Source organism: Physella acuta, unplaced genomic scaffold (assembly GCF_028476545.2).
Source record: "Physella acuta isolate Inbredline_101_S28 unplaced genomic scaffold, ASM2847654v3 ptg000522l, whole genome shotgun sequence".
Classification (NCBI taxonomy): domain Eukaryota; kingdom Metazoa; phylum Mollusca; class Gastropoda; family Physidae; genus Physella; species Physella acuta.
The window spans coordinates 237,661-300,969 of NW_026732041.1; the positions used below are offsets into that span (position 1 = coordinate 237,661).

Genomic DNA, 63,309 nt, shown 5'->3' on the forward strand with positions numbered 1-63,309 from the left:
AGTACACTGGTTAGATCAGGTGATAACATTTTAATTTCTCCCCCCCATATCTCAACTCCTCCTTTCTGTTTAACATGACTTGTAGTCTGACATACAGGGGAAACAATTCATGTTTAATTAATGTTTTTTTGTTTTACTAATGGTAGGTAATTGAGAATATTTTTTAATTAATGTGTGAACCCCAACTATTGTTCATTTAGAATTTTTAAAATACAATTGGTTTAATAATCTCTTTCAATGGTAAAATAAAAGCAGACGTACCCAGACACAACGAGACACTCTGCCAACCAAATTCCCTGTTGGGGGAATCTGCTTGTAGTGCTTTCTTCCACAGACAAAAATCACTAGAATAAAATAAGAAAATCATTTTAAACTTTCTGTACTGTAGAAACAAAGAAAAGACAGAAATGATAAGAATTAACAATAAACGGGAGGCTCCAGTGACAATAAACGGAAGACAGGTAAATGATGTGCAAGAGTTTGTCTACCTTGGCAGCAAGATCAGCAAAACGGGAGGCACAGAGGAGGACATACGCGCTAGAGTTAATAGAGCCCGCTGCGCTTTCACAGTCCTGCGACCCATATGGAAAAGTTCGGCCATCTCCATTACCAAAAAAATTAGGATATTTAACTCTAATGTCAAGGCAGTTCTGCTGTATGGAGCAGAGACATGGAGAGTCTCCAAGGCAAGCACAGCAAAGATACAGACCTTCATGAATAGATGCCTTAGACAAATACTGAAACTGAGATGGCAGGACAAAGTGCCGAACTTGGAACTATGGAGGAAAGCTAGGCAGGAGCCTATGGGTGTGCAAATAAGAAGGAGGAAGTGGCACTGGGTGGGTCACACACTGCGAAAGGCTCACACAAATGTTACACGCCAAGTGCTTGAGTGGAACCCCCAGGGAAAGCGGAAGAGAGGGCGCCCAAGACAGACCTGGAGGCGGAGTCTTCTTGAAGAACTGAAGCCAACAGGGATGTCTTGGGAGATGTCAAAATTAAAAGCCGAGGATAGGAAGAAATGGACGGAAATGGTGGAGGCCCTATGCTCCATAAGGAGCAAAGAGGACTAAGTCAAGTAAGTCAAGTATTGTAGAAAACTCTCTTGATAGGGTTGTGTTCCATGTTTCTTACAAAAGGCTCATTATTATATTTCATTTAAACACTCTAATCAAACTACATTTTAAAACTAAATTATATCAACAATAATCTGAATTTATAACACTATTAAACCTAACTATCATTAGATTATTTTAAGCATTCAGTATTTTTATAATTAATTAATTCTATAAAAAAAACACAAATTTGTGTTTATAAATGTTTATATTCCAATGGTAACAAATATGGCTCTAGTACCTATGGCAATTGCTATATTTGGCCAAAGTCCTAAACATTAGAAACATTACCAATGGATAAGATCATCAAGATAGTTGGCACACCAAATGCCAGGGGGTAGCAAGCATTTCTGTAGCAATGAACATCAGCTGTTTGAGAAATAAACATAAAATAATGGTATTTTTTTGTGCAAACCCAAGATTATAAAATCACACTTAAAGAATAATATATTAAAGCATCAGTTAGATAATTAATTTTATTATTATAAAATACATAGATTTACAAATTCCTACCTCTTAATATAGGGGTAATAAATGTAGACAATGTACTCCCTAAATTTATCATAAAGTAAAATGTTGAGAAGAAAGACAGCCTTTCATTTTCCTGGAAAAGTATTATTTGAAAAGCAATTAGTAATACAAGATGTACAAAAGTTAACATATTAAACAACTTATCTTAAATATTTCTTTATAAAATTACTTTTTTATTTAATTTAAATATTTCATACTGCCTTGTCAGCTTTAGGTAACCGCAATCAAATAGGTGGTCTCCCTTTTGATTCCAGGCCAAATTAATTTTTTAAAATTGATATTTACCTGATGTGATGAGAACTGATCACCACCAAATGCTGAAACACATGGCTTAATGCCTCCAGTTCCAATGCTTATCAACAGGAGACCAATTACAGGGCCATAGCTGAACAAATAAACAATGTATTTATTACAAACATATAACATACAGCAATACATAAAATGACAGCAATTCATATGTCTAAAATAGTTAAAATAATCTTATTATGATGTGATCCATCTTGAAAATCCATGAAAGGAAACTTAAGAGTTTGTAACAAAATGTCAACTAAGTTTCATCAAATGACTGAAGTAAAACTGAATTAATGTTTAATATGTATAATTTCAACATCCGTCTAGTTAGTCACTTACATCTCTGGTGGTGGGAATGCTGTCAAGGAAAGAATCAGTGTTCCTATTGCATACAAGATTGAGATGTAAAAGATTGTTCTGTAGAGCAGAAACAAAATGCCTGTTCATAGGTTTAGACTTTTTATGTTTCCCTTAATTTACTTTACTGCTAACAATGTATAGACAATTATGCCCTATATTTTATATTTTATATATTTATCCAAATATAGAACTGCCTTAAATATATATTTTTAGAAAATAAGCAATTTATTTATTTAGACTATCCTTTTACATAAAACTGAATGTTTATCTAATGAATTACTTTTAACAACGTCACACCCATTTAAAATCCTTTTAAATGCTTTACTTTAATATAAATATTTTCTGAAGACGCACTTGTATCTCCCAAGGTAACCATCAGCTATTATTGCTCCCAAAATTGGTGAGAAATAGGCCAACATGCTAAAGAAATGATACACAGAAACACCTGTGTAGTATGGAAGCTCTAACCATTCTGTCAGGTAGATGACTAGAATTGCTAAAAAAGTAAAATAATATATGGGTTAAGATTGCTTTTGCAATAATCTGTAAATCTATAGAAATGTTAAGTTAGAACTAAGATAAAACATTAGTTTTATAGGCTAATTAATTTACATAAATTGTATTGGTTTATTTTAATTATTAAAATAAGCACATTTTTAATGGGTTTAATTAATTGATAAAAGTTTATAGGCTTATTTCAATCATTAAAATAAACTTCAGTTTCATGGGTTTATTTTATAGGATTAACATCCTTCATTACTTCTCATCCCATAGTAGTTAAACCTTTCACAAAACTCAGTCCACAAAATCAGGAACACTGTCTTTGGGTAGTCTGAGCTGTGTGTGAAGAAATTCTGTAAAAATTGTAAAAATGTTCTATAAACTTATACAGAAATAGAATAACAGTTGACTTATATGTTTGCTTTTTAATCCATACCCATATCTGTGAGTGCAGCAAGCATGAGAATGTATATAGATAGACTATTTTTTTAGATCAACTTTGACATTTTACTTTAAAAACATTGGCAATGAGTTGGCTACTATGTGTGATGCTTCAGTTTCAAAATGAATATTTTGATAACTAATTTTGTAAGTTAATGCTACAAAAATGATAAAAATACAAAAGTATTTTTTTTAAACATTAAAATGTATGCATATTTCTTGACTACCTAAGGAAAAAGAATTTAATAGTGTGCATTGTTCAGGGGTATATATAAATGCCCAAATTAAAAAATCAGGTTAGTCTTCTGCTCTTAGATTCACAGCAATACAAATCGTACAAAAGCTGCTGATTGTTGAAAAAACTGGCTTGATAGATTTGATATATATTATTATATTGGTTGTGTTCAAAATAATTTTTAAATAAAAGCTGCACTTATAGTTTAATTATGCATTTGTTCTACAAATAAATAATAACTCCTACATGAAATTCTAGCATAGTTGTGAAAAAAAATTATTTTTAAGTGATGTTTTTATTATTAAAATCATTGATCTTTGGTGTTTTAAAATAAAGATATTACTTGTATAAGAGTGAACATATATAGGTTTAATATGAATTTCGCTTGAAGGAAAACTGCTTAGCTGGTGGTTGTAGTGGAATATATAGACAATAAAAGAACATTAGGCAGCTAATTAATATAATTCTGGGAGGATAACAATGGTCAAAGCTATAAAATAAACGTCCTTTTGTTTTAAGTTTTACACAAATTTTGAACTTAATATTTAGGGCCGGGTTATGTCTTTTCTGCTAAACTTTACATGTGCATGTATATGTAAATGTTTTCCTTATACCAAAGCATTTCAGACCAGAAACTAAAGATAACCATATTTAATTGTTACTAAAATAATCAAACACATGTTGCCTGATGAATATGATGTAAGGGGGATTTTTATCTGATAGCATTGTAGAGAATAGCAATAACAAAGATGTATGCAGCTGTTACAGGGGGTGTATTCATTGTTTAGATAACATCCATGCATCAGTGTTAGGTGAATTGAAGATCATGGTTCATTCAATCAATAAAGTTTTCAAATTCTAGTTAATGTTTGAAACTTCGAACTTGCATTTCTAATATTCTTATTGCCTATCTAATTGCTTTAAATTTTTCCTTTTTTAGTAATATGAAAAAGTATTTGACTTAATTTAATAAGGTAAAATGCTGAATTGTAGGCCTATTATAACTAATGATAATTAAAAAGATTTATTCCTAATTTACAAATATTTTTATAGTTATCAAACAATTTGTTTCTTATTAATAGTTTTTCAGACAATTAACAAGCAATTCAATCCTAAATAATAATCTTTTTTAATAGCTTACAAGCAGTTGATTTCTAATTAATAGATATGTTAATAGTTTACAAGCGATTCATAAGTAATTAATATCTATTCAAATAGCTCACAGATGATTTATTTCTAGATCTACATATAGATTTTCCAAAAGATACATTCATAATAAGCAACAATTCAAACAGCGATTCACTTCTTGTAGTTCACAAAAAACTAAAAAATAAAACTACTCAATTTCAATAAACTTTCCAACCATTACAAAAAATCAATTGTGAAGGTTAAGCTCTGGTTCAATATGTTAATATATTCACAAATAAATTTTCTGTAAGTTACAGAAACAAATTGTAAATAAAGTTGAATCCATCTAGTTTTATGATTTAACAACCTGTTCAACTTAGGCTGCTGCAAGTAAATTTTAAAAAATTACCTTTACTTGTCCCCATGATGAAGTGCCCATATCTGCACTACCCCTGCCACCTGGTAGCAATGACTCTTCTGTAGATATGTTAAGTACATTTAGATAGGGATGATGCATTAAAATATATGAGTCGTAAAAAAGCATGCTGGTCATACAAGGAGTATATGATCTTGATCACACTGTTATATAATTAATAAAATAACAATTTATAATAATTACATTAATATATCATTTTATTTTTTATAATAAAGTAAAAGGAAACCTTTTAAAAATCTAATTTGTATTACATGTGGAACAGAACATGACAATACAACAAAATCCATTTTTTAAGGGCTAGTCCTAGATAAATGACAAAAAAAAAGCTAACTGTATTTGAACTAATTGGCTTGCAAAATAGATCACCTTCATTGGCTGCAGGTTTTTGTATTTGCTTGGAATAATGAACCTGGCGGTCATCATCAGACTCACTTGTCAACATCGTCATTGGTAACGAGTGTTAGTGTTAGAGTGTAGGTTAATAGTTTTAAGGACAAGCTATAAGAAAGATGTTAGTTTGTTAGTGTATTAATTCATAATAATGCTAGAATTAAAAATAAAGGTATTATCATTGGTGGATCTAGCCTATGAGGTTTTTGTTGCTTTCTTTCTATGGGAGGGGGGAGAAGGTTTAGATATACATAAATATAATGTGAGGAGGGGGTCAGACCTACAAGATTTCCTGAGATCACCCCATAACTATATACAGTTAAGAAATATTAAGAACAGAACAACTTCTAAAACATAAAAACAAATAAAGCATTTGTTAATCTGATAGGCATTTATTTATTTTTTTAAATAACAAATTTCATGGGTAGGCACGCCCTCATCCCCTCCCCTGATGCACCTACTATGTGTATGACTAATTAAGTTATATTGATAAGCATATCATTATTAAGTTAAACATTCTTGATTGTATCTATCATGGAAACCATGTTATTCCATATGCAGAGTTATTCCATATCCCAACAGTCACAATGATTTTTTAATCTTAACAATCTATCCTCATTTCAATGTTTAATTTTCAACATATTTGAGTGTGTAGAGGATATTTATAGGGGTGTCCATAAATGATGACACACTTGTAGGGGGAATGGTCCGTAATTATGTGATGAGGAGGAGGAGTGGAGGGGGAGTTCAGACAGTGTGACATCGAACTTGCATTTTTTTAAAAAGTAATGTTAGAAACTGAATTTTAGCTGTTATTTCACCTTTCAGAAAACTGCTTTAATAAATTGTAATAAAAATTTATCAAAGTTGAAATTATATATTAAATTAAAATTTGATGTTTAAAAAATGTAACTGCAATTTTAAAGGGGGTTGTAGGCTGAACTGTGACATCCTTTAAGGGGGTGTCTGGCTCTTAGTGACAATCTGTGATGTCATTAAAGGATGGCCCCATATTTCTTTTGTGTGTAAACTTACTATGAGAAAAGGATTTTTTAAACAGCTAAAAGGAGTAAATTTGAGGCATAATACAAAGTGCAAACTAAAAACTTAGTAAAACCAAATTAAATTATACCATACCTTTTGTGACAGATGGGTTTAGAGATATATCACAAAAATCACTGATTTCATGTTCACTGGAGGCCATTTTTCAACAGCATTCCTATAAAAAAAGAATTAAAGTTTACTTTAATATCATTTACTGCTTAGTAGTGTACCTACGTAATGTTATTAGTGTGCATCAATGTAATTATTCTTTACACTTTCAATGACGAAACGGGAAATGTGGTAATTGGTATATTTTATTTGACCCAAAACAACTTCAAGAGTACCAAGCATTAGCTATGTTTAAATAATACAAAAACCAGAGCAATAGTAGAGTCCTAGACAGAATTGTTTTTTTTGTTTCATGATTTCAAAAGTTTTTATTCCCAATCTGTACCTTAACCCTAGTTCCAGTCATAAATTTTTAAAAAGCAAAGAGTTTTTCAACATAGCATCAGAATAAAGTGGGTCAGCAAATCCAGTGTTAAAGAGATAAGGAGGATTGACCTAAAGGATATTGTTTGAGAAAAAAAGGACAAAAGAATGGCAAGGGCTTGCTCATGCCAAGTGTTACTCTAAGAAAAGGATTTGGAAACATAAAGAAAAGAGATAAAATAAGAGGCCAAAGAAAAAACGGGGCATGAACTCAAGTGGTATCCCAGCACTAGGGTGCATGAGAGTTATTGCTGCCTTATGTTCCACATGATGCAACATGGATAAGTAAATAACTTTTAGTGATAAATTAAGAGAAAATTGCTAGGTATGCTTTATGTAACATAATAAACTTCAGCCACTACTATCATTTTCCTACAATCTCATCCATAACCAAAAGGATTTTAAGTAGCATTATTTTTCATAAATCCTTACCAATGGAGCAAAGCGCAAAGACTACCTTTTTTAAACAAACTGGTTCTCAGGTAGGGCCTACATTCATTATCTAACACCTAACATTGTTATCATAATCATATAATCTTCTTCGACCCACATAGCTTTAATCCCACATTATATCATAAATGGTATTAGCTTTAATTTTTATTTTCAGGGTGAAAAAGAGTAAAATGAAACTAAATCTGCTAGAAGCAGTCATCAAATAAAACAGCATGAAGCAGATCCTTACTTGTGCAAAATTAGTCCAAAATTATATATTTCTAATAAATCTAATGAACCAAAATGTTAAAGAAACAAAAACAACATCCTTTGACATAAAAAGGCTTTAACTTTATTCACATATAAATTCTATTAATGTAATGGTAGAATGTCGGCTTGTTAACCTGAAAATCTCCAGCATGGAACATGGGCTAAGGACCGTAGATTGTGCACTGAATGAACTGCCCTTTCATATGCAAAACATATGGTTGCGATGCACTGGGGGAAGGAAGAAAAACCTTGGTGGACAGACATGTGTCTAGCAGTTGGCAATATGATGTTTGAGAGAAATGCTCAATCTGAAGCCTGTTCCAGTCAGCCTTGCTTATAAGCAAAAATTTGAGCTGGCAATGAAGGTATGGGAGAGAGAGAGAGCACTTGATTCCATATATATTTGGGATTACAACAAGTAGATCTAGATAGATCTAGATCAATTTTTTTTAGCTTTACAAATTTACTAAAAGAAATATTTAGAGTAGAGTTAGAGTTTTAAAATTAAAATTACTAATTAGTATTACATCAGTATTACTAATAAGTAATTAGTAACTATGGCTACAACAGGCGTACACAGGTTGCTAAATTAAAAGCCCTGAAAGAATATACTGAAACAAACAAAAGTGTCAACAAATGCATGAGGAAAGACAAACAAAGTTATTTAATTATTTAGATCTAGAGCTGCTGGCAAGTGAAGCAGAAGAAGCACTTTACCATGGGAATGTTCTGACTGGGATTCAAAGGGACGACTCAAAATATCATCCTAACAGGTTACTAACATTGGCAGAAGAAGCCCTATAGGTCGCCTATAAGAAGTGGATAGATTCTCCTACCTTGGAAGTATTGACTGTTGATAAGCAGGGCGGGACAGAAGCAGACATAAAAATAAGGACAGGCAAGGCAAGAGCAGACTTCAACCAACTACAAAATGTTTTGGGTTCTGGATCTGGATATTTAAGTTAGATCTACACTTGCCTTGGAATATCATCCCTAGAACTTTAGACTTTAAGTCAGTCTAAAGTTTAGACTGACTTAGAGTTTAGAACTTACTAGATTTCTAGATCTAGATCTAGTCTAGATAGATACTAAGATACTAGGTCTAGATTCTATCTCTACTCTAACTATTAAACAACTAACTAAACTAAAATTCATTATTGCACAGCAGGTTACAATTTGCAAACTTTTAGGTCTTTAAGAGTCTTAAACTTAAAGGTAGATCGTCTCCTGGCTGAGATGGCGGGATGACCTCTGACCCTGAAACGTCACTCGTCTTTTTTTTCGTTTTTTTCGTTTTTTTTAGGGGTCCGTTACACGACAAATGAAAAAACTGCTAATATCGCAAAATCTCATCATTATTTTAATGTGAGATGCTAACTAAATGGACGCCATGCCTTAAAATGTTCGAAATATTCACGAGATACGTGGTTTTAATTAATACACGCTATTTTTGTCGAGTACTCTTGGGAAAAACTGAACTGCCGCCTTAAACGGCCCAGTACATGGTCGAAACCCCCTGGTACAAATGCAGAAATATATAATTGAGATATTTATAATGATTCATTACAGATCTGTTGATACATTTTTTAAAAATCGAATATGAGGATGAGGTACCCATGCAGAAATTTCTGTCCGCTTTGTTTACTATCGTGACGTCATTGTTACGCTAGTTACCTCACAGAAACAACTAGTTTTTGTTTTTTGCGGAATGAACCTTTAAGTCTAGTATTTTAATTATAATTCAATTGTAGCGTGTGCAGAAAAAGTAAAATTATGGACATTATTATTGTATTAGTAATTTTATTAAAATATGGCCTATATTGATTTTTTTCTTCACTGTGGGCCGACAGTAGCTGCATTGAATTTAATTCGTGACCGGTGGTTAACCTCGCCAACGCTGCGTGGCCTATTCGTTTATATAATCAGTGATGCTCGTTCAGTGGCCTTTTTCAGAGCTAGGCCTAATTTCGGGCGATTTTTAGACTTATTTGATAGGCCGTTAGCCTTTTTCATTGCTGCGTATTTTAAACAATGCTTGTTCAGCGGCCTTTTTTTTTGGCGCTAAATAATCTGTTTACGGGCATTTTAAGCGTTTATGTGTTTATTATTTTTAAAGCTAGACGTAGATCTAGTTTTAAAAAATGTGCGCGAGCATCATTTTCGTCTGTTAAAATTACAATTGGTTTAAGTTCAGGATGGAGATCTTTTATCGTTTTTTTTTCTTGACAGATTTTATCAAGATAGATCGACTTCAAGTTGATATTGAATATTTAAATTACTTTACCTTACTACATTAAACTACATTTGCTTTATCTTTTAAGAGAGTAGACAAAAAAAATTAAGCTAAGTTTTAAAATTAGTCTTAGTTTTGTATCCATTCGGCTCTACTCTATTATAATTTGCTTGAAGAAGGGGGGGGGGGGAAGAGAGAGAGAGAAGTGAAGACACCGACGATCTCGTGTACGCGTGTTCATTCTATGACGTGTACTACAGGCCTGCTGACCGCACAGTGACCCCTCGACCGTGGTGGGATTTTTCACCGCGGGATAGTAAACATAAGCAAGCAATCACGCGAGTGACGATGTTTGGAGATTTTATTAAAAAAAAATTACACGTCACGTTTTCAATATGAAAAAAATGTAATGTAAAAAAAAAAGACACTAATACCGTGTATGAACTTCAGCTTCCACACTGTTGACTCAATATAATGTGAATTGAGTTAGGCCTATTTCTTGTATTTATAGACTACATAACAATCATATTATTTTAAGCATATTTAATAAAATTAGAATTTGAAATAAAAATATTTTTTATGGTAATTTGAGTTATGCAAGTGTTCATTATTTCATAAAAAATGGTATGAATAACATGTAGAGTAGAATTTGTAATGTACATTTTCCTTTACCAATTTAATAAATAACTATATCTAGTTTTATTATCAATCAGTTGGTTTTTTTTTTGTTATTTTCCGGTGAGTAAATAACCTAAGTTGACACACCCCTTAAAAAACTTGTGCACACCAGTTCACGACGTCATGCCATGCCGGCAGGGATCGAGAACGTGGGTTTTGTCATTCATTTTCCATTCTAGACAAATTTTAAAATTCTCTCTTTTCTCGTCAACTGAGTAAGCTAGATATTTAAATGTGGTGTCAAATGTTCTCTTAAGGGGTAAGGAACTTAATAGTGTATTTGAAATAACAGAATATTTTATTTTAAAAAATCCATAATTAAACCTATAATAAAGAGCATAACTATTATAAATATAACTAAACTAGATCTAGATCTAGATCTAGATGTATAAATCTAGTAAGATATTTAGATTGTAGAATCTAGAATCTATAGGCCTATGTAAATAAATACCCCTATATTTCTGTTATGGCTTTGATAAAAATGCACATAATATTTAATTGCGTACCATATGCCATAATGCACAAAATTATAATTTTGTTGTGACTCTAGCAGACGGATATTTCAGGACATCTTAATTACCGAGAATTCACCGCTTTTAACCTGTCGTTGACTATGAAATGAAAAACTATTTTGTAAAATATTTTCTAAATCTAGATCTAGATCTATAGACATATCAATAGAAACAATCTACCGTAAATTATTTTTTAAAAAATTAATATAAAATCAAAAGTCCCTCACATTATCTAGTAATGTTAGTATAGTTATTTGTTTATGTTTCTTTCTATGAAGATTTCATTGGTTTAAAATTTAATAACGATGTCAAATATCCCTTCCCGTAAATGTAAATGTCACAAATATATAGATCTAGGTAGTGCGGAGTCAAGAGGTCAGGTGTCGTACGGAGTGGTAACTCATAGACTCATTCCACCAGAGGCGTAGCGACCCTTCCCGGCGCCCGGGGACAAACTTTTCGATTTGCACACCCCCCCCCCCCCTCGAAATTTCCATTTGCACCCCCTCAAACTTTCGATTTGCACCCCCTCAACCTTTCTATTTATTTTTCCAACCCATTTTGGCGCCCCCTAAGGTACGTAATTCAAAAAGTATCATGTTTTTACTCTTTAAGTGCTACTGTAAATGGACTTTGCCTACCAAACGTAGTCTGTCATTATGTAAATCTGAAAATCCTAACAACATTTGATCGCTTAGCTCGTAAAAGTATTCTTCTTAAGGTAGATTTAATGCTGGACCAGTCTGCCTTGTTCATAAATAACCGAGCGAAAATATGTTCAGGATCTCTAGATTATAGTTGTGGTTAAAAAGTGTTGAAATTAAGTGCCATTGTGTATAGGCCTAAAAATTGTACTTTTTTAAAACAACTGGTAGTTCAGTGGTTTATATGCATTGTGTAGAACAAGAATATCACTACGATATTCAATAAATATGTTGTTTGTTTTGTTTGTTTTTGCCTTGAGTGTGAGATATTTAATCATAGTAAACAAAATCTAATATATAAAGCTCAATTCTGTAACGCATATGTTTGTTTGTCGCTGGTTATCAATGGATTTAAGTGTTAGAAAATTATCGTGCGCATTTGTCTAAATTTATGAGCTAAAAAATTACTATTAAAAGTGTTGGGAAATAATTTTCATTTTTCAAATTATAGTAATAATTGTCGGCATGTTCATTAAACACAAGTTTTAAAAAAATATCATCTTTTACAAAAATTCTAATTATGTCTTTATTTAGTCCTATAGCGTTTACTTCCCTTTGATAAATTAGGCAAAACACAATTACTTCCCTTTATAAAACCATTGCATTAGTTCAGGGGTCTCCAAACTTTTCAGTCCGAGGGCCGCATTAACTATCAAATTTCAATTCGGGGGCCAGTTTCTTCCAGGCATATCCTTGATTTTTCTGGGCAAAGTTCCTCAGCCATCACCAACAAACGTTTTTTCCTTGGACAAAGAGATCACCGCGGGCCGGATGAGGGGACATCGCGGGCCGCATCCGGCCCGCGGGCCGTAGTTTGGAGACCCCTGCATTAGTTGAAAAGTATTTACTTTTTAATTACTTTGTTTTGGTGTTGGGAAAAAAATAATTACATAATTAGCGGGGATTGATCAAGTGCAAATGTTGTAGGTATTTTACGGATAAGCTTGGAGTATTATAATTGTTCATTAAATTGAAACAGGCGCGTTCGTTTAAGTGAGTGCAAAAACTATGAATAAGTTGGGGTACTATAGTCGTTTATTAAGCTAAAACAGGCGATTCTGCCCCGGGCGTTTATGTTCGCGTTAGTGTTTTCTTTGTGTTTAGGTGGGTTTGCGTTAGTGGTTGCGTTTTGATTTGGTTCGTTTTTGTTCTTTCTTTTTTCGTTTTTGTTTGTGTTTTTTTTTGTTTGGGTTTGTATTTGTGTTTTTGGTTGGTTTTGCGTTTGGATTTGGTTTGTTTTCGTTTGCTTTTTCGTTTTTTTTTTTTGTATTGGTGTTTGTGGTTGGGTTTGTTGTTAGGTTTTTGTTTTCGTTTGCTTTTTTGTTTGTTTTTTCTTTGTGTTTGTATTGGTGTTTGTGGTTGTGGTTGGGTTTGTTGCTAGGTTTTTGTTTTCGTTTGTATTTGTAATTGTGTTAGCGTTATGTTTGCGTTTTGTTGTTTTGGTTTTGGTTGGTTGTGGTTTGGGCGAGCAATGCCGGGTTTATGATGATTACTAAACACACAGGTAATGGTCTTTAACAGAAAGGTTTTTCACAGAAGCCAGAGCAGGGCCTGGCCGGGACGGCTAGTCTATATATATATAATTCTCTTCATGGAGACCATAGAAAACACCAAGCTGTAAGCGCGCCTAGCAGCCCCCTTTCTTCCTCTCTAGGGATATCCCTACCACCCCCACGTCACATGGTCTGGTGAGCTGTGGTTCACGCTAAATGTTTACAATCGTAGAGTCGGGTTTAGTCAGGTTTATTGACGGCTATTAGGGGCAGAAAATTTAGTTTGAAACGATTTTAAACTTAGGAGAGGTAACTAAAAGGAGGCTGCTTTCACGGTGGGGGGACGGGGGGTAGGGGTTGGGGTTGGGGGAAAGGAAGGTGGGGGGGGGTATCGTCCTTAATGACTTACTGATAGTGTTTTAAAGCAAATATTTTCAGTGGCAGCATTGGTACTGTCGAATTCACAAATTATGAATTACTGAAAAGTAGAAAATAAAACAACTAAATAGCGGCATATGATACGCCGCGGGTCGGCTCGTATATATTAATTTACTTCATTAATTTGCGATTGTACAATTAAACGAAATAATGAAAGAAATTTGCAACAAATTCTTTAAAGAATAAAATGTAAAATGTGCATTGAATTTCATTTAGGACGCTAAAACTGCACGAAAAATACTTAAAATACACTTACAATTATTGCATACGTATTCGCAAAATGTATTGGTAGTTTTTGAGAATTAACTTTACCCTGTTACTACTACAAACAACATGGCTGACAGGAGAAAAGCATTGGGAATTGTTGCAGATGGCAATCAAGAAACTGACAGACAGTTCATGGGTTTGTTAGGAATTAGAAGATATTTATCTTTCATAATTGGTAGCTAGATTTTAGTAGTTAACACTTTACTACTAAGTCACTAGACTAGGCTTGACGAGAGTAAAACTACTACTACTACTACTACAAGTACTAGAAACTAGATTACACAGTTATAGTCTCTTCATTACTCTACACTCTGCAGCTCTTCTTCCTTCATGCTAGTCACCACACTCACCTTTTCAACAGTTCTGCTAAACATGAAATATACTTCTATCAAAATGTTTTTAGATAAAAATAATGTCAATGGAATGTTGAAGGATGTTTTAACTAAGCTTATAGCTAATCGTCCAGATGACCCTATCAGATTTATCGCTAATTAGTAAGTAGCCTATAGTTTATTCTCCATTTATTTTTTATATAACCTTAAAAGATCTAATATTGGATCAACTTTATATTTTTTACTTGAATTAGATAATGACTCAGCTATTCAGATCTTTACGATGCAGACCTATAACTTTAAAGTTAAAAGTAAAGTAAATAAAATTTCCCCTTCAGAATTAATGATCCATAGGGCAAATAAATATTCCTCTTTAGAACTAATGATCCTTTGGGAAGATGAAGTAGAGTTCATATATATCTTGATCTCAGCATATCAAGAGATAGTGTGGTCAGCACTATGTCCAGCCACGTTTACTTTTCCTTATTTGAGTCAGGTAGCTAGACTGAGATCCAAACTTGAGACTTTTGGGTCGTTGTTTCCGCACTCTACTCCCGACTACATCTTCCCATAAAGTAAAAGGTCATATGTTTATTTATTAAATATTATTGTGTGCTTTCAAAAATTTCATTATTTTTAATCTTATAGTTTTGAGACAATCAATTTAGAAGATCAATCGAATGACCTTATTGCGAGAGTTGTGCAAATCATTAACCTCACACATCACAGTCGACCAGTTTTTGAAACCAACATCATGGCAGCATATGACTTACTAAATAACCACAAAAGTAAGTTCTTAAATTGATCTATTTTTTGTGTGGTCATCATTAAATTGTGTCTATTGCTAATATTGTCTTTTACTTCAATTGCACATATTAATGATATTGCTAGGAAGAGTCATGTATGGCTTTTAAATCAATAGATGCACTTCTTTCATTTGGTATTAGAACTTTCCTAACAAAAGGGTTTATTACTTTTGAAATGTTACACATAAATAATTAACTGAAATGGATATGTTCATGAATCAGCACTTTTAAGATCATTTAAAGTTTATATTGTTGGGTTTTAGTTAGCAAGAAAATTCATGGTGTCAATGGCACAGTACACAGCCAACTACTGCAGTCTCTATGCACGTAAGTTTCAGTGATTCATAATCTGTAGGATAACCTAATTTGCAAACATTGCTAGATTGGGCCAAAATAAAGTTGAACTAATAGATAAAGTATGAGATAAACTCTGCTTTACCTACCCTTAGAGGGGAAATTTACTACATTTTACTTGCATTTGCAAACAAATTAAAGTTTCTTTTTTTTTTTAAATTTGGAAAAATCAAAGCTAGAAAAGAAATTGAAAAATAGAATTACAAAAATTTGGAACATGTGAACTGCCAAACTCATTTAAATAAAGTAGGCCTAAAATTAATTTATAATTAACCTGGATTAAGTTTTTCTTATTATTTCTTGTAACATGAATTATTTATAGAACTAACCATGTCCAATGTTTTTATCCTTAGAGAGATTCCATTACCTGTCACTGTGAAGTTGTTTAAGAAAATTGGTTGTGCTGAGCACGAGGCAGTGCCTTATGATGTGTTTAGGTCAACTGTCTTTACCTGTTGTGTTCTTAAAGGTGAGTTTTGTTATTTTCTTTTAGCTGGTATGCAAAGAGGTTTGTAAAAAATACTTTCAACCTTTAATCACCCTTCTAAGTAGCATTCTATGAGTGCATTTTTTCTTCCTAATCCTCACAGTTGTTGTGTTGGTTTTTTTTTCTTTAATCATCATCACCATCATCCCTTAACCCTTATCATGGTCATTAGGGCACCACAGTTGATCTTAACAATACTCCACCATCCATCTCAGTCCTGTGACGCTCTTATTAGTTCTGAGATGTTCAATGTTGTCTTTGCCTTCCCCTTCTTCTCCCTTCTTGCACAGTGCCTTTCAATATTGTTTTTGATTGTATTAGGTTGTTTGATCTTATGACATGCACATACCAACTCAATTTTCTAGTTTAGACTATGCTCAGTAGACTCTCAAAGGGACCAATCACATTAGTGATTCTTTTTCGGACTTCTTCATTAATAGTAAAATTGAAATTACCTTTTCAACACATTTCAGCTCATCTGTCTTTCTGGCTTCTGCTCTTAAAGGATTTTTTTGGGCCATTATAATGTCTAGCCACCCTTAGTCTCTTCAGCATTAGCAAACTTCTTACAAATTTGGCCACTCTACCATTAAACATTAAAATGTTATTTGAAATTTTTTGGTCCAGGTTAAGCTTCAATTTTGGCCATTGAGAAATCTGTTGCATTTAGTATATAAGTGACTGTGTTTCTGTTTTCATTCTTATATGCAGATTATGTTGGCATGACTGGAAACCTTTTCAACATTCTGGATGTCAGGAAGACTGGTAAAGTTGATAAAGTTTTATGTGAGTCAACCCTGGAGCAACTCAACACAGCATTAGCTAGCTCTCAGAAGGATGTCAAAAGGTAGTTAAAGTTGAATTTTTTTCTATTTTTAAAGACATACCAAAAAATGTATACAGATAAACTAAATCTCTTCTAGCAATCAAGCGAAGAACATATTTTAAATGTGTTAATTTATTTAAAATCTTTTTTTTTTAATTCTTACACTATTTACCATATGGGATGTAGTGTTCTTATGGTAAAGTGTTTGAATTCTAGCCCGAAGGTCTTGAGTTCGGATCTTAGTTTGGACTTGTAACTGTAGGATATCCCTGAGTCCACCCAGCTCTGATGGGTACCTGATTTATGTTGGGGAAAGTTACGGCAGCTAGCCATAGTGCTTAGCACCTTAACCCTTAATATTTCAAGGTGAAGAAACATATGAACTCTACTTCACCTGCCCAATGGATTGCTAGGCTTAAAGAGGAATCTTTACTTTTACTTTATCATTAAGTTACACTTTCAGACTTATGGTCCATTGGGAACATGAAGTAGAATTACTTCATATTTCTTTTGTATTTTTAAGATTCTATTATTTACATTACTTGTTTATTAGTATAAAAGGTAAAATGTACACAGGTCTTCTAACTTATCAAGCACTCTTGAAGTTTTTTTAATGCCAAAGTAAAAAATTGTCATGTTAAAATAATAGGATCATGGAGTCCAGCTATCACTTAGGACCTGAGAGTCTCTTTAAAGCACTTGATAAGGTAAAATAATAACACATTCCAAAGACATCTACAGTTATAAAAATTTTAACTTTTGTTTTAAATTTTTAAACTTTATTCAGGATGTGTGGACATATTTTAGTTAGCTTTTCTTTCAATACAACTTCTTCTTTCATATTTATCCAAAGATTTATTATCCAAAAATACTACACTTCAAAGTCAACAACAGTTATACAAATTTAAATTTAATTTTAAACTTTATTCAGGATGTGTGGACATATTTTAGTTAGTTGTCTACTAAATATCTCTATCATCTGCTATCATATTTATCCAAAGATATCTTATCCAAAAATCCCACACTTCGAAATCAATAAAGTTATAAACAACAAAATTTATATTTTTAAATATTATACAGAATGTGTAGACATATTTTAGTTAGGTTTTTTCTACTAAATATCTCTATCATCTGCTGTCATATTTGTCCAAATATTTATTATCCAAACAATTTGTCCTCAGGCCTTGTCTAAAAGTCACACCAAGCTTTCAGGTGTGTTCACACGTGATCAGTTTGTGATAGAAGCTTGTGAATGTTTCCTCGCAAAGGTTAGTTCTTTCAAACCTCGCTATCTTTTTAAAGGTTTTTGAAAAAAATGAAAATAATATTATTGTTATGATATAATTGGCTTAATATTGTTGTAAAAAAAAACAGATTTTTACAAGGAATTATTCCAAACTTTAAATCTTATTTCATGTTTTTGAAAGTGAGTCTTTTCTTGTGTTTATTTTATGTTTTTTTTTTGTTCACTTTCAAATGCAAATCATTATTTATTAGGATTAAGGGCCTATTAAAGTAAATATTTCTTTGGAATTTAATCAACTTCTTTTTTATGTCATTAATCATAATTAATGTTGTTCATTTACTTCAGGTGAAAAAGTTGAAGTGAAGATTTCACAGCTAGCTGATGACAAAAAGTGTATTGTTTCTTTTCACAAGTCACAGGAATATTGAATAAATCAAAGTTTGCATTTCTCACACATTCCATTTAACTGCATTCTACTGTGTGGTAGTTATTTATTGTTGAAGAGAGATAACTGAGTATTTTAAATATATGACTGAGTTATCTCCATTTTTTTTTAAATAAATAAACTTTGTTATGGTTACAAAAGTTATAGTAGGCATCTGTTAATTATTAGTCCCCCTACCCCCGCCTCAATTAAGCACTAATAATTATAAAACAGTTTTCACATTATTTAGTGACACTAATTAGCACTTAAACTTGTTGATGTTATCATTTGTACAGTGGTTTGTTGTTGGTTGTTTGATTTTTTAAATAAAGGTAAACATTTTCAACATATGTGTTGGTACATTTATTCCACATGTTATTGTTGTTTTTTTTTGTGTATTTTTTCATTTCTGTAATAGCTATAATATGGTGTTTGGAGCAGTATTAATTACTTTTATTTTGTAAAATCTAGTCTTAAAGAGAGTGTGGTTTGACTGCAGGAAAAAGGTGTGAATAACTCCAGTTGATATACATATTTAGCCGGAATAAAATGTAAACACGCTGCAGATCCAATGATTTATAATGCCGATTAAGTAAACTTCTTCATCTGTCTAAGTATACCTAGGTGCCGTTAAAGTGTCCTTACCTAGGTGCAGCTAATTTGTCTAAGTATACACAGGTGCAGCTAATGTGTCTAAGCTTACACAGGTGCAGCGAATGTGTCTATACCTAGGTGCAGCTAATTTGTCTAAGTATACCCAGGTGCAGCTAATTTGTCTAAGTATACCTAGGTGCAGCTAATTTGTCTATACCTAGTTGCAGCTAATTTGTCTAAGTATACCCAGGTGCAGCTAATGTGTCTATACCTAGGTGCAGCTAATTTGTCTAAATATACCTAGGTGCAGCTAATTTGTCTATACCTAGGTGCAGTTAATTTGAGTTCCAATTGTGCCTAATGAAAAAGAAACTAGTACCCTTATCTGGCTGTGTCCAAGAGGCCTAGGAATTTTTTAAGCATGAGATGCCATTTGCTTGTTTCTCTTAATAGTGGAGGGGAAGGAATCTACTCGCTTCAGAAAGTGTAGTGTGTAGACTAGCTTCACATAGGGGATTGGGGGGAGGTGGGATTATAATATTAGCCTATTTCTACCTTATCACCCCACTACTCAAATTGTTGTTACAAAAAACTGCAAGGATAGCTCACACCCCTTTTTTTCTTTACAGGCACACCCACTTAAAATGACCTCAGGGTTATCATTTGAATAAATACTTATAATTGCATGGTCCTTAAAAATCATCTCTAGAGTTTCTTCCAGGCATCTCTTCGGAGGGGGGGGAGGAAAGCAGCCGCCAACCCCCCACCCCGAAAAAGTCTACCGCCCCCCCCCCCCCGAACGAAAGGGAATGTATATAGAAAATATATACTTTTGACAGTGTCCCCCCCCCCCCTCCCCCCCCCCCCCCCCCCCCGCCCCCCGAAAATTTCAAATGCACCCCCGGAGAAAAAAGTCTGGAAGAAACACTGATCATCTCTAGTTTTAAGAAATACAAAATATATGCTACCTAACAGTATTGAAGCCCATCCCCCCTAGGTCACTAAAGTCAGACATCCCGATATCTTCACCACCCCCCCCCCCCCTCTTCCCCCACGACATTATAAAGTAATATCAGACAAGACAAGCCCGAGGTGCTATTGACCAGGGTATCTTTTTTTTTTACCCAACACCGCACGCAGTTTATACACTTGCACCCAATGTGGTTAGTCATTCAAAAACCTTTTAACACCGGACCCCTATCCTCAACATCTGGTGATTGAATTAATGCCCCCTTTTTTATGTGTGCACGTAGAATAGTAAATCGCATCATTCGTTCAATGGGAACAAAGGGTCGCTCTATAGCTTGGCCATAATGAACACGGCCCTCTGTTGCTGTATTGTCTTCAGTCTTATCAAGCGCGCCTAGACAAGGTGCTACATAATTATTTTTACTTTGATCACTTGCCGTGACAAAACAGTGTCGATTTTTTATAATGCGGGTGTTGCTGGTATAGAGATATATTTAGAGTATCGATAGCAGCAAATGAGACATTACAGTTTACATAAGCACTGACAATGCTTCAAAGTGATAACAATACAATGGCTTAATACTTCTTCCACTCTCGCCCTAAAGAGAGTCCATTAACTCTTTAACGGAAAGGCCGTTATAGAAACATTGCATTCATTTTGGTCTTGAAACTATGAAAACGCACCTGATCGAGGGAGCTGCATTGAGCTCTATTGGGGCCCCTGCATGATAACGTTTCGAGGTCCGTCAAATCATTAAATCGCTAGGCTGTTTGCATTTTTTTTTCAAATTGAGATTAAAAGTACCCATTGAAATATGACTCCCGATAAAAGGCTCCCCATCTTCCAGCATCTGAAGACCGCGGTTCCCAAAAACTACACTACGAACACCCCCCCCCCCCCCCCGCGCCTCCCATTACATTCCTCGACATTCGTGTAGGTATCTATCTTGTTTACTTGGAATACATCTCAAGATCAACTGTTTAGTTTTTCTACCACGTTTGACGTGCGAGTCAGTGGCGTAGCTACCGTAAAGATAGCGTAAGCATGGCATAGGGGCCCAAGGCAAATCGGGGTCCTTTTTCGAAAGTTTGAGGGGGGGGTGCAAATCGAAAGTCTGAGGGGGGGGGGTGCAAATCGAAAGTTTGAGGGGGTGAGGGGGTGTGCAAATCGAAAGTCTGAGGGGGGGGGGGGGGCGCAAATCGAAAGTTTGTCCCCGGTCGCCGGGAAGGGGTCGCTACGCCACTGGTGCGAGTTTGATACATTCTGGCCATTACTTCATGTCATAAATGCTGCAGTCAGAGTTATCCACGTATGAACTCCCTCTGTAAAGTGTCAAGGTCTTGAATAAATAAAAAATAAAAAATTTAAAGTTTCCTTTCGAACCTAACGGTCTATGGGCAAGGGAAGTAGAGTTTAACTGTTTCTATTACCTCGGCAAATGAAAAGATAGTATGGTCGACACTATGCCAGCCGCCTTTTCTTTACCCTAACCCTAGAATACATACTCACATACTCGTAAGAAACCCAAGCTATAGGTTTTTTGTTTTTTTTTTAAATTTGGAGCATTGCTTAAAGCTGGATGGTATAAGTAGGACTACATTAAGGTGGCATCCTTCATGTATTTGCTCTATGGTCCGTTTTTCTGAAATAAAACAAAAAAGTATTTTAAAAAATAGAGATTGCAGTTAAAAAAAAATTAAACATTGATATTTTTCTAAAATCTTGTCTAAACCACGGGTCGGCAACCTGCGGCTCGCGAACCGCATGCGTCTCTTTTGGTGTCAAGATGCGGCTCTTCAGCTCCATGCACAAATACTAATAATTATTTTATTTTATTTTTAAAACCAATAAAAGTATTAGTCTGCAACACTCAGTAATGAACGATATAATTATAAATATAAACAATAAACACTCGCTATTCTATTAGAATGTTACTCCCTATTTCAATGTACTTCCTTGTTTTCTAAAGCTGAGTTATTTCCATGTAAATAATGCCTGTTCTTGGATCATATTTATCGGGCACGGGTTTACCTATACTACCGCCCAGCCAGTGGCGGAACTAGAAAAAAAGGGCCACCCCGCAAAAAAATGTCTACCCACCCCTATATGTGTATATATATATATATATATATATATATATATATATATATATATATATATATATATATATATATATATATATATATATATATGTATATGATATATGATATAAACACTGGATAGTCATTTCTGGCCTGATCGGGTTTTGAAAAAAAAAATTCAATTTAAACAAATTACAACATGTCATGTGTGTGAGCACTTTAATCTGTTTTGAATTATTTTTTTTTTTAGATTTAGAACTAGTTTATTCAATATGTTTGCTGTAATACTGCTTACCCTCTAGTATTTAGCCGGTTAAAAGAATATAAAGCGTAAAAGCTTTGTATGTGTAATGGTTTCACGTGTTATGTTTATTTTATGTTTTTTTTTTTATTTGTATTATTTGTTTTAAATATATTTCCTTTTATTCTACGCCAATCTTTAGTATGTATTTTTTTTAAATAATTAAGAGGAGTAATTGCTTTTTAATTTGTTTAGTTCAAATACACTAAAAGAAGCTTATAAGCACCCCTATTTAACCATTTAAAAAGGGAAATATGTCATGGAAGTGTTTTGAACGTTTGCCTATCTTTCACACTACAGCTCAGGCATTTTTATTTTATTCCGCAACAGCTACTGTATAACATCACTCATGTAGTAGATCTGTTTGTTATTTACAAAAGATTTTACCGTCAAGTCAAAAATGCAAGAATATTATTTTTTTTTAACTATAAAAAATTTATTATGGTCGGCTATGGGCCCCTAAATGACGCCCCCCCCCCCGCATTGCGGGGTCTGGCGGCACTGTAGTTCCGCCCCTGCACCCAGCACGCCTTGAGTGTAAGTTAATCACTGACCATAATATCATGGTTAATCACTCACCGCCTAAGTGTCAGGGACGGAAAGTGGCGCTCTTGTGAACCTGATTACAGTACTGCAGGGGCACCGCGTACGGCCCTTAGCTCGGTTTAATCATCGAATGTCGTGTGCCGCATTATCAATATTGTAAGGTGCTCCTTAAAACTAACGTAGGTGCGTAGTGCTCGTGGGATAGCCCAGGGCGCCAAATCGCACCCGACAGAGACGCCAGAGGACGCGCCCGATTCGATTTAATAAGCGACTGTATTGCATCCATAGTCTGTCGCGCTGTTAAAAATGAACGATGGCGTCAATCGTCTCGTTAGTGTATAGCCTTTTTTTTTAAACGAACGTAGGCGCCATAGTGCTCGCTGGTGAGCCCGTGGCGCTTCGGGTCGCGAAATTGCCAAGTGGCCGGCGTTTGCGCCTGTTCCAGTTTTGACGCTTAATAAAGTAATACCCCTATCCCACTATGCAGGACGTCCGATTAAAGGATGCCAAGTGTCAAACGGTGTCAATCCGCAATCGACTTTAATTTTTATATACCTTATATAGGAAGAATCGAATAAAGCCACCCCTGCGAATTTGACATTTTTTTCCGCTGGTACCTCCCCAGGAGTATTTTCAACAACTTTCTAAACTTTCATGGCGAACTTTCAGTTAGCATTACCTTTGTACCATCTTATCTCCGTTCTTTTCAACTGAGTTGGAAGACACATTATTTTTCATTCTTTCGAACATGTGGCATTTTAAAAGGTAATAATTTTTTTAGCCAAAAGTCCGAGGCAGATACTCAACATTTTTCAACCTGAATAATTTGCTTGTCTCTGAAAGCAACATTAAATAAGCACGCAATATTCGTTTTCTAAATGTATCAATAGCATTAATAAAACATTCAAGAACATCTTTCCTTGCTTAAGCATTTAATAATAATTTATATTTGCTTTAATAGATCTTAAATAATATGTGAGCATATTTTTCTTGTTTTTCTTCTTTTTTTAAATTTGGATTTATTTAGTTAGGAATCGGTTTTGTATCCGTGAGTTGTTTCCCACTAATACAGTAGAAAATAAATGGGAAGTAATTGTGATATGCTTGTTTAAAATGCCAATTCAAATTAATATTCATTGACTTAATTTAAGATCACCCAATCTTATAATAACTGTGCATTTCCACTAATAAATAGACCATGGGCTGATTATTTTAAGAGTTTCAAATACAGTTTTGTAACTGAATTCAAGGTAATGTGAGGGTGGAGTAGAAGAATGTTTGATTCTATATATAAATACAATGTTGCGTAATGAATACACGGTGTATATATATATATATATATATATATATATATATATATATATATATATATATATATATATATATATATACACAGGGGCGTAGCGAGGGGGGGGGGCGGGGGTGCGGACAGCACCGGGTGACACCATTTAGGGGGGTGACACCAAGGCAAAAAATAGCAAAATATATAGAGAAAAACTTGAGGGGGGGTGCAAATCGAAAGTTTGATGGGGGGGGGTGCAAATCGAAAACTTGAAAGTTTGTCCCCGGGAAGGGTCGCAACGCCTCTGGGGGGGGGGGGGGGTGACACCATTAAGTGCCGCACCGGGTGACACCCGACCTCGCTACGCCACTGCTTTAGGCTCTTCTGTCTGAAAAGGTTGCCGACCCCTGGTCTTAACTATTACAATTTATTAAAACAGTTATCTAAAACGCGAAATAACGTCTAAAATTCGTTTTCTAACATTGCTTTTTATAATGCAAAAGTGTGACGTCGCAACATCTGAACCCCCCCCCCCTCCCCCTCATCACACATTGTCACAAAATTACGGACCCTCTCCCCCCCCCCCCCTATGAGTGTGACGTCATTTATGGATGACCCCTTAGGGTGCAAAAAATAGCAAAATATATAAAGAAAAATTTGAGGGGAGGGGGGTGCAAATCAAAAGTTTGAGGGGGGGGGGGTGCAAATAGAAAATTTGAAAGTTTGTCCCTGTGAAGTGTCGCTACGACCTCGCTACGCCACTGGGGGGGGGGGGGGGGGGGAAGAGAATAGACTTAGGAAAAACACATTTTGCTATATAGGGTGCCCCACCCTACCTCCTTTCCAGTGGCATCATTTATAGTTGACCTCTATAAATATAAACTTTTTTTTTCTGAATGTTTTAGATCTAAATATTCTGACTGCATTGCTCTTTTACTTAGCGTCAATCCAATTCATCAATTAACACGGACACGGCGAATACCACTTATATTCACTAGTAGGCCAACACGATCGAACACCGAGCGATATGCCGAGGGTGGGAAAAAATCCGGTAATGATTTTAAAGCACGACCAAACCAGTGAAAGAAATTTTTTTTTTTAGAAAAAATCGACCGCGAGAATGCTGTAGACGAGTGCTTAGAACTCACGCTCTCGCGCATGCGCGATGGTTTATTTTAAGCACGGAAGCTGAGTGTGCGACGATAAAACAAACCTTTACTGTCACTCTTACATTTTTGCGTTTTGCGTGTATCATTGCTGTCAGTTTGTGTTATTTTACAGAGTAAGTTCTGCCATATGCTGTGTTTTTCGTGAATTTAAATTGGAAGACAAAGAATTTAGCACGAGTAAATATTAGGTTGCGGGCGACTTAATTCTAAAATTGTTCCTTGTTGGAGGTCGAATGCGTTTGCTCCCAAGGTGGATATTTTTTTCGCTTTATTTAAAAAAAAAATCAGTAAGTTTTGGCTGTCCGTTAGTCCTAGATCGGCTTTTTTTTTTATTTCGTGTGCTTGTTCGCGATTTTTTCCTCTCTCTCTCTCTCTCTCTTTTATATATTTAATCCATGAAACCTTCTATTAACGTAATTCAATTTGAAGGCCCATTCTAGATCTTTTCAAATTTTAGATGTCTAAAATTCAAATGTAAAAGAAAATTTTGTAATTGGTTATAAAAATAGTCTAGACTAGGCTATTTGTCTAAAGAAGAAATTTTATTTCGTTCTGTTTGATTGGTTAATGATCTTACACATGATCTAATATCGTCTGCTTCACCACAACCAAGCTGAAAAAAAAAGATCCAACTTGTATGTCGTCTAGTATTAGTAGTAATAGTAGACTAAATGATCAATAAATTAATCTAAGTCTTTACTCTTTGTAAAAGTTATGTATGAGAGCTTATGTGAATGCTTCCTAGAAAATAATGAAATTATATAAATGAAGACTAATCTCAAAATCTATGAATGTATGTTGTGGTTGTATTTGTAAGTTGTAATTGTAGGCCAAATGTAGAATCTAGATCTAGTGATGGTGAGAGCAAACATAAAATGAATAAATTTCTTTCAATAATTAAAGATAACACTCTAGCACACTCTTGGCTCTAGTAAATATCACATTGATAGTCACAATGTGACAATAGTCTATCCTTAGTAGACTTATCGATCACATAGATTTTACTTACAGTAGATAAATTGTATTTATTAATTCATAATTTATTTTGAATCATAAATCTATCATACATGTATCATAAAATTATGTAATAATTATAATTTAAAAAGTTCAAATTCTAAAATGAGTTAATCACTCATATTTTTAAAAGGGTAAACCATTACACTAGTTCAGTAATCTTTTAAAAAGAACTTTAATTATAATTAGTATTAAGCCTAAATGTTTTTATTTTGTTTTTTATATTTTATTTAAATGTAACAATTATCAATAATTATATGTTATATCTAAATGTTTTTCAGCACTTTTACAAGTTATCCCCCTTTCTAAAATTAAAATAATACTTATATTAATAAATGCTCATTAAGCATTATAATGTATTCAAAGTGGAGTTAGCACCCAGGTGGATGCTGACAACTGGAATTTATTTTTATCTCTTGGGGTTTTGAATTTTATGACCCTGGGTTAAATAAAAGTCATTAGATTTACAAATTCATTATACAATAAATGAACTTTATATATATATATATATATATATATATATATATATATATATATATATATATATATATATATATATATATATATATATATATATATATATATATATATTGCATGATTACATGTACATAGTAAATAGTGTAAATGAATTAATTATATAGTTTTAAAAAATATTAGCCATGCACTTTTTTTAGTTTATCAGCACTGAAACAATACAACTGTTGTGTCTGTAATAATTTTCAACACTTAACAAAAGTGGTTTTTGTAAGTAGGCAACTGTAGCCAGATAATTAAATAGGCGGTTTCCTTGAAACAACAATAAGTAGAGACTATATCTTTATTTTTAGAAGACATCTATTTTGCAAACATTGATGCAAATGTCAAATTACATTGCTAATATCAATACCTGAAATGAGTGGTGTTACTAGGTGAGGTGTCACCGGATGAGATAACTGAGGGTGTCACAGGCGCTGCCCCCCCCCCCCCCCCCCCCCCCCCCTAAGAATTTAACATTTTTGGTTGGTTGTCATTTCTCCACTACTTTATTTTAACTAGAAAGAACATTGTTTTGACAATAAATTTTTAAAATATTTATGAATTGGTATCACTCCCTAAATGGTGTCACTCCCTAAATGGTGTCACTCCCTAAATGGTGTGACTCTGTTCAGACCACCCCTCATCCCTCCTGCCCTGTGTGTGATGCTATGCCCATAATCATAATAAATCATATGCCAATGAAGAAATTCAACCAAACCCAGGATCAACAGAAAGATTAATATGAGTTGTTCAGTGGTTCAAATATGAACTCTCTATTCATCCAATATTAATAATTATCTAATAATTAATATAAACCCAGATCAATAAAAAAATTGCATTGAAAAAAATAAATGTATTTATTTTCATTTTCTTAAATTTAATCAAGCTGGAATCCTTACTTAATTAGTTTTTCACTCATTAATGACAGCATGATGTAATTATTCCAGTACACTGATAAATGTAAATTTTGTATCTTAGCTAATTAATTTTAAAATCCATATTGCTTGTTATAGGTTGCTAAGCAACAAGTGACATTCAAGCCAGGAGTATAAAAGGGCTCTTCAAGGATTGCTGTGTGAGCTAAATTCGTTTTGGCTTCTTTTCAAATATTTTTTTTAAGCTTGGAGTTTATTTTATTTATCAATGTGTAAGTACTTTTTTTAAATTTTTAATTTAAATTAATTAATATATTTAAAAAATATTTTATTTAAAAAAATGAAATAAAAAACGAATTGGAAACCACCTCACATTAAAATGTAGGCAGGTTAATGTTATTTGAAATACATTTAAAAGTATTGGTATGAAATATTACACCAGGCTTTGTAAAAGGTAATATTTGATTAGTGTCTCATTACGTTTTGGAACTCAAGACCAGAATATGTACTTAAGTTGAGGTCGGGTGTCACCCAGTGTCTTAACTGAGGGTGCCACCCAATCCCCCTCCAACAATTATTCATTTTTTGCTTCGGTGTCATCCCCTTCGCTCTACTGTTTTATTATTTTCACTGGATAAAATGCTATTTTTTTTAATCAGTAAATTTCATGATTTTTCTAATTTTTGCTGCCTGGTGCAGATTGCATTCACCTTATGTAGCTTTAATGTGTACCTGGCTCTTGTTAGCATATAACTGCTATGACACTACTGCCTTGAGTCCATGTAGCTTTCATGGGTACCTGTTAGAATAGAGCAGGGGTCTCCAAACTTTTCAGTCCGAGGGCCGCATTACTTATCAATTTTCAGTTCGAGGGCCAGTTTCTTCCAGGCATGTCTTTGAATTTTCTGGGCAAAGTTCCCCAGCTATCACCAACAAACGATTTTTCCTTGGACAAAATGATCTCCACAGGCCGGATGAGAGAACTTCTCTGGCCACATCCGGCCCGCTGGCCGTAGTTTGGAGACCCCTGGTATAGAGCTACACTATCCCACTATAAACTGAGGTCACAATACGACTACCTATATGCCAAGGTCACAAAAACAGGTGTAAATTACTTCATCTTTTCTATTGATCATCTATTTTATAAAGGAAACCTTATCTTTATTTATAGGCCTACACCATGTATTTATTTGAATCATCTAGTTATATATTTTTTTAGAAAGACTAGCAGTCTAAGTTGAAAACAGAAATATAACTTTTGGCTAAAGCCCATGATTAAAATTAGACCTGGGGCACTGTGCTATCATTTTTCTAATCCTTCCTAATTTTTATTGTTGGTGTTATTTTTTGTACAATAATTAAATTTAAAATAAAATAAATTTGGTATTCTCTTAATAGCCAATCCCAATTTTTAGATGTTTATGTTAACATTAAAGTTTATTGCACCAGAGGATGCTTTTTATGTAATTGCACCCAAACTCAAAGACCACAAATCGAATTTAAAATATCTCATATTATCCACCACTATATAAAACAATAAGAAAAGGGATGTAATCAGAATATGTTAGAGAGTAATGCAACTTTTATGTGCAGATAACTGTCCCATCAAGTTAGAAGGTAGATGTCACAACATTGCAATGTCTAATCTAATTATTGTCAGGATATTTTCATTATTTATAAATCATGTCAATTGAAGCAGAAGTGACTTCATTCTCTTAGCCTGTCTAAATTTAAACACAGAGTCATTATTCTGGAAAACAAATTAATTAAGTTTAGAAAAATGTTTCAATACAAGCACTGTAACTAATTAAGGGACGGAGTGGTCTAGCGGTAGAGAGCTGGACTGCTAACCCGTAAGTCTCGAGTTTGAATCCGGGTTCAAGTCAGTAGACCGTCCCTGAGTCCACCCAACTCTGATGGGTACCTAACTCACGTTAGGGAAAGTAAAGGCGGCTGGGCATAGTGCTGACCACACTATCTCTTCATATGCCGAGGTCACAGAAACAAATGAACTCTACTTCACTTGCCCCATAGACCGTCAGGTTTGAAAGGGAAACTTTACTTTACTTACTGTAGCTAATTAATCAACAAAATAGTTTATTTTTCACCACATTACTTTTCTTCTCTTATAAGCTTGTAATTTTCCGATTCCCTAATGGGTTATGCATGAGTTCTTAATTCATTTCAACATTAAAATGTAACATAATTAGAATGCAGTCTGATTAATGGACCCTTAATGTTCTTTAATTCATTACTCATTTTATTATTTGTATTTTCATTTTATAGCTAGATAGTTAGATGGAAGATATTTTGGATTGTATGAGGTTGCAACTGATCCTCTTTTTAAAAACCACTACTTAATTAATAAATGTTGGCTTAATCATATAGCCTACAAATTATATTAGGATTAGGCTTACGAATGGTTATGATAATTATGGTGTAATGGATGTGATTGCCATGAAAATGGCTGCTAAGCCAACATTATCCTGAATTAAAAGTGGGCACAAAAAAATTCACTTGTATGAGCATTCAGCTTTATCCTCTTTTAAACTAATATCACTATAAAACATGTAAGTAATACTTAAACAGGCCAATAGGCTAACATATATGGCTTAAACTGAACAAGAAAATATAATATGGCATTTAAACTTACCAATAGAATTTTTTTTTCAAAAGGATGGTTAAAGTGACCTGTAAGACAATTAACTAATACAACTGAATAAAATTTGACATTTAAACTGACCAAAAAAGTATGATGATTGAGCTGACCAATAGCAAAGGATAAAAAAATCTATCACATTGTGAATGACAAATTGACAATTACACAGTTAGTTAAAATAAACAAAAGACAATCAATTTAAAAAAAAAAATGCAATTGTTATTTTATTTAAAAAAATAATCTAATTAGGAAACACAAGTTCCTAAAAAAATGAACTGACAGAAATGACTAATCAAACATTCCTGCCTTGTTTTTACCATGTTTATGAAACAACATTTATAAGACTTCATTACTCACTGTCTTTTAAACACCTATCAAATCTTCAGGAATTAGACATATACAGCCACATATAAATAGACAAAGCTTAGATCAACACACCTAAAAACTACTGTTATAGAAAGCCTTCAAAAGTAAACATATCATATGCACAGCATGAAAAATGGAATAATGGAAATATGTTTAAAATATTGTGTCACTGACTCTATATTTATAAAAAAAAATGCTTCAATTATTAGAAGAAAAAAAACTATTGATTTTCCCCAAAACAAAAGGTTACAATTTTAGAAAACCATTAAAAGTGTCTATTATAATAAACAAAATTTTTAATGATACAGTTATTGATAGTTATGAAAAGTATCCTCAATAGAAAAACAAAATAATGTTACAGCGACAAAATGCTATGTAAAGTAGGCTATCCTAATAACAAATACAAAATGCTACAATTTGGCCTATAGAAAGTCATTAAAATCATAATTAAGGCAAAAACAAAATTTAATAATTATAGAAAGCTTTAAAAGCATCCTTTTGTCAAAAACAAAACAATTAAAGAAAGCCATTAAAAATATCCTCATTTCAAAAACAAAATACCACAATTAGAGTAATTAAAAGCATCCTTATGGTAAAAACAAAATACCACAATTATAAAAAGTCATTAAAAGAATCCTCTTGTAAAAACAAAATGCCACCATTATAGAAAGCCATTAAAAAGCATCCTCTTGTAAAAACAAAATACCACAATTATAGAAAGCCATTAAAAGCATCCTCTTGTAAAAACAAAATACCACCATTATAGAAAGCCATTAAAAGCATCCTCTTGTAAAAACAAAATACTACCATTATAGAAAGCCATTAAAAGCATCCTCTTGTAAAAACAAAATACCACCATTATAGAAAGCCATTAAAAGTCTCCTCTGCCCTTTTGATACCACCAGCAGTTTCTAAATTATTCACCGAATCGTGTACTTCGCGGAGAAAGGTTGCGATGACGCCAAGAGCCGATTCGGAAATTTCCGATTGAGCACGGTCGGTTAACTTACGAACTCATTCTAATATCTAATTTTAGAACGTTCGGCTTTCTTTTTACTCCTTTTTTTTCCCGTGCCTTGTGTAGTTTTTAATCTGTAACATTCGGAATAAACATTTTGCAGGCTTGTACTTCTTTGTGAATCAAAATAAACTGCATTGAGTAGCCATCGATTAACAATAAATGCGTAGGCTAGTATCTTTGATACTTTATCCCAAAACCCAAGCCCAGCTGGGATATCGAAATTTGATATTATCAATCTTTGAGAATTCGGTAACGCTATTGTGATAACATGGTGATCGATAAAGGACCGATTTACAAAACTGGGATGTCGACCGTCGCTGATTACTTTAATTTTAAAGTCAAAGGTCGCTGACCTTTACTGAAATAGCAGCAACCAGTAATGTATGTGGGAGTTGGCGGAAATCGATGCGCATTACCGGCAAAATGGCTGCCAGGACCGTGTTGTTAAATGAAAGTTCAGGATTTATTATTTTTTTTTTATATATTTTAGCTTGGTTACAAACTGGCAAGTAGTCGTCCGTAAACGGCGTCACTCATCTTTTTTTTTAACTAAAGGAGGGGGGGGGGAGTTCGGAATTTTGAGACGATGTATGATAAGGGGGAAATGTGTGGGGGGGGGGGGGGGTAAATAGAAAATTTGCGTTTTTTGTGGGTTCTTGTTTTATTTACTATGATTTATTACAAGAGACGATATACGGATTTAAAAAACTGAAACCCCCCTCCCCCCACCCCGACACCTCCGAACGAAATAAAAATATACATATACTTTTACCAGTGACAGTCCCCCACCCCGATAATTTTAGTCCCCCCCCCCCCCCCCCCCCCCGAAGAAAAAAGTCTGGAATAAACACTGCTTCACTACCCGGAAACATTCCCAGGAAAAATGTTATAGTCAGAATACATGTTAACCCCAGGCTTAACATAATATAAGGGTGAGTCTAACTTTACTTGGCTGTTTCTGTGGTTTAGTTAACTGTCAAAATCTCATGTGTGGGTTGCGCAATACAGCACTCGTTTATATTTTTAGCACGCGCTCGGATTTCAATAACAAAAATATAACATTTTATAAAGTCTCGGTTTACCAAATCTCGTAGCTGTTGAGTTATTTCGAGTGGTGAAATCTCCAAGAGACGCGGCCATTGAACTTTAGAAGCAGGCTTTACTTTACTGTGTTAGCTTAATACCTCCTGTATGTAAAACCCTTCAAAAACAACTTGATTAAAACGTTTATTTTCGGAAGGTATTGTGTACAACGCCGAGGTATGAACCTACTCGTGTGTATTTAAAGCCCTCGGTTATAATAACATGGATAACGTAGCATTTCAAAAGACGTCATAGACGTAGCCTCTCAAAGACGTCATACCGCCTCGTGGATCAATACGCGGGGAGACGGAGATTATCAATCTAATTTTGGTGACCAGACACCGATCGAACGGAGAGCGAGGGTTGAAATTTAAGTGAGGGTGTTTTGTTGATGTGATGCCACGTGGGAGAACGGATCGTGTGTTTTATTATTTTGCAGCATTCAACCCACGTGGCAGCTTGCCTTACCGTAAACGACATAAACTGACGATTTATGTGTGTTTCGACATGCGCTAAAGCCAGTGGCCATTAATGTAGACGTTTTTGTTTGGCGGTCGGCGCGTGTCTGTTTTTGTTGTATGTTTTAACGATATGTGCATAGATACGGAGTCTAGGCTACCATGAATTGTGTCGCAGTATAGGTAAACTTTAAACAAATACTTCCTGATTATAGGCCTACATTTTAGTTTAAATCATAAGCTCACTACTGGGTTGCTTCATTGCTTGTCTCTCTCTCTCTCTCTCTGAATACAATAGAAGCCCAAGAGATGTACAGCTTCTAAAAATATATTTCTTTTTCTACCACAGTATTTGGGGTCCTTTATCTGTAGTATTCCCAGTATCTCAGCCCATACCCTAGCATTCTATGCCAATCCAAATATCGGGGTCCCTATCAATATTTTGCATCAAAGTATTTGGGCCCCATGTCTAAGTCCGTAGCATTCCTAGCAGTGTCTGTTGGTGCCCCCTCCCCCGAAGCTCGTCTACCGCCCCCTCCCCCCGAATAAAATAAAGATGGGGTAGGGGCGGTAGACATGCTTCTGGGAGTGCTCCACACTCCCACGAAGAGATACTTGAAAGAAACACACATCGCCAATAAAAAAAACATACTGGTGATCCCTCATCTCCCCTACTACATTTGGCCTTCGTTATTATATGTTAAAACTATTCCTTTTATATACACCCCCACCCCCACCCACCCCATCCACACACTCTTTATATATCTACTCTTTAACACCTCGTCAACGTCGCTTATTGGCCTCTATTATTCTACCAATCAATACTTGCATTTCCCAATCGATCACCGCCTGTGGATCATCATACCCCACGTGACCAAATCAATGTATTGATGAGGTTAAGTGCGTGTAAATAGAGGCTAATCAACCTCCGCATCGGCCATGTTGTAATTTATTTGAACCGTCTAGGTTACGCGCTCATTTTAGTATTCGCGAGATAGCGAAAATTTGCCCTTTGTGGAGTCTCAAAGGAAACAATTGAGGACAGGATGTGACGTAATGAGTAGCGAAGCACAACACGTTTTGTGGTTTAAAAATAGATTGAGCCCATGATAGCGGGTATGGCTGGTGTGATGGATTGGCTGGGAGAGTATGTTTAATTAACCTGCTAATTGATAATAAAAACCGGGTTATGATGCCCTACTTTTCGGATAGGCGCAGAGTACATTGTGATCTAGTGACATTGTGGATTGGGTTTAAGAATTTGTTCATGGTTAATGGTATTTAAAAAAACAATTGTTGTTCTGTAATTTCGGGCTAAGTTTTAGTGTTGGGCTTAGGGCAGTTTTTTTTTTTTTTTTTTTTTTTTTTTTTTTTTTTTTTTTTTTTTTTTTTTTTGGAAGTACCGAACCCCAGCAGTTTTATATGCGCATACACAAAACCCTTCTCAACCGTTCCATCGTTCACACCGACGAAATCCGATCGTGAATCATACGAGTCAGGTGTGTGTCTTGATCTCCGCCGAACCACTGAAACCGACTCACTCACTGCACCCGATGGGGTTCGATTGAACACAGGTTAAGAACCACTGGCTTAGGGTTAGGAATAGCTTCTAATTTGAGGATTACGAATGTGGATTATTTTCAGATTTTGTATTTTAGTCTAGGTTAGAAATGGAAACAAATTGGGTGCATAGGCAGTGGTTTAAAGTTACACTTGGCTAGTTTGTACTAACGAAAATCAAGCTATATCAGAGATTTTAATTATTTAAAAAAATATTCTAAGCGGTTGTGGGCCTAGGGTACCACATGACCTAGGCAAAAGTTAAGCTCTGGCTTTAAGATAGGCTTTAGGCAGTCAAGTACACAGAGAATAAAACCACTGCTTTGTCTACCTGCAATCGTTCTCATAACATCATATTCCGTCTACACAACATTATTTTTTTTATCTTTGCGTGTATCTTGTTTCTTTTACCTGAAGAAATCAAACACTAATTATTGGCACTAATCGATGGTTTCCAGATAGAACAGTCTCTAGCGCACGTGCTGGATTTTGATCTTGACGTCTGCATCTCCACCCCCTCCCCCTCCTCCTCACCACATCACTACCATCGAGCAGAAACAAATAACACACTAAATATAAATATAAAGTTTACCGTCATAAACCTATTGCCTGTTCGGTTGATTTAACACCTGATTTCGTCTGATTCCTCTCAACCCGCTATTACAAGGTTGACTTTATTTGCTTGTATTTATCTGTTGTTCTTACTTACTTAATCATCGTCAATCCCTGTGGAGTATACGACAACAACAAATCTCCGCCATTCCACTGTCTTGGGCGAGCCATTTCAATTCATACCAGGTCTTGCAAGTAGCCTGCACTTCTTCTTTCTTCTGTTGTTCACCTAAGTAAAAATGTATATCGGTTAAATACAAGAAAATACATTTATAAAGAACTAGAGAATAAACCTGATGTAGGAGTAGAACGAGTATTAATGATATATCCGAATTCGCATACCAGTCCGGACGTCGTTGACTTCGTCCATCTGTGGGCCTGTCTGGGAGAGTTAAGACAGCTGGACATGTGCCGGCACATTGTTCCACATGTCACAAAAACAGACTAACTCTACTTCATCTATACCTTGGGGGTCGTCAGGACTAATAATTCGACAACAGTCTCTGCATAAGATGCCTAAATTGCATATGCTTTGGTAGTTTAACAAATTGTGAACATTCAGACCACACGATATCCGCAAATTGGTACTATCAAACTAAAATAACCGATGGTAGAAAAAAACTGCTCGCGAGTGCCGTGTGTTCCAACTTGTTTAACGTTTACCCACCAATACGTTCGATTTGTTTCTCTCGAGTTTCCTTGTTTAAATGTTTCTCGAGAACGAATCGGGCGATAGTACTTAACTCTAGACTGCTAATCACTCGAAACTCATTGTTAGCTCTCGTGTACCATCTTCAAAGAAACCCTCCGAACCACCATTTATTTAAGTAAACCGGACGAGGGTGAAAATGTGATCAAAATTACAAGTAGTTTGTAAAGCCGTGTTTAACTCATCTGTGATTGATTCGTAGGCTTGTACACAAGGTTAAATGTTAGCACGAGGCTACCTTTTGACACACTACTAGCACAGTGCTTTACAACAATGTTTTTAATGCTTAAAATGTGTAAACCTAAGATAACAGTTTACGTTGCGTCATTGATTTACACAGGGCTGGGTGGAGAGTAGCCTTGCAGTGTAGGATACCTGCACAATTCTAACTGCTGCTCATACTAAAATAAAATTTACAGCTTCGTTTAATATGTCGATAGCCCCGAACTTAAACTCTACATATCACTAATCCTTGACCTAAACATAATCCCGAATTTAATCTCTACATACCACTAATCCTTGACTTAAACATAACCCCGAACTTAAGCTCTACATATCACTAATCCTTGACCTAAACATAACCCCGAACTTAATCTCTACATATCACTAAATCTAATAGGTAACCTACTAACCCTGACCCTAACAACATTACCAACACACACACACACACACGCACGCACACGCACACACACACACACACACACACACACAAAACAACACTTGAGATGTAGCTGTTGCAATATGCGAGCTTTTTTAAAGCCTATTTTTAACACGTTTTTCTTCGTGTTTGTTTGTTGTTAAAATTGACATCGAAAATTAGCCCACTTCTGATTGCTCTAGAGATCTGAAATTTGGCATGCAGGCTACTTTCGCCTAACAATTTCAGATGCAATCATAAAAACTAGCAATTAGAGACCGTAATTAGCTTAATTTAATTACGCCCCAAGGACCATAAAATTGAGGACATGATTTCTAAAGATACCGACAAGACTGGAGGCCTATTGACACAGTTACTTCGGCCCCAATCGATATGGCCGCGACAACCCAGGTTCGAATCCTGGTCGCTCAAGATTTTTAGTCCGTGTATTTATAAACACTTAGTCAAGTCATACTTAATCAAGTCATTAGATAAAGTAGAAAATAAACTATATAAAAAACTTTTTTAAAAACCACGTTTTTCATGTGTAGCAACGGACTAAAAAGGAGAAAATAAAATACTTAAAAAAAACTTTTTAAAAAACCAAGTTTTTCTTGTGGACTAAAAAGTAGAAAATAAATTTTCATACATTTGATGACAAAAAACGTGGGTACGTTCACCATGAAATTTCCCGACCCATCTGCCCGATCCACGTTTTTTGTCATCAAATGTATGAAAATTTATTTTCTACTTTTTAGTCCACAAGAAAAACGTGGTTTTTTTTAAAGTTTTTTTAAAGTATTTTATTTAAACCAATAAAACACTTAGAAAATGTATTTCAATTACGTCTACTTGTCTGAATGTAGATGTACGAGTTTGGCCGTGAACCACTCTGGGGCCTCAGCACAGTTTTCTCTACACTTTTATTTTCCATATCCACTGCAGAAAAATCATTGTCCGTTTTTTTATAGGTTGTCGACACTAAAACAGCAATTTCCGGTCGAATTATCTTTCTTATCTGGGTTTTTTTTTAATAGCAGTATATCTCTTCTAGGGTTTAATGATATTTTTTTTATAGTCGCATTGCTTTCAAATGAAACAGTTATTGTGTTGATGGTTCTCTTTGTTTATTGTGATCGAACATGGGTAAGGCGGGGGGGGGGGGGCTTCAAAGAAATGACACACCCGAAGTAAAATTCATCACGTAAATATATAATTTTGGTGTATTTTAAAGATACTCTTTAGTACGAACATGTTTTAATCTATTATCACCAGGAGGGGGGGGGGGGGTATGGGGGGGTTATAACCCCTCAAATGTACCCATATATATATATATATATATATATATATATATATATATATATATATATATATATATATATATATATATATGCCTATATATAGGATTGTATAAATATGGAAAAATGTTTGAACCCCTCCCATGACCAATTCCTGGCTACGCCACTGGATATAAACTATTATTTTTAAAAAAAAACCTTTACTTCATTTTTACAAGCTTTTATTTAACTCACTTCCTCTGTCGACAGTCTGTCTGTCTAGACGGAAACGCAGGAGTGAAAATTCGGAAACTTCTACTTGACCGATACGATTCACATTTGGCACGTGGGTCAAGACATGAAGACAATGCAATCTGAAACTAAATTTGACTTAATTGGATGCCTAATTGATTTTTAATGAATTAATTAAAATTTGGACCGAATTAGTAGGCATATCTAGCCAACCACACCACACGCGTCATCACCTTCAATAGCTGCGCCATCACGTAATGGCTGCGTTCAAAAACCATTGCGCGCCTACTGAACATGATGTTCAGTAGGCGCGCAATGGTTTTTAGTCATGTAACTCTATTGTAAATAAAACATGTAAAGTACTGAAAAAAAAATTCATAAAAAACGTTTTAATAACAAGCTTTTATGTAACAATGCACTAAAAAGTAGAAAATAAATTATAGACTACTATTTAAATAACTATAAAGAAAAGCGTGGGTGTCTTCCTTATCATTAGTAAAGGTATCCAATAGATACTAAAGTGACCCACGCTTTTCTTTATAGTTATTTAAATAGTAGTCTATAATTTATTTTCTACTTTTTAGTGCATTGTTACATAAAAGCTTGTTATTAAAACGTTTTTTATGAATTTTTTTTTTGCGAATAGATTTTAAAAAATATATTTTAATTTTTGTCGGAATGAGAACTTAGGAAGACAATATTTTACGTGCTGGGATTTTTCTTTTTTATAGTTCTGCCTATACACATAATACAATTAAAAAATACAATTTTTTTTTTAGATTTTTGAATTACCAATGTCCGAAAATTGACTCTAACAAAAATAGTTGTATTACGACGTTGTTGTTAGTAATGTTTGTAGTAAGATCGGTTTTAGTTTATGGTTAGATATAAGGATTATGGCTATGGTAGACCTTGTGTTGGGGTTAGGGCTAGGGATATAGTTAGCTTTCACATTAGCATGACGTGTATTTAGTTAACTACCAGTAACCTGATACCCCTTTTTCTAAGAAGATTCTATTTTTATGACATTGTTGAACACTGGTTTAAACACATAACCCCCCTTTTTTTTTTTTTACTAAAGCCTTGAGAAAACTGGTAAAAGAGTTTTTACACGGAAGTTTAAAAATTTCTTTTAAATCAAGCGCAGAACTTGTTCTCAGATAGCTTAGTTCGTGTAGCGATTTGATTGGTCAACCTAACAGCCACTTCAAGCAAAGTCTCGAGGACGATGTTGTTTTTTCTCTCTCTCTCTCTCTCCACTTGAGGCTATTTTCGGTCACGTGTCCGGCAACTGGGTGGGGGGGGGGGGAGGAGTTCATTCATCAGCTGTGGGCGTCAGCTTTGTAATTATTTGCGTCAGCTATATTTAGCTGACCTTTGTTAGCTGACCGTCGCGAGGTTTGTCTGGTGAGCTTCTGTTTTAATTAATTAACGAGAGAAGATGTATAAAACGAACGATTGGATATGAAAACCTCCTACTCGTATTAAATATTGCTTAGTGTTTTATTAATGAAATTCTTAAAAGAGTATTTGTATCCTGTAATGCCCGGCAATATTCTTCTGAAAATATGTGTTATAGGTTGTTGTTATTATTTTAATAACAGGTCCTGTGTTATGGACAGAAATAAAGGTTTTGGTAGAACTTTGGTTAGGGTTTGGGTTAGGAATATGTTTAGTCGATATGTGTTTAATATTAGTAGTATAAGTTATATTAGTATTAAGTTTACAACCATTTAAATTTAAAGAAGAATTTAAATTTTAGAAGACACGAGTGGTATAACATACCCCACATGCACTGTGTGACTTCTCAGCAACACATTCAGTGAAGAGGTTAACATTGAAGCACACTGTGTTGTGAGAATATGATGTCAAAAGTCAAAGTGCAACCTCAAAGTCAGCGTTGTTTGTATTCTACTGTTTAGACTAAAGAAGGTTCATACTAAACTTCCACAAGCATCACAACTTAAATCACCGTTACACGAGAATTTTCAAACCTCTCCAGTATTTTTTATATCCTTGCTTCAAATATATATATATATATATATATATATATATATATATATATATATATATATATATATATATATATATATATATATATATATATATATATATATATATATATTCCAAGCTCAAATAGTTGTGTACAAACTAAAACGCAATTCAGTGCCCTTCAATTTGACCGTTATTTTCCCTGTCCAATTACTGTGTCAGTGTAATGTAAAAAAAAACTGCCGACATTTAACCGTTTTCATTTCACGTCTGGTGTCTGGACATGTCGAGCATCTCACAAAACGTTTGAGCCCTCGTCTTTGTTTATCCTCCTTTGTGTGTTTACCCTCGTCTGGCTCTCTCGTTCCAATACCGAGGGTCTATTTGATTTTCCGAGCGCCCCCTGACGTCAGCCGAGGCCATTTTGGAAAAAAATAATTCTTTTTAACAGAAATCATTTTGTCAGATTTAATCTATAACCCGACCCATCTCGTCATTGTTATTAAAGGGACCATAAACATTTGTTAAGATTAAACTTGGTGCTGGTAGGGTATGCGATATTAAAGTTTATAAAGAATTGATATAAATGAGAAAGCAGCGATGAAAATGTTTTTTTTTTAATAATGCTTGTATTATGGGTAACCCTTGGAATAAATAAGGGATCAATTGTAGAGCGTTCTTCAGCTAACCCGAAAATCTCGAGTTCGGGTCCCTGGCTAGAAAACATCGCGTCGCTGAGTCTACCCAACTCTGATGTGTACCTGACTTAACGGTAGGGAAATTAAAGGCGACTTGGCATAGTGCTGACCACACTATTCCTACGTGTGTCGAGGTGAACTCTGCTTCACCTGTCTCGTGGACCGTCAAGCCCGAATGTTGAACTTTACTTCAAATAAATGTTGGATTTTATTTTTAGTTTAATTAAGAAAATTATGTCAGGAATAGTTAATGAACTACTTTACACTGCATAGCATAGCACGACTTACACATTAAAAATAAAAGCCCTGTTTATACTAGTGCGTTAGGTGGACCACCGTTTGATGACCTTAGACCTGGCTCGTTGACTTGGATGATGATAGCCTTAAGACTCTGTGGCTGAGCTTTTGGTGACTTTGGAGCCCAGTGGTTATGAGTTTTAGCACGATGACCTTATGATGACCTTCGATCAGAATAGCTTATGAAACTCAGTAGTTAGGCTTTAACGGATATCAACAACTAATATATATATATATATATATATATATATATATATATATATATATATATATATATATATATATATATATATATATATTCCAAGCTCAAATAGTTGTGTACAAACTAAAACGCAATTCAGTGCCCTTCAATTTGACCGTTATTTTCCCTGTCCAATTACTGTGTCAGTGTAATGTAAAAAAAAACTGCCGACATTTAACCGTTTTCATTTCACGTCTGGTGTCTGGACATGTCGAGCATCTCACAAAACGTTTGAGCCCTCGTCTTTGTTTATCCTCCTTTGTGTGTTTACCCTCGTCTGGCTCTCTCGTTCCAATACCGAGGGTCTATTTGATTTTCCGAGCGCCCCCTGACGTCAGCCGAGGCCATTTTGGAAAAAAATAATTCTTTTTAACAGAAATCATTTTGTCAGATTTAATCTATAACCCGACCCATCTCGTCATTGTTATTAAAGGGACCATAAACATTTGTTAAGATTAAACTTGGTGCTGGTAGGGTATGCGATATTAAAGTTTATAAAGAATTGATATAAATGAGAAAGCAGCGATGAAAATGTTTTTTTTTTAATAATGCTTGTATTATGGGTAACCCTTGGAATAAATAAGGGATCAATTGTAGAGCGTTCTTCAGCTAACCCGAAAATCTCGAGTTCGGGTCCCTGGCTAGAAAACATCGCGTCGCTGAGTCTACCCAACTCTGATGTGTACCTGACTTAACGGTAGGGAAATTAAAGGCGACTTGGCATAGTGCTGACCACACTATTCCTACGTGTGTCGAGGTGAACTCTGCTTCACCTGTCTCGTGGACCGTCAAGCCCGAATGTTGAACTTTACTTCAAATAAATGTTGGATTTTATTTTTAGTTTAATTAAGAAAATTATGTCAGGAATAGTTAATGAACTACTTTACACTGCATAGCATAGCACGACTTACACATTAAAAATAAAAGCCCTGTTTATACTAGTGCGTTAGGTGGACCACCGTTTGATGACCTTAGACCTGGCTCGTTGACTTGGATGATGATAGCCTTAAGACTCTGTGGCTGAGCTTTTGGTGACTTTGGAGCCCAGTGGTTATGAGTTTTAGCACGATGACCTTATGATGACCTTCGATCAGAATAGCTTATGAAACTCAGTAGTTAGGCTTTAACGGATATCAACATAGGGACTCAACGCTTAGCCTTTAAAACAGAGTAGCTTAAGTTAATTATCACTTTCCAGTGTATTCCTTTTTCTCATTCAATCACTGATAAAACACGCTTTATTAAAGCTATGCTTTTACTTTCCACTTTGTCTTTCTTTCTATTCCTAGTTTTTTTTTTTCGTAGTTGTTACAATTCAGTCTTTCTATTTCTGTCGTATTTACAAACAGCGTAGTACACCTCCCCCGCAAAAAGGCCCTGGAGTAAAACAACGGCTGCTCCAAAATGTCAGCGTGACCCCGTAACATTTGCGCTTGATTAATATTAGATCAAACGCGGTTGTCGGCTCGACTTGGCTGTCTTTGAACAGCGCATCCGTCTCCTAACGGTTTTCTGGCTCGTCTTAACGTCTGGATCTTTTTACCTCATCCTTTTGTCTTTAATTCATTTTTTTTTATAAACAGCTGATGCGTCATGGGGTGACTCGGATTCTCGTGAAAAGACTCGCTTGTACCTCGTTCAATGGCTGTTGTGATTTACGGTCTTTTACTGTCGTTTGTTAGCTAGGTAACTTAAAAACAGTATTAAACAGTTTACTGCCGATTACATGACATCCGGTCTTGTAATATTTTCTTGACTATACATCATAACTGGTTTGCACATGAACTGTCTTCTATGTTCTATATATGCATATTAAATTTTATTTTAAAAAAATTAGTAGTATATTCGGGATTTGATACTATGATTCTTTAGAGAAACACAGCTTATGGAAAAATATATTTTACCTTGGACTTTGATTATATTCTGAGCTTGTAGCCACTAGATGGCATTATTCGTCCACTGGTCAGTCGAGTAACTCATCTATATCAAAGTAGTCTGTAGAGGACTGGGGTGGGGAGGGGTTCCGAGCTCCACCGTTCCATGTGTCCGACTTGAATTAAGTGGGGAATCAATTAAATGTGTGGGAGGCAATATTAAGAGTCCTCCCCGGGGCGCCGTTATATGTACATACGCCATTCCCCCGTGTCCTCATATCCTGGCTCATATATTTTGTTAAACTCACCCAATGGCCTCTCAGAAGTTCTCACTAAACTACATATCGGTACAGTAGAACAGGTACAGAATATTAATGCATTAAAATCCGTATTCGTCATAAAATGCATGTAAAAGGAAGGTTATGCTTAGATTAGAACTATCATTATTGGTGATACTATGATTATGCATGTATAGATAATCAACAAGAACCATGCCTTATGGTTCTTAGTACCCGTTTTAGGTCACAGTTTTTCAACTTTATCTAAGACGAGGAAGAAAATCCTCGGCGTAAAACATTTTTTTCCACATTGTCATCATATTACTCAGAGATACTCTCTGTATTGTTTTGATGAAATTGCTGTTTTATTTCCTGGATAGTTGATTTTTCCCTTTTTTTTTCTTAATTCCCAATCCATGTGACTGCCAGGCCTACTGTTTTCCTTTAGCATAGTGCTTTTTAAAAAATCATTCGATAAGAACATTCGGTAGATTTTTATATTTGAATATTTTTTAACTAAATATATTGTTTAAATCCTCTCAATTAAATCCTTAAAATAAGCATCAAATGATTTCCTTTAAATTCATAAACATGTAACAGCAGGTAGTTTATCAAATTAAAGGATTAATATGTGTATGCAATAGATTTAATAAAATACTTTCACGAATACCTCAAAAAAAGTTTAATGTAAGGTTAACACAACAACACAAGTTTTTATTGCTTTAAAATTCAGCATCTCGTGTGGTGTAAGATATCTTTTATACTTAGATTAAAAAATATGTAACGTTACCTAACCTTCCGTTTTGGTGCCAGTGGAAAAAAAATCGAGAAGCCGCCAGTAAAGCAATTCATTTAAAGTACACCGCATCTCACACCTTAAATTTGTTTTTAAAAATTCGCTGTCCTAAAGAGAAGCCAAAAGTACATCTTTCCTTCTTTTTCTCCTGCTAAGTTGTGTTGATTCTCTTGATTACTCGTCTAGAGAAATTCTATTTTTACACGTCTGATATTGGGGAAACCCGCCCTCGCCCAGTCATTCGGTCATTGATTTTTAGCTACACGTATACACACGCTCTGTTTTATCACCTAGCCTGAACGACGATACATTATCTTTTAATTATACGGACGAGAAGGGTCGATGGGATTAAATTGCGTAGATAGACGTGGTCACCCTGTGACGTCTTTGTGTGTCAGCTGATCGACCTATTGACGCGGTGACGTATGCAGCAGCTGTCGGTGTATGTTAATAGTAGTCTTCTGTCTTCACTGCTTTACGTGTAAACAACTCGTGACTGGAGCCTGGGTTGTTTGTCGTCAAATATCGAAGCTGGTCAAGTGCTGAAATGTCTATTTCCGCACTTGTGCTGGTTGGGTGTTAAATATGGAAGTAATTACTTCTGTTTAGCCACTGAAAACAACTGTTATATTGCAATAATCTATCCATATATATATATATATATATATATATATATATATATATATATATATATATATATATATATATAATGGATTTCCCATAAAACGCCGCACGCTGAATAAAACATATAGTTATACTTTTTTCAGGTTATCGATAATATTTATTTTCTCAATGGGCAATGTGAACTAGAATAGTGTTTGATTCCCCTCCCCTTACGTCAGTATGGTCTCATGACAAACCATTGTAATATTTCTTGTGCCATTTGTCCACTTCATTTTGGACACCGGTCAAACCAAGCTACCTAGACCTAGTGTTGTAACTTACCACATCCGCCGATCCAATACACCTACTACATTGACCATGCCATTTAGTCTACCGTACTTTCAGCAATGGTTAAACCATTGACCCCGGTCTCCTGAATAACGTATCTCATTCATCCGCCTTCCGCCATCATAAATCTTTTCCCACACCCACGCCCTGTATTGATTATAAATCCCCCACAATCCCTCACCGTTGGGCGCCAAACACACCTACACGTTCGGGAGTTGTCACACACAACACACTAAAGCTTTCAGCGGTGTCTTTTCATACAGGCGTACGAGCGAGCCCCATACACTATCCATACCACACACGCAATGTCTTTCACGTCCATATAAATTACTACAGATTTAATAACTGTTGTCAGGCTAGCTGGCTTCAATAGACTATGGCCGCCTTTGTTCGGGATTTCCCGTGAGAATGGATGGGAATATTTCCTTACACTAAATAATATTATTATCTAGTATTTTTTTGAGTCATTATGGGCGCACCGTGAGCGATTGGTGCTATAAAGTGCAGGCTGTTCAAAATTCTATAAATAGCTCTCTTTGTTGTGAAAGATTACTAAAGAACATCTCCAAGTGGATTGAATTAGAATGCTGTGCAAACTACATGCAAAATTTATTATATTTTAACCCACTGCTAATATTTGTAGCATAGCATTCCAGTCTTTGTAAAAAATATGCGGAACATAATTTTAAATGTATAGTATATTGTTACGTTATGTCGTGTTTACCGTGTAGCAGATGTGTACCTGTTACGCAGTTAACTACGGATAGAACCAGAGACAAGACTATGGTCTAAAGTCTAAGCTGTCTAAAATAATAAAGTACCAATTATTTTAAATAAAAATTAGCAATCGAAATAGGAATAGACCCCAATAGTTGTAACTTAGTCCATCTTATTTTTTTACTCGATGTTTATCTCCCTTTCCATTCCCAATCCCCCTTTCTCTCTTTCTCATCCTTTCTCCCTCCCTAGGATGCATACTCCACAATTAAATCGGAAATACCGCCCGTCGATTCCATTCCGTGGAGGAAATCTGTTTAACGATGTAGCAATAAAACTGGACTCTGCAGGGGGGCCTGGGGATGCTGCACGTCGCCATCTGCGGTCACTAAGCTGATGCGTGTTTTAAACGGTCACTAATGCCACTGGTCACTTGTGGGTGTCCTGATTCTGTGGCTAGAGTTGACAGACCTCTTCGGTCACGAAGCTGATGCGTGTTTTAAACGGTCACTAACAGTGAATCTTTCACTTTTTTTCTCTGGGGGAGGGGGGCCCTTGAAACTTTCGGTGTGGATGGGCTAAATTTGTTCTGGGGGTCCCGGATACTGGTAAACAAACATATTTGCTATATTCGAAAAATAAAGCCTGGTAACGTACAACGGAATAGTACCAGCATCGCTTAGTTAAACCTTTAAGCACGTTATAAATTAATTAACGTTAATAATAACTTTAAAAACGAGTGGATGTAAAAAAAATCTCTCCGGCTTATTGACAACCGAATATGAATTTTAATGTTCCAATCTTTTCTGCGTCTAAAGTATAGGCATATACCCTATTATACACAAAACCTATAGGGCACCTAACGCATTATACATCAAACTGATGGTGCGACTAAAGCATAGTGCACTTAACTATATGTGCCCCTAGCGCCATCTACTTAGTGCACATAAACTATAATACAGCTAATGTATATTGCACGTAACATTGTGTGCCCTTAACGTACGCCTTGTGCGAACTGCACCTACTCTTTTGAAGATTGTTCCACTTAATAATTTTTATAAAGTAAAAAACCATTTGTGTGTTTAAATGTTAGCTTACCTGCAGCTATGATCTAAATGTGTTAATCTCAATTAACCGAGTTTATTCTTAATTTGCCAACATATTTAGTTTTCTTTTTTCTTTCTTTCGTTCTTTTGAATCGTTTTTCTATAAAGTAATGTAAACTGAATGTCTAAAAATGAAACAGACACAAACTCATACAAAAGCAGAGATAGAGAGAGAGTGTGGGGAGAGAGAGAGAGAGAGAGTGGGGAGAGAGAGATAAATGTTTTAAAGAAGAGATTCTTGTTGTTTGAATATTTTGGTTCGGTCTTTTATGGGCCAACAACAGTACGAAATCAATCGTAATTCGTAAATCGTCTCAAAATTATATAGAAAGCCGAAACGGTGGAATAGGCAAATTGTCGATAGCTTTTTCCCTTCGGGGATGGGGGCGGACTAAATTTTCGTGAGTAGGATGGGGGGGGGGGGGGGGGGGAGGGAAAGACACTGATAAAAGTATATCTTTTCTATATTATTTCTATTGCGTGGGGGGGGGGGGGGGGCACTGCCTCCTCCGAAGAGATGCCTGAGAGAATCACGGACAATGCTATGTCAACACTCCACAACTAGACCAGAGATACAGCAAATATAGAGTGCCGCGAAGTTCATTGTTAAAACGCGTTTGTTAACAAAAAATTCAAGGAAAACCAAAGTGAAAAAGTTAAATTGATTGAAGTGCACAAGCAGATATTTCAGTCGTACCCTAACTTTAGGCAGTGTTTCTTTCGGGCATCTCTTCGGGAGAAAGCACATATACCCCCCCCCCCCCCCCCCAATGAAATAGAACTTATATAGAAAAAATATACTTTTACCAATGTCGTCGCCCCCTCCCCCGGTTTCAAGTGCCACCCTCACTCCTTCCGGGAGAAAATCTCCTAAAGAAACCCTAACCTTAAGCCTAACTATATCCCATTAGTTGTATCTTCGTTGAGTTTACCACATTTTGTTATTATAGCTCTCAACAATATCGACATTTAAAATTCACCTGCATGTGTTTGAAATCTTCTAGAATGCCTAGACAAAGTATTTAGCAAAAATATTAGTTCAAATATTTATTATTTTGCCTGAAAACACCAAGCATTCTGTCTGCATTTCATACTTAGCCGGTGACATATACAACAGAGCTGACACCATTGAGAATACTCCACGGGATCTGAAGTATGTAACTTCGCAGAAAATCGATATCATACATTTTTCTACACAACTGTTCTTTAAAATGTTTTTTTTTTGTTCTTGGTGAATATATTATCATGTTGAAATTCATTCATTCGCGCACAGCCTTTCTGAGAGAGTATAATGTATTAGCACGGATAGGTCGTAGACTACATTGTTAAATATTTCTGCCGAGTCTAGGCGACACGCAGGCTTTCTATTTATAAACATACCCCGCCATGATAATGTGGCTAAAAATAGTTCATTGGCCTACAAATAGCGCTGTTCTAAATGATCCATTCACTAGACAAGCTTTACGCGAATGACGGTGAAATACTTTTTTTTCTAAAATGCGAAAGAAACAAAATATAATCGTACGTAGTTGAATTATCATGTAGTCGAGTGATGATCTCGGAGAAGGTAGTCACCGTTAGATTCCTCTTCTTCCCCCTCCCCCCCCCCCCTCCGAAGAAAAGTAATAATTAATTATTAATAGGCTTAAAAAAAAGATTCCTCAGGATCTAGTGATCAGCTGAGCGGATGAAGTAGAGTTCATGTGCTCAACTACTGACTTCCTGTTAAATAATATTAAATCGGAAGTTGTAAAACTCAGCCGTAAAAACAAAAAGTGTTTCCTTCTTCTATTTGTATGGCCAAGAAGAAAAAAATGTAGCCTATACCTATACACACCATTATGAAATGCTCTAAACATCACGAAAAAAAATGATCTACATTGGCACAGTATTCCATTTTTATAAAGAAGTGCACAATTTATTTATATATATATATATATATTTATTATTATTATTTATGATCAACGGCTCATATTAAGGTGTTCAATATAAATCAGATTATTTGTCTTTACATGTAGGAATTTCAAAATAAATTATTTTGCTCGATAATTCCTCGATGGGTATAAGTATCATCAGTGTAATGACACGGTCATACACACGAGTGGCGTATGCGTGTGTAGCAGCGACCGAGCGGAGATGAGAGTGTAGAAATGGTGAAGCGTCACTGGTGATGGCACGCATGCTGCGGGCGACAATCAGCTGATATTTTTTTTAACCAGCTGTTTAGACGGTACCGCTAACCAGGGCGCCATTTTTACTAGAGTACATATAAACTAGTGTCCACTATAGTGACCCCGGTGATATAAAGATACAAGACGTGAAGGAACTTTTCCTAGCGCCCTCACGCCACGGCTTAGTCTAGAGATAAGGTTAGGTTTATGGCTAGGGGGCTAAAGCTGGAGGTAAGGTCAGGCTCGCACCATAGTAGCTTGCCCAGACTCGTAGCATAGGGTTAGGTTTATGGCTAGGGCTAAAGCTGGAGGTAAGGTTAGGTTAATGGCTAGGGCTAAAGCTGGAGGTAAGGTTAGGTTTATGGCTAGGGCTAGGGCTAAAGCTGAAGGTAAGATTAGGCTCATACCATAGTAACTCACTCAGATTCGTACAACAGGGTTAGGTTTATGGCAAGGGCTATCCTCAGTGATAAGAGATACTGCTAACGTGAAGCGTTTTAATGTACGTGGATCATTAGTCTGGCACGGGGCAGGACAAACACGCCACAGTCAGGCTAATGGGAAAAGTACCGGCTCATCTGTAGTCGTTAGCCTCCACATTGTTTAACGTTGTCAGCTGGTGCGTTGATGGCCTCCAGAGGCGTAGCTACACTCGTCGGCGCCCGTTAGCAATTTACATGTGTGTAAAGCTATGTTATAGAGTCTGTAAGAGTCAAATTATTATTTACGTTTTTTTATACCTTTACTTATTGAATTCCCGGATCGACTTTCATCTTCCCCCCCCCCCCCATTTAGGCCTAGGTTTACATTTAAAGAACTTGCAGGAAAAAAAATCATTCTAGCCCTCCCCCCCCCCTTCCTCTCCCAGCAATACCACTGTATCAGTGTATTAACTACCTTAAAGCTTTTTAACTTTACTTTAAAAACCGCGCTTGTTTGTTTTGGCTGAAGAATTAAACCATTATTCAGTTTCTGTTACCCCTTCAGTCTCTCTGAACCCCGCAACGGAGACACAAATTAAATACTCTCGCCATTCGCATTATTCTACAGTTAACCCTCGCCAAAGTCCACCTGCCGGTGGTTTTGCCCTCGCTTGACTTCCTCGTCGTATCGATTTCCTTCCTAACACGACTCGTGGAAACCCACCGCCGCTGGTGTACAGTTGTTCCCCCATACGCTACGCGCTCAACACGTGGTAGATTAAATCACAGTCAACAGCGGGACTGTATGTGTTTTCTGATATTCGCATGGACATACAAACGTACACTAAACCACCGGCTAATTCAGGTATGGTGTTAATTTTTATTTTACTCTACCTCACACTTTACTGTATCGCCATTACTCGTACCATTGTATCATGGCCTAAAGTGCTACTTATTTAATTAGGCTAGTTAGAGATTGAAATAGATCTAATATTGATTCACAATGGCGGCTAATACTGCGTGGGAGGAGAGCCGTATCTAGTCCGTTTATTTTTTTTTCCGTTTTTTTTCCTATTGTTTTCATGTTTCATTGAAGATTGAGGTTCTTTGTTGTTATCCTGTCTTTGTTCGCTGATCAGGCGGTAGCTTAGCTAGTCCTTGTGTATGTGCATGCGCGCGTGTGTGTGAGAGAGTTTTGTTCCAGGCATCTCTTCGGGGGGCGGGTAATTCCCCCCCCCCCCCACTCCGAACGAAATGGAATTTTTATAGAAAAGATATACTTTTAATAGTGTGTCCTCCCGCCCCCGGAGAAAAAAGTCTGGAAGAAACACTAGTGTGTGTATGTATGTGTCTCTCTACTCGACTACTCTCTCTCTCTCTACAATGGCGGGAGATTTGTTTACATAACTCCACCCCCAGCCCTCCCTTACTATCGGTAGGTCACAGTTCGGCTTTAATCAATACAGTGTAGGTTATAGTAGCAGTGTAAGTATTAGGCCTGTATGGTCCAATAGGCCTTGACTTAAAGACACCTAGTTATAGAACACTCAGATCAAGTAATAATCATAGGCTTATAGGGGAAATATATACATAGACTTAGACTATCCATCCATCCATCCATCCATCCATCCATCCATCCATCCATCCATCCATCCATCCATCCATCCATCTATCTATCTATCTATCTATCTATCTATCCATCTACCTATATATATATATATATATATATATATATATATATATATATATATATATATATATATATATATATAATTACAGCTAATTATGCATTTATTTCTTTATGTATATAAAATACCCTGGGTACAGCCCTCACAGACCCCCCTTCCCCCCCCCCCCCACACACACACACCCTCCCTCCGAATCCCATCACTGATTGGGCCAGCATTAAATATTCACTTTCTAGAGAGCACACGACAAAATGCGCAATTGATTTTGCGTTGTCCAGATAAGGATCTTAAAATATTCACAGATAAAGATAATTTTTTTTTGTTTTTCTTCAGAGGAAAGCCGCACCCATCTCATCCTATTAAAACCTCCTCCTCTCCTTCCTCCCTCACTCCCCCGCCTCGCCTCACCACGCTGAGGGGACATCTTATTTCGTCGGTCTAATGGATTTGTTTTCAATGCGTATTTAAAAAAAAAAAAAAAACCTGCAGTAACAGTGTACCAGGTAGTGACGTCCAGGGCAATAGTGCAGAATCGTTCAGTCATTGTTTACTTTATCCTGGGTTGTGGACTCGTTCCCTCGTCTGTTTATTAATTCCCTCGCCTTCCTTTTTCACCCTCTTCTAAACGCTCGGTCATTGGATGTAAACAAAGAAAACGTTTAATTGTAAACCTGGAATGGTTAGGATCTCGTTGCTATTTAATAGTCTTGTTTAGAAGAGAGTTATGTTTATCAGCAGGGTAATTCAGAATCGGATTGTTTTTTTTTTCTATATACGTCTAAGCAGTGGCGTAGCGAGGTCGGGGTCACCCGGTTCGGCACTTAATGGTGTCACCCCCCCACCCCCAGAGGCGTAGCGACCCTTCCCGGGGACAAACTTTCAAATTTTCGATTTGCACCCCCCCCCCCTCAAACTTTTGATTTCCACACCCTCCCCCCTCAAGTTTTTCTCTATATATTTTGCTATTTTTTGCCTTGGTGTCAACCCCTAAATGGTGTCACCCGGTGGGGTCCGCACCCCCCCCCCCATTCGCTACGCTTCTGCTTCTAAGGGTAAAGATCCAAGGTTAGTGTTAATGTAGCAGTACTGGGGGTAAAAATTACAAAATAATTCACAAGTGTCGTTTTTAATGTCTATGCGTAAAATTATTTTCATAACCGGATGATTAATGTAGATACCGGTGAACGATTAAGATTTGTGACCACTCGAGTTAATTTTGATTAAGATTAAATTACCAAGCTACTTTCTTTTCAGCCCCAAATAAAAATACGACGAGGGATAATTCGAGTAGGAAATGTACTTGTTTTATAACACCTTGTTCCCATGGACCGTTAGCTTTGAAGCCGTCACCTAAAACGTACATGTTGAGGTTTAAAAGCAGCTCAAGCTTACATTGATGTATGGTAGTGTCCATAAATAATTTCGCACCAATTATTTGCAACATTCCCTCTAAGGGGAAAAGACTTGCATTTTGTGTGCGCGGTGTTCTAAAAGTCTTACACAAGGATATAGGGCCTACGTATTGTATAAAAAATAACTACCCGGCAGGTTCAAGACTACTGTGCGGCCGCGCAACCGCACAGCTTAAAGATAACACTGATCATTAGCCCTAGCCCTAGCATTTATCGTAAACCAAACATTAACCTAACCATAGTTTCTTTGTACCATTTTCACGCAGTGACCTTTCTGTGGCTAAGCCTTAGGCGTATCAAGTAACATCTTATCGTCTGCTGTGTCCTAGTACGCTGGTTCTAGAACTAGTCGTCTGAACCGGCATTTCCAGTCCCCCTCTCCCCCACCTTTACCCACCCTATCTCAGTGCCCCGCCTTGTCAAATGGTATCGTCTACTATGGCATTATACCGTCAAGGACCAGCGATAACTAGCCAACAGCGTGAGCCTAGGATAACCCTGCAATAAACACTATAATAATAACAGTACTCTCTGACTTGGGTTACCAATCTGTGGGTCGCGACCCCCTTCACACCCCCCCCCCCCCGGGATGGGGGGTTCTGGGGGTCGCCAACTTGTAGACTAAACAAAACATACATATTCTTTTGTAATTTTGTGGGGGTCGAAGGTCAATTTTTAAAAAGGGTCGCCACTCGAAAAAGTTTGGGAACCTGTGTTCTAGAAGCTAGGCCTGGAGATTCTTCTCATTGTTACTAGATCTATGTCATAATGAGCTCGTAAGGGCCTACAAGCCGGCTTGCCACTGTGTGTATGCGGCCTCAGAGAAAAGCCAAGGTCAACCACAAGGCTGGCTTGGTTGCAAAAAGCGCTTTAAAACCTCAAACAATACTTATTCATATGACGGCAAGGCGAATTCGGTGTTACGTTTTGCTGCTAGTATCGATGCTCTAGCTCTGACCCTAAAAACAATATTTTTATTACCTCGGCCATTTCTTTATAACCGTACACCCACCCTCTCTCTGACATTGACCATCATCTTAACCGTGAGCCCAATATCGATACCGTCTTTAAAATGCTTGACTCGTTACTGTGTTTTTTCTGTATTTTTTTAAAAACCGTAATTAAAACAATATAAATCTTAGTTCTGGACTGATCCCTCATAAAAGTACAAGCCCTTGAATATAGGCTCGTTGTTTAATAGTCAACTGTTGTTATCAGATAAGTATACGAACATAGTGAGTTGTTTCTGAAATCGTATGATCAATACGGGATATTCGATTACTGTGTTGTAGCCTCAAGTCATTCATAATATCACAATTGGATGATCGATATATACTTATTGATCACGGTGTAACCTACATAATCTCTAATAGCTTTAACGTATGTAAGTTTTATATTGGAGGGGGAAAATTCCAGAAAATAGTTTAGGTTGTTTGGGTTAAAAGAGGAGAAACGAGAAGGGTTTGATTTTATGGTTTGCCCTTTTAAAACCTGACAAAATGCCCTCAGTTCTTTTAGTTGATCTGTGTTATTGTTATACTCTAGAAAGTTCTCGCTTTCTAGTTAAGTTTACACGGTCCATGCAACACTATTACAAATACGTTGTTCTACGGTCACACGTCCTCATCCGCTACACCACACCACCAGCCTCTACAGCAACACCACCAACACGCGACTAATCACGGTATTCACTTAGACCGCACCACACCGTGAGCCGGACTAAACTCGGATGACCCTCTCATTACCCCTGTCATCGATCGGTCATCATTATCATTTGTCAGCAACATTGTCATGACCAGACTAGCTGTGTCTGGATTTTGTTTCACACACACACATACACACACATGCACACACACCGTTTGGTTAGATTTGCAGTTCAGATGGAACGCAGAAGTATAGACTAAAACCAAGTCACGCGACTGCTTGCACGCACACTATACATACATACATATATATATATATATATATATATATATATATATATATATATATATATATATATATATGTATATATATATATATATATAATATTATATTATATACTTTTCTACACCCATAAATCTGTATAACTGAAAGGTGTTTATAATTAGCCTAGCCTGTTCAAATACACACACACATGTATAGACATTCACACCCACCAATATGCATTGACATACACCAACACACAACATAACACATTGTGAACCTTTTACACAGACATAAGACGTCCAGCGTGTAATTCCTTTTACACCCGGTGTGGGTTCGTGTTTTTTTTTTGTCTCCTTCAAAATGTTGGACTCATCCCAAAACTATTGTGTGAATGCCGCTAAAACTAAATTATTGATTAGCGCAAAGTGTTCTCATCTGCAGACCAGCTTAGGGGTGGGGGCGCGGGGTGAACGGTGGTGTGGGGGCGTTGGACATGTACTATGCTCAGGAAGAATGCCCATCTGTAAAGGATGGGGGCGCTTTGGCGTTGTCCCATTTCCAGAGTATGCTCATCTGTAAAGACTAAAGATTGGGCGGAGATGCAGGGCGCGGGGTACGGAGTTGTATGGGGCGCAGGGTGGTGTCGGGTGCTGGGCTTTTGTCTACTACTCTGTTTAAGAACACCCATCTGTTCATGCCTTTGTTCAGTCTTCTATCCCGCCATGTGTTCTGAACAACCCAACTGCTGTCCACCTTTTGTTGTCCCAACAATTGAATTATTGACGCCCCACCAGATGAATCTCATCAACGCAATTCTCGGTTATTTCAACCCCAGTTTATTTCATGCATCTCCCCGGGCGAAATAGAAAAGGGTATATAATTTATTTGGAAATATACTTCCGCCCACATCGAAACTAGTAATTCGAAAAAAAACAAATATCAATACAACCCAGTTTTGCCGGCGAGCACAGAGGCACCCAGTAATTTTATAACAAATATTAACGGTTGTTTTTTTTTCATTAATTTACGTCGTTTCCTTTTTATTGATATAATATACAAAAATATAAACTACGTCACATTTCTTACCCCCCCCCCCCCCCCTCCCCTTTTCCATCTCCACCATTTACCATCCTTCCAACATCTTACCTAAATGTGACCACCCCAACTCCCACTGTTACCTGAATCCATACATTTCTGACTCCTTAATATATTTATTTATCTTGTTCTTTTTTTAGTCTTGATCGCAAGACAATCCCGCCTTCCCCCACCCGGCCCGGCGTGTACTTCTAAATACCAAACTACCGTGTGCGGAAGCCAAAAGCGGAAACCGGTTGTTAGTTTGTGACGTTGAGAAGACACGACAAACTCTACCTGGCGGAGTTTATCTGCCGATACATCGATTTCCAGGTGTCATTGACCTATAAACCAGGTGCATCAGCACCCTGTCGCCGTGGTATACACCTGGAATGTGTTGAAACAATCTACCTGGGCTGGCTACTTTGTTGGTCATTTGACTATCAGCTGCGTGTGTAATGAGTTTTTAAGGTTAAACTTTTTAAATGCTTCTTTTTTTTTTTCTTGGTTTTAAATCTTTAGGATGACATGTCTGGGGGGGGGGGGGGGGGGGTACTGATTTTATGAAGATTGGATTTTATTACCGGTGACTTTTTAAAAATATTAATTTTACTTCTTTGAGTTATACGATTTAGATTTTATTGATGTATTGGTAAATCGAAGACGGATAATGTTGTAATTGTGAAGCTATTTTGTAGGGACATTTAAGGTGGTATGGATTCCACTCGAGAATTTTTCAAAACCTCAACATTTATGATAAAATTAGTATATATCTGTACGCCATGCAATGCATATTTATCTTCTACACATAAGATCCACTTTTACATCTAAGGTCCACAATGACATAAAAGGTCCACAACGATGTATAAGGTCCATAATGACACATACGTTCTAAAATGACACAAAAAGTTCACAATGAGATATAAGATCCCCAATGATACTTAAGGCACACAATGACACATACGTTCTACAATGACACTGATGCCCACAATGCCACTTATGCCCAGACTGACACACAAGGTCCACAGTGACACATAAGGTCACCCACTGATATTTAAGGCCCACTGTTACACATAAGGCCCACTGTTACACATAAGGTCCCCACTGATATATAAGGCCCACAATGACACATAAGGCCCACACATACGGCCCACAATGACACATACGGCCCACAATGATATATAACGCCCACAATGACAAATAAGGTCCACTGTTACACATACGGCCCACAATGACAAATAAGGCCCACTGTTACACGTTAGGCCCACACATAAGGCCCACACATAAGGCCCACAATGACACATAAGGCTCCCACAGTTACACATAACAAAAAAGGTTTACCATCATGACCACTGCGTCATTAACATTCAAGGGAAGCAATTCATACATCGCCCAACATGGCGTGATTAGCCAAACAACTAGTACGATTAACGGATCAGGTGACCTTTACCTGGAATTCTTAATTAACCTTTGGTTATTATGTTTAGTTACACAGACGTAATTAACTTGTGTTTATGAATCGGATACTTTTCGCGTTAAAATGTGCCTATATACTGTAGTAAAACAATGATTCATGTCATTTGTATTTTGAACTTCCTTGAAATAATAACTCGTCATCTTCATAGCCCGAGGATGAGACGAGTTTTCAATGGAGGTTTATTTTCGAGTTTTAAACAAACCTTAATATGTTGAAATGTCAAATTATATTGATTTGTTACTAAATAGTAAAATGTGGCTATTTCCATATAAAGTAGAATGAAATAAAATATTTTTAAAAAATATTTTGCTTCAATAAAAATGTAAACCTTATTGCCGTGTCTATTTAAGCTACGGTATTAAAAAATTCCATGCGGTTTTATTATGATCGGGTCGCTTCATTAAACCACACGCTTCAGCAGGCTGTTTCCAAATAATGCGCTTTAATATTTTACTTAAGCTTTGTTTAGCCGGTAAATTCCGGTTAATGAGGGCCTACATTTCGGTGCACAGAGGTGAACCTCATAACTGGTATTGTATGTGGCGTCTCTGTTTTACTAACTTAAGTACCCATTCGTTCAATAATAAAGGGTGGGTTAGGTAATAAGGTAGATTGAGGTTGAGTTATTTCATAGCTGTAGGTATAACGGGGAATCGGATTGTGTTGTCGGTAAAGTTCTTCGTTGTTCGTTAGTCTCGTTGACATGTTAGGTACCCCACACGGCTGGGTCGGCTCAAAAACGTACCACAGTGTTGAAATAAAAGTAGACTTAACAATGGCGCAAGGACCCCAGTCTTACGAGAGTTTAACAGCACGGATCAGACGATCTGGTATTGTTTTATTGCACGTTACATGGTGCACATGTTTTTCTATCCCAGGTCAGCGAAGGCTACAACAGTGGCGTCGCTAGGTCGGGTGACACCCGGTGCGGCCCGCACCCCCGCCCTCGCTACGCCTCTGGGTTACAATATACTTGTCCTGTTGTACTAACATTATTGTAGTATTGTTTTTAATCAAAGTAATTACGTTTTATTTATTTTTTTTTCTGCAGAATATCTAAACGACAAACATCGAAATGTGAGTACTCTATATTTTCCTTTAGGTCTGTTGTTTACTGGTAGTTGTGTGTGGTTTGCGGTTATTGTTTTTGCGATTGAGTTGTTAAATCAGGCATTTAATTGGTCTGTTGATGTGTTTGTAGCTGTCAAGCTTTTGAGTATAATTTACTGGTGTTTTGTTGTTTGTATTGACTTGTTGAAGTTAGCGTAGATGTTTTCTTGGTGTGTTTGAAGTTGACAAGCTTTTGTACATATACATTAGTTAACATGTGTGTATTTTTGACGACCAACGAATTTGGCTGACCGGTTGCTATAGTATATATGACCGTAGTTGATTTTTTTTATCATCCGACAATTTTCAAGCACCGACACACAGACGAACTCAGTTCTTGCTTGGCACATGGCTCTACTTATTAAACAGACGGGGCCTGCATTGGTACTTGCACATGAAGCCCACAGTCCTGTTACTCTTTCCTACACAATCGTGTGACTACTAGCATTTTCCTAAAACATTTACAACTCCTTAAATATATGGCAGACGCAGTGTCAAACAGCGTTTCAATTTAGACATCTCCCTTGGGGGAGGGGGCAGTGCCCCAGAGCAGGTACACCGCCCACCCCACCCCTATCCTGAACGCAAAATAAATAATTTATACAGAACATAAATTCTTTAACCAGTGTCCGTCCAACACCCCCCTTCGCCTCCACCAGAAACTTAAAGTGCACCCTCCCCTAAGAAAATTGTCAGAAAGAAACCGTAGTGTCTAGCACGCTACAAAAAAAAAGGATGAGTTACTTTGTTATTATTGACCTCCGAAACTGCTCGTTCCAATATCCAATGACGTCATGTGATCTATAAATAGCTGCTGGCAAACTCCCCTCCGACTGAAGACATTTTTAAACAGCAAGAAAAAAAAATGGTGTATATTCTGTAAGGTGTGTTGGTATTTTGTGCTCTAGTAGGAAGTGGATTTCTTGTGTGTACGGGTGAAAGTAAACAAACATTCCCCTCGGAGATAACATCGTCTGTTTCTGTACACGTGTGTACAGTGTACACTGATGTGCGGATTAAAACCGTTACAGGGATTCACCCAAGTGTTTTCTGCAAGTGTTATCAGCCATATCTAGACGCGTGCGTTTATAGGAACTTAATAGGAAGACGTGTTTTGAGAGGATTTTATTTACATTTTTTACCTCAGGTATGTTCTGTCTAGTCAGACGAGTGCCCGTCGATTAATCAGTCCGTCTAGCAATTAACACGAGATAATTAGCTATCTGTTTGAAATATTTTTGCTAAATTAATCTATCACTCTTTCGTCATCTTCTTCGTTTGCTTGTCTTCTCTTCTATACATCCGTAATATTCGAAGATGCGTATATAATAAGATTTGTGCCGGCATAGATACGGAATTTGATTCAGCCTTCTCTTGGGGGGGGGGGGGGGCATAACCCCTAAAGCACAGTCTACCCTCACCCCCCACCCGAGCGAAATATATACTTCAACCCATGTGCGCCCCACCACTCCCTCACGAATGTATAGTGCTTCCCCACTCCCACCGGAGAAAAATGTCTGAAAGAAACTCTGTATAGCTCCCATAATCATTATTCCAGCCCTTACCCTTATCCAGAATCACAGATGCGATACTTTTTACACTCTTTTTTAAAAAAAAACTTTTCCTCTGCATTCAATACCCCCCCCCTAATTTTTTTTCTTTCTTTTGTTTTGTCATCATAAAATTATTGTTTACCCTGGCCAGCCTCGTAATGTCCTCTAGCTATGTTAGACCCAGACCCCCAGTGTTTATTGCTTCCCGTTGTTGTTTCTTTCTTTTTTATTCTTTATATTTTTTCAATCAAATCGTATTGCACAATGCAAATCTCTACATCTAATCTGCTCGAGTGCCTATAAAATAATATTACCCCTCAACATCTCGAATCATCCAGTGATCGTGTTTCAAATCACACGAAACTTGAAACAATAATAATCTCTTGCGAAATGTTACTAATCTATTTACGCTTTTTAAAACTTCCACATAAAGTAAAGTAAAATATCAATAACAGGTTGTGGTGATTTATTTCAACACGAGTGTTGGTTTATAGTCAGTTACCGAGCTTGAGTTCGAGTGTCTAAATAGAAACATGGAGCTATTATGGAGTAATAGCATATTTAAGCACAAAGATAATATTAGAAGTATAGTCATTATGTTCTCTATTGTAAAAGATGGTAAATATTATCTTCAATAGACAATGATTAAGTGCACCTTTAGCTTGTTATCCCGCCCCCCTCCTCCCCCACTACTTTTTCACCCTTTGTTCTCCACTCTCTTACTTTGAAGCATTTGTTTATAGTAAACTAATTGAATTAGTTAATCATCACGTTCTACCATTTTTACTTTCTCGTATATACGTAGTATAGAGAAAGTATTGTAATCGTGCAAAAAAAAAAAATCGAGATTTTTACAAATCTCGACGTTTTACACCTCACTGATACGGAAAAACATAATTTTGCAATCTTGTCCGTATGTCTGTGTGTGTGTGTGTCTGTGTGTGTGTCTGTGTGTCCGTGTGTAAACACGATAACTTGAGTACCGTTACAGCTAGGTTGATGAAATTTCATATATAAGTATTATATCAAAATCGTAGATCCGTATCAACTTTTGAGCGATTTCCGACAACCGGAAGTGGTACTTTTTCTACTTTGAATTTTTCAAAAGCCTATAACTTGAGTACTATTTCAGATAGATAAATGAAATTTCACATGTAAGTAAAAGATCTAATTCTCTACCTTCTGTTAAATTTTGAGTAATTTCCGTTGACCGGAAGTAGTAATTTACGCTACTTCCGATTTCTCAAAAAACTAATGTAAATTTATTAAGTACTAATACTATTGCGCACTATTATACACACCTTTATTAGGCGTTCGCTTGGTGCGCAATTGTTTTTTTACTGAGATTCTATTCTATTTTTAAAAGTTTCAGTATTTAAAATGGATTAAAAATTATAACTATATCCCCAGTTACATCCCCTGTTGTTTTATATAAGAATATTCGAGAAAGTTTAGGGGAGATCACTACCGGTTTATTAGTTCACATATTCTCAATTTAGTTAGTTCTTTTATTTTTATTTTTTTTCTATCCTTAGCTGTACACATTTCTTTAGACTCCATTTTCGTTTTAACTCTCATACCTATAGTAAATTATAGCTTTATCATTAACTGCACACATTCTTAAATCATTAGCCCCTTTCGTTAACTGCACCAATATCCTTTTTAGCTATTATTAGCTTCCCACAATCGCCTACCATATCCCCCCCCCCCCTCACTCACTCGTAATGCTTTTGTTCCCCACAAACTCCAGCTCAACTAATACTTCTTTTACCCACACTCTGCTGTTCCCCACATCCTTCTACCCCCCCCCCCCCCACACACACCTCTATTCTCAACACTGTTAAATACCACCACACATTTCCACACCACTGCTGGAGATCTGCTTTCACTGGGAATTCCCGTCATAATGGAGATTGTTTATTTCATTCGATACGGTATCCAAACTTGGATTCATTCTAGAAAGTAAATTACATTCAATTTACGTTTTACAGTCGTCCTCGTTCCCTTCCCCCCTCTCCCCCCACCCCACAACACGCACACATCTTTTTCATTATCTAACAAAAATTGCTTCCATCGATCTTCCAACACGCACACACGCACACTCTTTCTTTCTCAGCACTCGACACGCACGCAAAGACTCGCGTTTTTCACGACAGTTTTCGATAAAGCCCAGCCGCTATCTGTTATCTGTTCTATTGAAGTGCTCGTGTGTGTGTTTATGTGTGTGCATATTGTCTGTGTCCTAGGGGGGGGGGGGGGGCAAGATGTTTGGGGGTCAGCTATTTCGATCAGGTAATATAGAAAACACAGACCTTGCACGCGGATCTAAGGCAATATACTTACATAATATAAAAAGCTAAAATTGTTTTTTTATGTGCATCTTGCTTTTGCTAGGAACTTGTAAACTTCCACATTTAAAACGAAATATACAATGGAAAATAATCCTCAACTCTTCGTAAAACATGAACCCTATGTACAAAAACATAATTTAAGTATAGCCTTGTGTCCTAGTAGTAGAGAGCTAGACTGCAAACTGCTAATAGACTGCTAGTAGAGGGCTAGACTGCTAACCCGCTAGTCTCGAGTTCGAATCCGGGTTAAAGTCTGTAGACCGTCCCTGAGCCCACCCAGCTCTGATGGGTACCTAACTCACGTTAGGGAAAGTAAAGGCGACTATTACTACACTATTACTACATAGGCCGAGGTCACAGAAACAGGTGACTCTACTTTACTTGCCCCATAGACCATAAAGTTTAGAAGGGTAACTTTACTACTTAAAATTACAATTTTCAAATTACTGTTCTACAATCGTCTTGTATGGTTTTACTACTCTTTTCGTTTCACTTCACAACTTGTGTATTGTGACTAAATAGTATATAGTTACATACGACTGTCATGATAATCGATAAACTCAGCTGATGACTCAAATCAAACGAGGGCATGGCGAGTGATGAGAAAACTTCATCCGATGCCTGGGTGTGTCTGCAGACATACGACCACACCTAACTGCTTGCAGACTGACCATTGGCTAGCCTACACATTACCTCATCCCCGGGGGAATGTCTACTCATCATTTTGTCATCCTTGTTTTTTATG

General features: G+C 36.2%; 2 protein-coding genes and 1 long non-coding RNA gene across 7 annotated transcripts in view; 2 read left to right on the forward strand and 1 right to left on the reverse strand.

Moving 5' to 3' along the window:
• The window catches only part of LOC131945077 (solute carrier family 15 member 2), a 63,187-nt gene extending 52,044 nt beyond the window's left edge, over positions 1–11,143 (reverse strand). Inside the window, exons 1-11 of one of the 4 annotated variants that reach the window (XM_059306058.1) lie at positions 11,084–11,137; positions 6,566–6,647; positions 5,405–5,536; positions 5,012–5,079; positions 3,058–3,151; positions 2,652–2,793; positions 2,277–2,354; positions 1,932–2,031; positions 1,629–1,719; positions 1,407–1,484; positions 262–344 (exon numbers count right to left, since the gene is read on the reverse strand). In XM_059306058.1, the coding sequence (XP_059162041.1) occupies positions 262–344; positions 1,407–1,484; positions 1,629–1,719; positions 1,932–2,031; positions 2,277–2,354; positions 2,652–2,793; positions 3,058–3,151; positions 5,012–5,079; positions 5,405–5,486 (816 nt within the window). In that variant the 5' untranslated portion in view covers positions 5,487–5,536; positions 6,566–6,647; positions 11,084–11,137. Of the gene's footprint in view, positions 1–261; positions 345–1,406; positions 1,485–1,628; positions 1,720–1,931; positions 2,032–2,276; positions 2,355–2,651; positions 2,794–3,057; positions 3,152–5,011; positions 5,080–5,404; positions 5,537–6,565; positions 6,648–11,028 lie in introns of all 4 variants that reach the window. The other 3 variants (XM_059306059.1, XM_059306062.1, XM_059306060.1) reach the window with 3 other exon arrangements.
• A 2,897-nt stretch (positions 11,144–14,040) lies between these two features.
• Positions 14,041–18,672, forward strand: LOC131945074 (tubulin polyglutamylase complex subunit 1). Its single transcript, XM_059306045.1, has 9 exons — positions 14,041–14,127; positions 14,395–14,485; positions 14,972–15,111; positions 15,393–15,456; positions 15,837–15,952; positions 16,682–16,817; positions 17,446–17,503; positions 17,978–18,064; positions 18,388–18,672. Exons 1-9 carry the CDS (start codon positions 14,058–14,060, stop codon positions 18,403–18,405), a joined length of 780 nt encoding a protein of 259 aa, XP_059162028.1. The 5' UTR covers positions 14,041–14,057; the 3' UTR covers positions 18,406–18,672.
• Positions 18,673–25,442: 6,770 nt separating this feature from the next.
• LOC131945089 (uncharacterized) lies at positions 25,443–58,627 on the forward strand. 2 transcript variants are annotated; one of them, XR_009387106.1, is made up of 3 exons: positions 25,443–25,522; positions 27,953–28,086; positions 58,602–58,627. It is a non-coding gene; the product is annotated as an uncharacterized LOC131945089 (long non-coding RNA). The 2 variants fall into 2 exon arrangements; XR_009387105.1 differs by having other exon boundaries at positions 25,454–25,659.
• Positions 58,628–63,309: the final 4,682 nt, after the last annotated feature.

What these genes read in the sequence shown, in the direction of transcription:
- LOC131945074 (XM_059306045.1), top strand. Translation starts at nt 14,058, where the DNA reads ATGGCTGACAGGAGAAAAGCATTGGGAATTGTTGCAGATGGCAATCAA. An exon ending in AACTGACAGACAGTTCATGG is followed by an intron (nt 14,128 to 14,394) that starts GTTTGTTAGGAA and finishes AAATGTTTTTAG; the next exon opens with ATAAAAATAATGTCAATGGA. An exon ending in TACCTGTTGTGTTCTTAAAG is followed by an intron (nt 15,953 to 16,681) that starts GTGAGTTTTGTT and finishes TCTTATATGCAG; the next exon opens with ATTATGTTGGCATGACTGGA.